Genomic DNA, 72,089 nt, shown 5'->3' on the forward strand with positions numbered 1-72,089 from the left:
AGCATTAAAAGATAAACAAATCTATGGGCACATCCACTCCTAATGACTTGTCAGTATTTTCTCTTCTAAATATTATAGTTACATACATGATATTTAAATTATAACTGAATAAATTTAAAATACAGAACAATATTTCAAGCAAAAATTCATCTAATAAAAAGCTCTGTTGCCTCTTCCATTTATGGATACTGCTTTTTATTTTTTTGTGTTTTGTTTGTGGATTTTTTTTTTTTTTCTGTCACAAAACTAGTTTTTCCACTCTAACAATCAGGAATCCAGAATCCAAGCTATCCTTGTTTTGGAATTTCACAGTGTGTGTTTGTGGGGGGGGGGTAACCAATGAACAAATGATGTCTTTATTTAGAGCTTTATGAAATACAGTAAATAAATCTGGATTGCATTCAAGACAAAATTTGGTTACTTTAAGAGCCTGAGAATTGATATTGTTGGTCTATAATAAGCATTTTAAGAGTGAATTTCTGCTGGTCTTTAGAATGGCTTGATCCATCCTGCCACTCCATCTGACTGGCAAGAAGAGCTGAAAATTGCACAAGATGAAATGTTTTGCACGAGGCCAAAGACTTTATAACCCTAAGGAAGATTAAAGAGCTGTGTTTCTGGAGGATCAACCTAGACAGACCCCGAAGTGTTTTCCTGGTTCTCTGACCTCAGAGCTGGGTAGCTCAGCCTCCTACTGAGCCAGTGGTTTCCACCCCTTACTGTGAGGCAGAATTAATTAGTGCCTCTGAAGCTTTTCCAAACTATTGGCCAAAGGACATAGATAACAGTGGCCCCTCAAGCATAATCATCCTGTCAACCTTCCCCACCCAGCGGTGCATTTTCAGAGCTGATGTTCAGCATGTAGAATCCTGCAGTAAATTTAGCACAGCAACATGAAGAGTGCTATTTCTCTCCAGGGTGAGAATATTTCATATTTTTTTCTTTTGTAGATTAGTAGCCCTAGATTTGTTCTTTCTGTCCTGCTACTGAGAATAGCCTTGTGTTTTGCCGTGTAACCTGAATGGAACTGTTTGCCTCGGCATTAGTAAAACCACAGAACAGTGTCTAAGCAAGGGCACCCAAATGAATGCCTGATGGGAGAGAGGATCATAGCCGCAAAGGGACTGAAGACTACAGCTTGCACACCATCCATCATGTTGCTGTCTGTGGCTCAGACTGGGCAGTTTGTCGCCTCTGCTGCTCCCGAGAGTGAGAGCCTATCAATCTAAGCATTTCAGCGATGTCTGCTGGGCCTTTCGCTCTCCACTCGCTTGCAGATCTGCAGCTTTTCTGCAGATGATCCCTGCCCTTCCATCTGCTTTAGCATCTGTGCTAGGAGCAGAGTACAGCTTCACAGCTGTGGTTTCCTTGGCCCAGACTCCAAGACCAGCTCTGCAGATGCTCTAAGTGCAATATAATTGGGGTAGTCTTTCAACCGCTGCTCACATGTTCCTTTCGAGTTATGCAGAGAAGAAAACAAAATCCATCCATCAGAAGTAATCCAGCAAAAAGAAGAATTTTCCCCCTCTTTATTCAGAGAGCCATCGCAAATTACCTAGCTAAATAATTAATCAAGATTTCTGCTAAAGATGAGTCAAGTCATTGATGGGTTTTGGTGAGAAAAGTGTGAAGAAACAGTATGACATTAAAAATGAACAGGAATCAAAGCTAATTGGTTTATAACGTGTTTGTCTGTTCATTTGTTTTTAAGGCTATAGAACAGAATAGCATAGACTGGGCAATTTTGGAAGAACAGAAATTTATTCTCATACACCCGGAGGCTGGGGAGACCAAGGTCATAGAGCCAGGATTTGGTGAAGGCCAGTGTGCTGAATGAAATCAAGAGCAAACACACACAGACATGATCACGATACTAATTCATTCTTGAGGACAGAACCCTCATGACCTTACTCTTCCCAGCATTGTTACAGGGGTCAAATGATGGCATTTTAAACAGCTTATTTAGCTCACAGCTAAAGGCGTTCAGGAAAATGGTGGTGGTGTGAGCTCAGCTTCAGGAAGGACTTTATGTAGGATGGCAACATGAAGGTCAAAATGCAAGCGAGAAGAAGCAGTCTCTTAGCAAGACAGGAAGTCACTCAGCACCTACACTCACTCTTTGACTAACAACTTTTTCAAGAGAACACACTCAGATGTTTTCTGTGGGGATTATTCAATGTCCCAATCTCCTCCCACTTAGGCTCTACCTTATAAAGGTCTCACCACCTTTTAACACGACTCCTACCTTCCAACACATGAACCCTTAACAAAGAAGTTACAACCAACATTAGCAATTGGTATGGCAGGTAGGAAATCAATAGCTCCAAATACATTAGATCCATGAAGCACCCAAGAGATCATCAGAGATCCATTAAAGGGACTAAAGGTCCATTCCACTGACTGCCATCCTCGGACTATCATTTGTATTGTTCTAGAAAATGCTCATTGGTCGTTTACTACAGTAGAATCTGATAAGCCTATTAACTCAGAACCCATATTATTTTTTCTTTTGTCAAGAAGGGTGATAATATATTGATCCATAATATTTACATGTTTCAACATTTCCTCTCCAAAACTCAGACAGTTCTTCGCCTATTTTAACTCTTCCTTAGGAAAGTTAAAGGCTGTGTTCCATAGCCTGTCTCCAAATTCCCAAGCACACAAGTATTCCCATTTTCTGTGGCACACTCTTCCACTGAATGATATTTGGAAATGACTTTTAAAAACTGGCTTTGTCTTCTCCTGAATAACAAAACTCAACATATCAAAAAAACTATGATTTATTAAGTTCAAAATAAAGTCTCACAGCCCAGCATACAAATGCTTTTACATTGCTGTCTGTGTGGCTACTGCTTTGCTACAATTATTGAACCAACCTCAGTTGGTATAATGTAAATAAATAAAGATGACTTATAATATTGAAATGCATACAATGATTACTAAGTATCTGTGAAACCGGTCAAATGTTAAACCTGATAAGGAATTACTGTTTTGTTTTCTTCTGAGAAAATGTGTTTGGAATTGACAAAATGCTGTATCAGTAGTAACAGATCCAGCTTACAGTGCTCTGGCAATCCTGGATTTTAAGCTCAGAAAAGAATCAAACTTGAAAATGCATTATTTTTTGTTGATTTCAACTCCCTGTATTGTATCTCTTAATGGACATTTATTATATGCACAACCAAAGGCAGCCTAAAAATTTATAAACCATTCATTTATTAAACCATTGTTTCATAAGAATGTTTTTAGGATATTTCATTAAAGATGAAATAGAAGAAATACGTGAAGAGTTTTTTGAAAGGCAGATTTCATTACTAAAACATTTATCTTTATAGGAGCAAATAAAATATTAGTGCCAGAAGAGGAAAGGGAAGTGCTGCAACCCCACCCCCACGCCCAGCAGCTTCCCAATTTTCTCACTTCTGCTGTGGAATTCTTCACATGTCCAAGGGAGAGCATGATTCTGATTATAAGTTGTGATGCTTTCTACACACTGTGAGTATTACTCCCTTTAGTTTGACTCAGGAATCACTCATGCCCAACAGGGCTTTCTTAGCCAGGAATTATCTAGTTGCCTGGAATGAGTACACAGTCCTGCTAAATTCAAAGAGACAGGGGCAGGGTTATTAGAGGGTTGTGGAGAAATTATAAAATAAAATGCCAATGAAGACCATGAAATAGTACCTGGGTTTTCATGCTCCTTTCCTCCTTTGCTTTTCTATGTCTATGATTTAGTCTCTTCTTTTTTTATGGGAATCATCTCTGCTGCTCCTGGTTTGACTTGGTACACTTTAAATATCCTTAAAAAATGATCTCAGTAAATGCAAATCAAATTCCTGGGAGATGGAACAAACCTGACTGGCTGCTTGAGCCAAAAGGTGAATTCCTGTGGTAAGGACATCTGCCACTGAGTGGAAATATTGGTCTTTCTAGGGTTATGGAGGCTGTTGGAGTGGGATGTCTTTCCGAGTATCTATCATTTCCAGTACAGGCCGGATCTTTCTTTAGCACAGCGGCTGGACACTGGGATTTCATCCACCTTCATCTGTGTACGTGGACTAAGATGTGAATCCTGTCTTGTTGCCCTTCCCTTCCATTCTCTTTTATTAGTCAACTTTCCATCACTGTGACTGCATAACTGATACTATCAACCTTAAAAACTAGGGAGGAATTTTATTTTATCTTAAGGCACTGTAAGTTTCAGGCCATAATTTCTTGGCACCATTGCTCTTGACCTGTAGCAACTCCACACATCATTCCAGGGAGCAAGTACATAATGAAGGAAAGATGGCAGCTAGGAAACTTAGACAGGAAGAAAAGAAGCCTAGAGGCCAAGACAACATCTTTGTATTTTTTTCCTCTGTTATTTTTATTTAAATTAGAAACAAGTTTCTTTTACATGAAAATCTCAGTTCCCTCTCCTTGTTTTTCTGCTGAGTAGTATAAATGTACCACATTTTCTAGATCCATTCCTCAGTAGAGGGGCATGTAGGTTGCTTCCAGTTTCTGGCTATTACAAATAATGCTGCTATGAACACGGTTAAGCAGATGTCCTTGTTGTATGAATGCACATCTTTTGGTATATGGCTAAAAGTAGAATTGCTGGATCTTGTGGTAGACTGATTCCCATTTTCCTGAGGAACTGCCATACTGATTTCCAAAGTGGCTGTAGGAGTTGGCACTCCCACCAGCAGTGGAGGAGTGTTCCCCTTTCTCCACATACTCTCCAGCATAAACTGTTACGGTTGTTCTTGATTTAGCCATTCTGACAGGTGTAAGATGGTATCTTCGAGTTATTTTGATTTGCATTTCCCTGATGGCTAAGGATGTTGAGCACTTTCTTATGTGTCTTTCAGCCATTTTGGATTCCTCTACTGAGAATTCTCTATTTGGTTCTGTACACCACTTTTTAATTGGATTAGTGGGTGTTTTGGAAACTAGCTTCTTGAATTCTTTGTAAATTTTGAAGATCAGCCTTTTGTCAGATGTGGGGTTGGTGAATATCTTTTCCCATTCTGTGGGCTGCTGTTTTGTTTTGTTGACTGTGTCCTTTGCCTTACAAAAGCTTCTCAGTTTCAGGAGGTCCCATTTATCTCAGTGTCTGTGCTACTGGTATTATATTCAGGAAGCAGTCTCCTGTACCAATTTGTCCCAGGGTACCACCTACATTCTCTTATAGGAGGTTCAGTGTGGCTCAATTTATGTTGATGTCTTTGATCCATGCGGACTTAAGTTTTGTGCATGGAGATAGTTATGGATCTATCTGCAGTCTTCTACATACCAGCATCCAATTATGCCATCACCAGTTGTTGAACATGATTTCTTTTTTCCATTGTGTAATTTTAGTTTCTTTGTAAAAAAAAAAAAAATCAGGTGTTCGTAGGTGTGTGGGTTAATATCAGGGTTTTCAATTTGATTCCATTGGTCTACCTGCCTATTTTTTGTGCCAATACCAAACTGTTTTCAGGACTATAGCTCTATAATAGACCTTAAGTAAGGGATAGTGATGCCTCAGGGTGTTCTTTTATTGTACAGGGTTGATTTGGCTATCCTGGGTCTTTTGTTTTTCCATAAAAAGTTGAGAATTGTTCTTTCAAAGTTTGTGAAGAATTGTGCTGGGATTTTGATGGGGATTGCATTGAATCTGTAGATTGCTTTTGGCAAGATTGCCATTTTTACTATATTGATCCTACCTATCCAAGAACATGGGAGATCCTTCCATTTTCTGGTTTCTTCTTTAATTTCTTTCTTTGGATTTTAAGTAGTAACTCTTGTCAAAAAGACTGAAAAGTTACCTAAAAATCAATCAAAGAAAGCATTTATTAAAGATGTTAGTACAACTATCACATTATATTCAATATACATTTTCTTAATACAAGAAACCGAGATGATAATTTTATATCAACATAATAAAACACCTAAATATTTGGCCAAGATGATGTTATTTATAAGCATCCAGGTCAGTGGTCTACTCTTAATAATTAGCAATCACAAATGGTCGAGACGAATAAAAGTAATAAGTCTGTTTTGTAGAGTATTTCCACTTCTGAGTTGTAAATTATCTTCCCCAAATCAATTTCAAGCTACCAATATTCATGATTTCTGAGCACAGAATAAGAAACTGACACCCTAAGTCTCTTCTCAGGACAGCACAGGGTAAAGCCATGATCCAGAAACAGCAAGCGTGTAATCCACTGTGGTATAGTGTCTGAACTCAGACTTGGCCATAAAGGGGGAGAGAAATAATTTTAATGCAATTAAAGTGGTAGTTTAAAAAATAAAAGCTCTGTGGTTCTCCCATCATGACCTACCCCTCTCCCTTGCCTGGTACAATCCCTTCTCCCTTTCTTCTGCAAGACTCTTGGTGTTCAGCGCAGAGCTTGTCTGTGGATCTCTGCTTCTGCTTCCATCAGTTATTGGATAGAGTACGTCTGATGGCAATTAGGGAAGTCACCAATCTGCTTACAATAGATGGCCAATTCAGGTACCCTCTCCACTATTGTTAGGAGTCCAAGTTGGGGTCATCCTTGTGGATTTCTGGCTGTTTCTTAGGCTCCAGGTTCCTCCCTAACCCCAAACTGCCCCCCATCAAGTCTTCCCTTCCATCCTGCCTCCAACCAGCCTCCTGCAACCATCCTGCCCAACACACTGCCTTGAACTCTTCAGAACTCACAGATTCTGGAGCCTGCCTGGGACTGACCTAGACCCTCCATAAGTGTGTGACAATCATGTAGCTTGGTCTCTTAGGAAGGCTTTCAACAGTTAGAGGAGGACCTCTCCCTGGAGTTTAGCTGACTTTTGGTAACCTATACCCCATAGTAGATTGCCTGGACCCTCCTCAAAGTATCAATTCTGCCTCAACTTGATGCTCCATGCTCTGTACAAGCCTTGAGCCCTGTCCCTTTATGAATGGAGATGGAGGAGGAGTGAATGGGGGAGGTGGGTATATGGGAAATGGAAGAGGATGGGTGGAGAGCAGAAAAGGGAAACTGGTTAGTATGTGAAATAAATGAAAAAAAGATTTAACTTTTTTAATTAAAAATAAATACAAGCTCAGATGACAGCGCTATCTAGAACCACATCCACAAAAAGATCCAATCATAACTAGACTGTTTGGCTCCAAATTTCACTAGTTATTTAGAAAAGAAATGAAAATTAATGCAAAAATCATCTTATATGTGATATTTTACATATATGCATTGTATATGTACATTTGTGTATATAACTATACATAAATATAAATATGTTTTAACTATGAGTGTACAGGGCAATGATTGTTACATTTTATAAGAATGGCTTGGGATAGAGATTTAAGAAGAGATCAATATACTTTGCATTAAGCACTAGATTGCATAGTAGACTACTTATTGCATGTAATAGACATGAGATTCTTTGACATGCCTTCCAACCAACCTGCAGTGGGTGACTTTCTATGTCACCTCAGCTTGGTAGCATATAATTTAATTCTGGATGTTGTGGGTTGCTTTGGGTGAGATTGGCATTTGAGACTACTAACCCAATGGGAATTATTCACCCTGGCCACGCTACCTCTAATACAGCTTTTTCTGGGTCAGAAACTTGCTCACTCAAAATAAGGCCCTCTCAGAATTTTACTTTTGATGACCAATTAATTATTCTTGGCATCATTTACTTCTAGCAACTAACTTTGTCATCAGGTGAGCTTCCTAATCAGCAATGTCATCAATGATTTTTTTCTCTATTTTTTTTCAAAATCTCATTACTTTGAAAGTGATAAGAAATTGTAGAAATTATTCATTAGACTTCTGCTTGAAAATCAAACACATCTGTTGGCAAAGGAGCAGCAGGAATTGACCAAGGTGAGCTTTTAGACAGACTAAGATCATGCACATGAGCCTTTCTTGGGACCGTACCGCATGGGAGCAACAGTGTGGATTTGTCCTGCTGATCTCTCTGCAGCCATTCCTAATTGCTAATCTTTGCTTCTGTTTCATCTTAAATCATTGTTCCTTTCTGCCATCTGCTCCCTCTGCTGTTTCCAAACATGGCAGCTAAGAATTTGTTCCCTTGGTTAGTAGCATAGAGATTAATATGACACAAGTCAATTGTCAGATGAAGAAATGGATATGATACTTGGTCAATACATCAAATCTGCCTGGGGACAGGCCTGATGATAGACAAAACAGGTGGAAGGAAGAGCATGGCTGACAGTCTCAGTATAGAAAGCAGTATGGAAATTAACCCATTCTTCCCCTAGAAATAAATTTCTTCCCCTAGAAAATATCTACCTACACCAGTTTCTAACATATTTTCGTGGCAATTATCTGACAGCTACTGTCCATTCATAATAAATGTCTTCATCATTTTTCAGTGCTATTAACAGGCTGTGCTATTATAAGCAGAAATAATTAAGAAAGTAGATCTGGACCAGAGTATAACCCACTTCACAGAGATTAGCCACCTAGTTTAGATGCTCACAAGCAAGGTAGAGTGGGAAATTGTATGTCAAGGATGGAAGAAAATGTATTTTTTTCTATTTCTAAACCAAATCTTCAAAGTGTGGCTGTCTTGTTTTAGGTTTTTTGTTAATTCTTTAAATTACATGACCATCAAGAGAAAAAGGATTGAGAACCAATATTCTAAAAAAATGAAAGACAGAAAAACTGTTGTGATGAAAACAAATTAAATTTGAATTAAAATCTTGGGTGGAGAATACAGTCCTCACCTCAGGAGTTGCAGATCCTACACACAGCAAGAGAGCTGGGGACTTTCTTATGCTCTACTATCTTCATCTTTGGCTGAATTCAACACTGTGAACCCATTTAATTATGGACCTCTCAATCCATAACAGAGATGTTGCTTTTCTTTAATTCATAGAATCAGAAGACTTTAAGTACTTCTTTAATGGTTTTTAATATATCTTTAAACTATTTTTATTGAAAAAACTCCCCATTCACTGTATTTTGATCATTTTCCCTCCCTCACTTCTGATTTTCTCTACCTCCCCACTCACCATACTTCCCTTCCTCCTCTCATATGTCTCTCATTGAAACAAATAAAAATAATTTAAGAAAAACACAGAAATCAAAATAAACGAGTAAAAGTTGGGTAAAACAAGACTTGAAATTTAAAGATGAAATTAAATGGGGAGGAGAAGCATTTATGGTCACCTAATACCTTTTCCTGGGCTCAGTAGTTTAGCCTCACAGCAAAGCCTCAAGCAGAGACATGGTTTAGACTGAAATGACCTTACATACTGCAATATTTTTCTCCCACTTTTTTCATAGAATGAAGGAGGTTGGCAACTTACAGCAGAGCTTCTTCCCATGTCTTTTTCTGGCTATTACTCATATTCCACTTCACACTGCTGTTATCATTGGCATCAGAGGCCTTAAAAATCACGGAAAACGTGTTTGCTTCTCTACCCATAAGTCCACTCTCTTCTTTTTTGCTTTCCTTTCTCTTTTTCTTCTTCATAAATTTTCCGACATTGAAGATCTTTTCATAAATCTTCGTCCTGGCAACATCATGATAAAACTAATGTTAATCTCAGAGATGTCAACATGCCTAACATCTTAGATCTAGAAAAATGCCTGGGAAGAGGTATCTAATTTAATACTACACTATCAGTTTGTTCCTCAAGGGGAAAAAACTCCTAGAAGGTCTTATACAAAACTTAATTGATTGACTTGCAGATATCCACCCCTCATGTGGTTAATGTCCTTCTATTTTGTATCTGAAGTTTTCTATCCTTTATTCTAAACTAAAGTAAAATTTCTTCAAGTAGAGTAAACAGAAGCTGCATTTGGCACCATGAACGTCACCTCTCTTCATATTGATTCTTCACATTAATTGATCTCAATAGAGACAACAGAACAAACTATACATTCTGCATGTGAGATACTTTAGACTTTAGTGTTAAACTCTCTATTAGATAGCTTTCCAGTGTTTCTTCAGTCTATCTTACCTATAAATATCTTTTGAGCTGAAGTGTAGCAATTGTTTTCCTACCATCTGTTAATCTTCCAAACACTCTGACTTATTTTCTAAAAGGATATTTTATTACAAAGATAATTCTTTCCAAAATTGAGTATCTGTTGTCTAAACCACAGTTGTACTAGTCATTACTGTTACCTTGGTCTAAGTTAAATGTAATGGTTTAGGGATTCGGACAATGCTAGTGCTCTAAAGAATACACATAATGGAACCCAAATGATGTTGCATTGATGGGAATCATCCTGGAACTAATAACAGCAGCTATTGAGCCAAAAATCTCAGAGGAATTAACAGCCAGGATATTACCATCACCATTAAAAGGCAGTTACAGTGATAATGTATACCCTTAACACATACAGTGGGCAGTAAAGGGTTATAGGAAAAGTGCTGAGGCAGCTGTTTGAACTAGGGCTACAAGCTTGAACTATTTTTTTCCTCTGGGTCTACTGCTTGGAAAATATTGAAAGTGGCAGATGACTGAACATCCAACATACAATTTTTCTTTTCTTTCATCCTGCCTGTTTCTTACTTGCAGCTGATCCCTACCTGGTGGCACCGAGGAAAATAAGAACTGACCTACCAAATGATACATTTTTTCTGAAAGCCCATTTATGCTCAAATTTATAATAGCAAAGAGTTTTAGAATAAAGGAATACAACCATAATGCTCAAAGAGAAGAATCAAGAAAGAGAATGAATGGCCACAGGACAAGGATGCACAAGGTGCACAGTGAAGAAAATGAGAGAGAAATATAATTCAAATTATTGAAATCTTTCTGAGTCCACAATATGTTGCAAGCATTGTGTTGTGTGGGCAATAATGCAAATAACACAGAGCACATGCACCCTTCCCTTTTAATATATGCATTAGTCTGAGATGATAAGCACATATGATATGTAGAATGCCTGTACCTTCACACACCCAGCCCATATACACACAATAGTAATCATATATAAAATGAAAATTAAATATTATTTATTGAACATGGCATTTGAGACACACTGTGCAAGGAGGATAATGGCAACAAAACTACTTGTTAGTAAGGTCAAAACTTATAACAATCAGAAAATTAAGTGATAAGAAAATTGTTTTCATTTTTAGCTAATTTGTTAGTTGCTTTAATTCATAACCTACAATAGTATAATCAATGGGTGGAGTCATAGTTAGTGGTGTTGAGAGGTGGTAAACTCTGTAGAAATGTCACTGAGGACATGTCCTAAAGAATATATCTTGTCTCTAGTTCTTCCCTCTTTTACTGCTTCCTGGCTACCAGTATGTGAGCAATTTTCCTGTCTCTCTCTTCTGCCATCATTTTGTGCCTTGCCAAGCAAACAGTGGCACCAGACAGCACATGCTGAAACCTGAGAACTAGAAGTCTAGAAAAAACATTTCCTTTTAAATAGCCTCTCATGATGTGAGATGTCCTTCTGTATGCTGCAAATATGTGTTGCTTTTATTGATTGGTGAATAAAGCTGTTTTGGCCTGACAGGGCAGAATATAGCTGGGCAGGAAACAGAGATTGAGAAAGAAAGAAAGAAAGAAAGAAAGAAAGAAAGAAAGAAAGAAAGAAAGAAAGAAAGAAAGAAGGCAGATTCAGGGAGATACCATGTAACTGCTAGGGAAACAAGATATAAGGTAACAAGCCTTAAGTTTCATGGTAAAATATAAAGTAATAGAAATGGGTTAATTAAATTTTGAGAGCTAGTTAGTAACATGCCTGAGACACTGGCCAAACAATTATAGTTAATGTTAAGCCTCAGAGTTGTTATTTGGGAACTGACAGGTGGGATGAAAAACCTCCAACTGCACTCTCAGGTATTTCTCACATTGCTAAAAGTATCTTGACTATTTCATAATCCAAACCCTTCAATAGTGTAGTTCTAGATGTAAGAATCATAGACAAGCTCTACTCAGAAGTGATATTATTCCTGCTATGGTAACTTCTACTAACACTGGGGCTCTCATGGCTAGCTCCATTAACCCCAAATGGAGGTAAATAAAATATTTTGAGATCCACATAGCAAGTGATCAAGTTTCCAAATGTTTTCTACTTTCTCTTTTCATTATGTATTAACGTATATACAACAGACTTAATAACAGTGGAAAGTTATGTATACACAGTAATATTTAAGAAATTTAACAATTTTTGCTACATATTTTGCATAAACTTTATCATTTCTCAAAAGTAAACTTAGGGTTAAGGTTTACTGGGATTTTGCAGGCCTCTGTGTCTTAGGTTTTATATCTTTGAGATGCAGACATCAAATCTACAAAACAAGGAGACCATGAGAAGACTGCATAGTCCAGTTTGAGCCTCACAATAGAATCTTGTACCTTCTCCCTCATGCCTATTTTAGTTTCTAGGTCAGTAACTGAACAGTTGCAGCTTTGCTCTTGTTCATCCCTCCATCTCTTTGCTGCAGGAGTAAGCAGCAGCAAAAACTAGACTGTGACACACTAAAAAAGACAACGACGTGGCTTTGTTCATGAAGCATTCTTTCAGCCAAAGGAGTGTGAGAGCATACTCACTCCTACTTCTCTGTTAGCTGAGACAGATGTAGAGAAAGGAAGCTGAATGTTGCTCCAATAATACTGACCCTCAGGTGGTAGGGCCCTTCCCTTCTGTGTTTTCTTCAGTACATACCAGTAGTGCTAGCTATTTTGGAGAAAAATGCATCTGAAATTCTGTATGGCTCATCCAATACATCTTTTTGTACAAACTTCATAGCAGAATATTTTAAATCTATGCTACTCTGAGGATATTTCAAAGTAATAATTAGAGTTCAAACATGGCAATGTTGAGTTCAGACAGAAAGAACAAAAACAACAAGGAACATATGTGCATTTAATTAAAATTGGGAGAGGCAGCACAGTGGGTGGATATGCCATCTTGTCATGCAGGAGAGTCGGGCATATCATGTTCTGTGTGATGTGACTATCCTGGAGCCAAATGCTGAGACCCATGGGGACTTCACTTCCTCATGATAAAGATTACTTAAAATGTCTTGAATGAAGTGAACAGATTAATATATTTTATTTTGCCCTTCTTTGCTTGCCCTCCCATTTCTCTTTTAAATGTCATTTAAAAGTATGGCATAGTAGAAAGTGGCCAATCTAAATTATAGTCATAAAAATCAAGCTGTTTTCTCCTTTGAGCTCCTCAGTTTTTTATATTATCTAGGATTGTCTTATTTCTGTGAAAATATACCATGACCATGACAACTCTTTTTTTTAATGTTTTATTCACTTTACATATCAACCACAGTTCTCCCTCCCCTGTTCCCTTTCCCCTGAACCTATCTCTAACACATCTCTTATACCCTACTCAGAAAGGTAAGGCTAAAGGGGGAGTCAACAAAGCCTGTCACATCAAGTTTAGGAAGGACCAAGTCTCTCCCTGATGCATAGAGACTGAGCAAGGCATCCCTCCATAGGGAATGGACTCCAAAACGCCAGCTCATGTACCAGGGATAGATCCTGGTCCCACTGCCAGTGGTCCCACAAACATACCAGGCTACACAACTGTTTTTCAGGTCAGCTGTTTCTGTGAGTTCCCCATCATGATCTTGACTTCCTTGCTCATATAATCCCTCCTCCCTTCCTTTGACTGGACTCCCGGAGCTCGGCTTGGTGCTTGGCTGTGGATCTCTTCATCTGCTTCCATCGGTTACTGGATGAAGGTTCTTTGATGACAGTCAGGGTAGTCACCAATCTAGTTACAGGGAAGTTCAGGTACCCTCTCCTAGGAGTCTAAGCTGGGGTCTTCCTTGTAGATTCCTGGGAATTTTACTAACACCAGGTTTCTCCCAACCCTATAATAGCTCCCTCTATCAAGATAGCTCTTTCATTGTTTTTCCACTTCCTCCTTCCCCCAGCTCGACCATCCCCTTCCATCATGTTCTCATCCTCTATCCCTTAACGTTTACCATCCCATACCCCCAGTTTATTCAGTAGATCTCATCTATTTTCCATTCCCAGGGCAATCCATGTGTCCCTCTTAGGGTTCTCCTTGTTATTTAGCTTCTCTGAAGCTGTGGATTGTGGTCTGGTTATCCTTTGCTTTGCATCTAGTATCTATTTATGAGTGAGTATATACCATGTTTGTCTTTCTGAGTCTGGGTTACCTTACTAGGGATGATTTTTTTCCTAGTTCCATCCATTTGTCTGCAGAAGTCATTGTTTTTTACAGCTGATTAATTTACAACTGTGTAAAGAGAAACATTTAATTGTGGCTTACTCACATTTTCAGAGGTTGGGAACTTGGTGGCATGCAGGCAGATATGGTGCTAGAGAAGTAGCTAAGGGTTCTACATCCAGATCCACAGACAGGAAGAGGAAAGAGGCGCTTGACCTAGTTTGGGCATCTGAAACCTCAAAAACCATCCCCCAGTGATATACATCCACTAGGGCCACACCTACTCCAAGAAGACCACACCTCCTAATTCTCCCTATGAGTCTATAGGGGCCATTTTAATTCAAACCACCACAGGAACACTGTACAGTGTAAGCTTCTGCCTTCCCAAATTGTTCAGTGTTTTGCTTCAGCTTGAAGACTTGGCTCTATATGTTCTTTACCAAGGAAGACCAGGGTAGCCAGTGTGTGAGGATCCTCAGAAACACAAGGCAAATGGTGCCTCTATGCCTTACTCAGGGTTCTACTGTGAGTGACATTACTCTATTCAAAGGCTGTGATAACCCTGAAATCCAACTCAACTTAGTTCAAACTCTAAACTCTTGCTTCGCACCAACACTTCCCATTCTACAGCATGCATGTGCCTCCAGGTCTCTTAAGATCTTGGTACTGTTGACTGACCAGAGATGGGGAAGCTCCCACCTTCCAATCAGGATAAAACAGATAAAGGCACATATTGATAACATACCCTCTCTATCACATTTGACTTCCTCGGGTGTCTCATACCTGAGTTAAATCATTCCTCACTGACCACCACTCTGCCAGTCTACTTTTGTATGTTGTTGTCTCATCAGAACTGTTAGGTGAGGTCACTCTTTGACCTTCCTTATCTCCTTCCCCTTCAATTCAATCCTGTCTTGCAATCCTTGTAGTCTATGATAACTGTATGCCATGAACCTTGCCCTCTCCTTATATTTATTGAAAAATGTTAGAAAACATAAAAACTGTTTTTAAATTTCAAAATCCATGTAAAAAGAAAAGCGACATATAACTCTAAAGAACTTTTAGATTCACATAATAAATGCCTTCAAAAGTTTTTTTTTTTATCCTTTTACATTTCTTCATCCAAGCTCCATATTTTCTAGTTATCACTCTAAAATATTTGGGGCTAAGGCCATTGTTCATCTTTGCACCTTGACATCTCTCCTTTTTCTAACATCCACACTTTCTCAGTGGCTAGAGTAACACTTTGCATCTAAGAAGCACTTAAAGTTTATCCAAATAAATTGAAGGGATTTTCTTTGGTCTTGGAATTATATAACAATGCCTTGAAGGGAAGAACTTGAAGCTATTGAAACACTGTAGGACTGAGAAGACACTGAAAGATCATAAAGAATAGTCAAAAATCAAAATCCAGTAAGATTTGCTGAGATATTAAATATAAGATATGACAGAAAAATGTGTAAATGTCATTAGAATGTCTCTGAGTCCTTCTGTTTTCTATTTTCCAGAGTAGATGGTGACATGTCCCTTGTGATCAGATGTTCTTTTTTTCCTGTCCAATGGGTGAAATTTCATCATGGCCTGAACAGTGAATTGCTGATTATCCTCAAAAACTCCCTTTTGTCTCCATCAGCACAGAAACCAACCATGTTTGAGACAGTGACTACTTCACCAAAAGATAAAGGGATCTATGTGACTCCAGATAAACAAGCAAGGGGTGGGGGGAAAGAAGGGAGAACAGAGAGAACTCTGTTTTTAGAGAACAGAGATTTGACATTGATTCTTGTTCCAAATTAACATGGGCTTACATACTGGGTTTTTTTTAAAAAGTTCATTGTAAACAGAGTACTGCTCTAACCTGTGCTGTGCTTATGTCATGTTTGGCACACTCTCGAGTACACACACACACACACACACACACACACACACACACACACACACACACACACACACACTTGTTGGTAGGGCTTGTTAAGGGGTATAGTCCACTTATTAGTGGTCTGGTCCTATCAGTAAAGAAAAGTGACTGCCCCTCTCCCAACAGCCATCAAATGTCAATAGATTACCCACTAGCAGTGAGATTTCATACCCACCTTCCCCTCTCTATGCTAGAATTTTGTCAGACTTGAACTTTCAAAGGTCTTACACATGCTGTGCAACTGCTGTGATTTCAAAATGCAAACTGCACTGTTGTGTTCAAGAAAAACGGTTTCCTTGATTTTATCAGCCATCTCTGGCATTGATAATCTTAATAACCCCTCTTCCATGAAGACTTCTGAGCGTTGGAAGAAAAGGCTTGATATGTACATCCTACTTAGAGCTGGCATTGATAATCTTAATAACCCCTCTTCCATGAAGACCTCTGAGCCTTGGAAGAAAAGGCTTGATATGTACATCCTACTTAGAGCTGAGCACTACATAGACTTATTCTCTGCATGTTAACCAGTTGAAAGAATTTACTGCAAGGAGAATCTTCCCTTATGAGGGCTGAGAGATATGTTGTATTGCAAAAAAAAAAAAAAAATTAGGAGTTATTTTACTACTATGTCCATTTAGTAGAATAATATTATTGACTTTCCCCCTAGGACCCATGACTTAATCTCTCTACATATTCATGGCCCTATTAACAATGCCAAGAATAGGTTCTATTAAATGTATTTGGCCTTAGATCCAATCAGAAAGTGGTTGATACTCCTACAACATGCACTCACTACTATACCAGTTAGCCTAACTTGTATAGAAAGTCATATAGGGGTCACTGGTATGTGAAATTGGTGATTACTTTTCTCCCCTGTAGCATATATAGCACCTTCCAGTACTACAAAAGCTATAAAGGAAGGATGAAGTTTCCAACAGAGTATCAGCTTGATTTCTCCATGTTGTGCAGCATTAACTATATGGTATCTATGGCAATAGAGAATACCGTCAGATCTGAATGATAGCCAAGATTATTAGCAATAGCTTGAAATTCTTAGAGGTCTATGGGACTCAATGTCCAACAATTCAAAAGGAGGTAATGCATTTTTGTACTGGAGTTTTTATTTGCTATCATAATGTGTCTTGTTGTGGTTTTGTCCCCTCATTGTGGGGTAACTCCATGAAAATTCTTTTAATATATTTATATATTTAAGGAAGATTTTGTAGTGCTAGGTTTTCAAATGCCTTTTTCAAAAATCTTAAATGCTAGCAATCCCTTCCTATATTCTCACCTCTACTCTATACTGCCCTTCTTTTTCCCACCCCAATTAAACCATTCATACTCTAACATTTTTCTTTAACTCTTTATAGCACTCTATTCTATCTTGTCTCCCCTGAAAGTTGCTTCATTCATGGGCCCTCTCTAAATCCCTAATTTCTCTGGGTATTCCAAATAAAACATGAAGAGTCAGAGGTATCAACCACTTATGAAAGAAAACATTCAATGTCTGTCTTTTTTGTATCTGGGTTACCTCACTCAGAATGATTGTTTCTATGTCAATCCATCTACCTGAAAATTTCATAAGTTAATTTTTCACATCTAAATAAAACTCTATTGTGAAAACTGTACCACATTTTCATTATCCATTAATCAGTTGAAGGTTATGTAGGCTGTTTTCACTTCCTGAGTATTACTAAGTGAATAGTGATGAACGTGGAAAAGTAAGTAACTCTGTAATAAGGTTAACGGTCATTTGAGTAGATGTCCGATAGTGATATAGCTTGACCATGTAGCAGATTTATTTACAACTTTTTGTAGAGCAGCCCCACTGACTTCAGTAGTGCTTTAGACATCCACCATTAATGAATACGTGTTTGTCTTTACACATAGCTATTCCATCACCTGTTGTTTGTTTGGCTGTTTTGTTTTGTTTTTAAATTGTGTTAGAATTTTAATGGAGACTGAATGTAGTGTATAGATTAGTTAGTGGAAGTCATTCACCAACTCATAATCATAAGAGATCTTTCTTTATTCTGCTTGTTTTCTTTCTGTGTTGTTTTTGCCATTACTATATGGGAAGAATAATATTTTTCTCTGTTAATTTTGTGCCTACTATGCTGTTGGATGTATTTATTAGCTGTGGGACTTCTCTAATAAAGTGCTGACCATCTTTTACAGATAGAATCATATTATCTGAAAATGGGCATAATTTGACTTCTTTTCTTTTTGTATGCCTTTTATCTCCTTCATTTTTCTTGTTGCTCTAGCTAACTCTTCAAGCACTGTATTGAATATGAATGGAGACAGTGGACACCTTGGACTTAATGCTGACTTTAGTGGAAATGCTTTGAATTTAGTGGGAATCATCTAGCATGATTCTTCTTGTAAGCTTGTTTTGCACTGGCTTTATTTCTTCATTTTATTGAAAATAGATTCTTTTCCTCACATAACATATCCTTGTTATTATTTCCCTTCCCTCTACTCCTTCCAGTTCCTCCCCACCTTCACTCCCTTCTGAATATAACCCCCTTCTGTTTCTCATTAGAAAACAAACAGGCTTATAAGGGATAATAATAAGTACATTATAATATAACATAGTAATATAAAATAAAAACTAACACATCAAAATAGGACAAAACCAACAAGCAAAAGAGCCCAAGAGAAGGCATAAGAAACAGAGATCCACTTGTTTGCACACTCACGAATCATATAAAAATACTAAGCTGGCAGTTATAATAAATAGACAAAAGACCTATAGGAGAGAGAGAGAGAGAGAGAGAGAGAGAGAGAGAGAGAGAGAGAGAGAGAGAGAGAGATTTATATAATATTTTTTTACAAAAAAGGAAAAGCCCTGACATTACCCTGTGAGTCAAGGAACCTCTAATGATGCCTTTGAGGTTGTTTCCCTTGACTATATACAGCAGGGCATGAAGCTTACCCTTAACAATAGTTTGCTTCCCCAATGAGACTCCCTTGGAGAATACTAAATTTTCATTTGCAAGAGATTATCAACTAGAGATTTCTTCTGGATTAGGGATTGAGGCATGTGTCTGCTATTTAAACTTTAAGACCCCATCTTCTGCAGACCTGAGCAGGCCCTGTGCATTGTTACCTCAGTCACTGTGAGTCCATATGTGCCTTGATCATGTTGATTTATATCAGTAGTTTTCAACCCATTGGTCATGACCCCTTTTGTGTCCAATGACCCTTTCACAGGGCTCATATATTAGATATCTTTTATATCAGATATGTACGTTATAATACTTAACAGTTGCAGTTATGACAAACAAAGAAAATAATTTTATGGTTGGGGTCATTACAACATGAGGAACTCTACTAAAGGTTTATAGCTTTAGGAAGGTTGAGAAACACTGACTTAGAGGGACTTGTATTCTTAGCATCAACCATGCCTTCTGACTCTTAAATTTTTTTTCCTGCCTCCTCTTCCATAAGGTTGTCTGAGCTCTGGCAGCATGGGGTGGGGAGTATGGAGATATCCAGTTTAGAGATGAGTATTCCAAGATCTCTCATTCTGTATAATTTCTAGCTGTAGATCTGTCTATTTGTTCCCTTCTGCTGCAGGAGGAAACTTCACTGATGATAGCTGAACAAGGCACTGAGCTGTGAATATTGCAGAATGTCATTAGGAATTATTTTACTGCTATTGCTTTTGGAGGGTTTGTTGTCTGTATGCATTTAGTTTTACCCTAGGTCCCTGGGTCATCTAGTCTCGGGTTCTTGGTCATCCTGGCAATGTCAGGTATAGGTTCCATTTCATGGAATAAGCCTTTATTCACATCAGATATTGTTTGGCTACTCCCACAGCTTTGTGCCACTATAGCACCAGTATATCTTATAGGCAGGATACAATTATATATGAAACGGTATATGGCTGGCCTGGGTTGGTGTGTGTTTCTTCTTTGTAGCATGCAGAGTACCTTCCTATACCAAAGATGTTAGCATCACATAGAGGTAAAGGCCCTATGCAGGCATCAGATCAACTTCTCCATGTTGAATGAGTTATGTAGGTGCTGTCTTCAGCAATGGAGCCTTGCTGTCAGTTTGTGGAGAAACAGTCTTGGAAACAGCCTGAGTTATTAAAAGCATTCCATGGGACCAATTTCATCAAGTACTCTATTATTTGTAACCCAAACCATGCATTGAAAGTTTCATTGGTCTCAAAAGATGGCCATTTTGGTCTCTGTCTCTCTTGTTATTTGGCAATTTCATTAGGGTGCCTTCATATATTTTAGAACACTTCTACTGTGTTAGATTTCCAAAGAATTCCTCAAATTGCCCTTAGTTTATTCTGTCTTTCCCAGTATCCCCTACACTACCCCCCTCTTCTTTCACCATCTCCTCTTTATTCTCCTTTTTCAGGAGACCATACCATCCAATAACTATTCTATTTTCCTTTCCTAAGGATATCATGCTGTCTTCTGATATCTTCTTTAATTTCTTTCATCAGTGTCTTAAAGTTTTTATCATACAAGTCTTCCCCTTGCTTAGTTAGAGTTACCTCAAGATATTTTTATTATTTGAGGCTATTGTGAAAGGTTTTGTTTTCCTGATTTGTTTTTCAGTCCATTTGTCCTTTGTATATAGAAGGGTTACTAAATTTTGTGAGTTAGATTTTTTTTATAGCCTCCCCATGTGAGGCAGGCAATGATTCCCATGCATTTGAACTCTGTGCAACTGTATAAGGCACTCCTTACTCATCATTTCCCAAAGATGCTTTAATTAAATTGCTAGCCCATCTGTTAGAACCGATTTATTACTTTTTCAATTTTTTAAAATTTTTTATTGAAATTAGAAACAAGATTGTTTTACATGTCAATACCCATTCTCTCTCCCTCCCCTTCTCCCCTGCTCCCCCCATTAACACCCTACCTATCTAATACCATTTCTGCTCTCAAATTGCAGAGGAGAGTGAGGCCTTCCATTTGGGGGGTCTTCAGAGTCTGTCATATCCTTTGGGATAGGGCCTAGGCCATCCCCCATGTGTATAGGCTGAGGGAGTATCCCTCTATGTGAAATGGGATCCCAAAGTCCATTTCTACGCTAGGGATAAGTACTGATCTACTACAAGAGGCCCCATATGTTTCCCAGGCCTCCTCACTGACACCCACATTTATGTGAATTAGTATTTTTATCCACCTACTTTTGTGGCAGGGTATAACATGTATAAGAGTTTCCTGTTAAAATTTTTAGGGTCATTTATGTATACTGCCACATCATTTGCAAATAAAGACACTTCTTCCTCTCCTATTTGTACCCTCTTGATATCCTTCAGTTGCCTTATTGCTCGAGCTAATACTTCATGTACTATATTGAATATGTATGAAAAGAGTAAACATTTTTGTCTTGTTCCTGATTTCAATGGAAATGCTTTGAGTTTCTCTCCATTTAAGTTGTCATTGTCATGAACTTGATGTAAACTGCCTTTCTTATGTTGAAGTAAATCCCACATATTCTTAATCTCTCCAAGACTTCTATTCTGAAGAAGTATTAGATTTTGTCAAAGACCTTTTATGCATCTAATGAGATCATTATATGTTTTCTAACGTTCTTAAATTTAGAAATTTATTCTGTTTAATCCACAAGCTTTATATAGCTTTAGTTAAAAAATAAAATAAAACAGTGAAACCAAGACACTATGTCCAAGTCCAGTCCCTCCCAGCCTGCCAATGCAAGAGCTCTTCAGTTATGTGTACCAATTGGAAGAGTAGGGAAAAAATATGGATGGGGCCCATCCAGTTTCATAAAACAAATTTATGTAACTGAAGGGTCCTTGCTGGGTCTAGCAAATTGCCTTTACAAAAGAGCAAGAAAAAAGGGGGAGATAGAAAAACAAAACAAATCAATCCAAAGAGGACAAAAATCCCAGAATCGGAAATCGACTTAGGAAGCTGTCACACTCTGACAGAATCTCCAGCACCCATGAGCAGTGCCTCCCCTGCTCTCTAGAGCCGGGATCCTGAGGTGTTGGCAGAGGCAACAGGAGTGAAAACACTCACTCAGACCTTCATGGTACTTCAACAGTGGTCTCACTTCTGGGCAAGCTTACAAACCTATACAAGGTTGAAAGCATAATTCACATGGATCCTAAAATTCAAGAGGAAGGAAGAAAAACAGGCGGGAAGGGGAGGCAAAGGCATTTAAAGGAACCACAAGAATGCCAACAATATTTAAAAGCCCTTAAAAAATCTTTTGGGGGGGGGGCTTAAAATATTCCACTCTAAATGTCAATGGAAGAATGTCACTAATACACTGTGGACACCTTTGTAATGTAAATCCATGCCCTCTTTAAAGAAAGAAAGAAAGAAAAACCCATGGTGAACTTCAACCTAGCAATTATTATAACAAATGTTATAGTCTAAAGCTCAAACACATTTTAGCAATTTTGAAATTGAATTGAGTACAAGCCAAATAAAATTTACAACGTAATAAACATGTCCACCTAGGACTGTGGGGACACTTGAGCCTTCCGCATGGATCGCAGGGTCTTTTCCCGCAGGTGCCTTTCTAAGTCATCAAGGTTGTCTTCAGCTTACTTTCAGTCTCCTTCCTGGGCTCTGGTGCTGCCACAGGCTCTTCCTGTGCTGTGGTTGTGGCAGCGGAAACTGCTTCAGGGGTTGCAGGAGCTGCGGGGGCTACAGCCACAGCCTTCTCCTTCTTGTGTTTTTTGTGCTTCTTGTGTTTCTTATCCTTTTTGGGTTTCTTGTCCTTCTTTTTCTTCTTCTTCTTTCCACCTCCTTCTTGATCAGAATTCCTTGCAGGGGACAGGCTTGGTGTTGGGCTTTTTGACTGGCACTGCAGGGGACCAGTTGGTGGAGGGCGACTGACACTGGACAGGAGATGGAGGTGCAGGGGGCTTTTTAGCTGCTGGCTCAGGAGATCCAGAGACAGATCGAGAAGAGGAAACCCTTCTGGCAGACTGAGGGCTTGGTGAGGCAGCCTTTTTTATCTTTTTAGGCTCAGGAGTCCTGGAGACTCTCCTAATAGGCCTAGTACTTGGAGATGGGGACTGTCTTCCTTGGGGTGATGCTGATGCTCCTCTTCGAACAGCGGGAGGACTTGATGTCTGAGGAGCTCCAGGACTGTGGTGAGCGCGAATGCTGTTTGTTTGGTTGTGGTGACCTGGCCTCCCGGGTAGAGCGGCCTGGGGAAGAGCCTTTCCTATGCTTTGAAGATGAGGGCAAGCCTTTGTTTGGGTGGTGGAGAGTGGGAGACTTGGCGCTGTGGTGGTGGAGATGGTGATGCCCTTCGCTTGGGCAGGGGTGGGCGCGAGGCGGTTCTCCTCTTCGGAGGCGGGGAAGGAGAGTATCTTCTCTGGATGGGAGGAGAGTATCTTCTTGGAGAAGCTGAACCGCTGCATGGAAGAGGAGATCTACGCCCCCCGAGGAGGAGGAGGGGGAGGAAGAGCTGGAGAAGGAGATCCTTGCCTTCTGGCTGGTGGTGGAGAGGGACTTTTCCTTCTATCACAAGGGGAAGTCTCTTTTTGGTGCTTTCGAGGTGATGGAGATGCACTCCGAGAAGGAGAATGTCTCCGCTGCCTGCCTGCCTCACCATTCTTCACATGGGATCTCTCCGGCCGCTCATCTTCTGAGGTGGAAGAGGAGCCAGAGTCAGATGAAGACTGCTGGTTCTGTCGTCTATACTGGCGTCTCTGTTGCACAGAATCGGCTGCAGCCATCTTGCTGCCTTTGTCTTCTTCAGACTCAGACAACTCCACTTTTCTAGGCTTGGGTGCTGGTGAAGGTGACTCTTTTCTCAGTACCTTGATGTTTTGTCACTTTACCCGAAGTTCTTCCTGGAGACACAGAAACACGACTTTTTCTTATGCGGTTTGATTGCTGGGGGTGGGGAAATGGCGAGTTTTCGGTGGTGGAGTTGTTGGAGATGATGGTCTGAGCCTTCACCTTGGAGGACTTGCAGAAGGAGATAACCTATGAGGGGGGCTGGAGGTCCTCTAGGGAGGCTTTTTTGGCGGTGACCGGGAACGAGATGACGAAGATGAAGAGCTACTTCCAGACAACGATGCAGAAGAACGCCTCCTTCGTCTGCCTGGAAATTTACTCCTCCTGTGTCTTGGTGGAGGAGGCATCTGTCTTGGTGGAGTTCTTCGAGGAGATGGTCTCCTTCTTGGGCTTGGCCACCTTCTAGGAGAGTCTGATCTTGATCTGGATCTATGTCGTCGTCTTGGTCTAGTATGAGAAGGTGATCGAGAATGGGTCCGAGATCATGATTTGGAACGTGATCTAGATCTTGGTCGCGCCTTTTCCTTTTCCTTTTTGGAATTTTTTTCTGGAGAAGGCTCTTTGGGCTCTGGTACAGGCTCAGGCTTGGGAGCTTTTAGGATGTCACTTGTAGATGTGGCCTCCTGTACTGAAGAATCTTTCGTTCTCACTGACGATTCTGGGAGCTCTGGAGATTTCTCCTTCTTTTCTGGGGCAGGTGAAGGGCTCTTGGTTCTGTGACGGGGAGATCGAGAGTGACTGCGCTTTCTCTCTCTCCTGAGAGGGGAAGATCGACTTCTAGGGGAAGGAGATCTGTATCTTCGTCTTCTTGGGCTTCGGGTCTGCTCCCTTTTTTCTAGACTGCTTTCTTTTTCTTCCTTATCCATCTTATCTTTATCATCTTGTTTTTTCAGAGATGCCATTTTTTCTTGTTCAATTTGTCGCTGTTTGATTTCCTCCTTCTTCAACTCTAGGAAAGCAGAGAGGATCCCGGCGATGTTCTCTTGTGCACTCAACAGCAGGGGCCACAGTTCTCCCATGAATTCTCAAGCGTTTTTCCCATTCAAAAATCCAGTCAGGTTGATTTTGCAACATTTTGGAATCTGGATTCTCCAAACACACACTGCATCATCAAGGGAGTTGGGTCAGAGCGACATTGAGACACTCACTCTGCTGTGACCTAATAAGGTGATGGTGCCATACTTCAGGCACAAGGAATAACTTCCATTTTGGTTCAGGCCTTCACTTCCAGCTGGTTGGATATAAACTCAATCACAACATCATCTTCAAATCCAAGGATTTCAGTTACTCTTTTTGTTATCCAAGGCTTTATAACCTCCAAATTTACTTTGATCATGTCCACCTTTTTTTCTAGGCATTCTGCAAATTTCAGCTGCTTGAGGAGTTTCTTCTGTTTGTTGCTGAACCGATTATCCTGCTCCGCACTTGTTCTGCGGAAGAATCCCCTCATTATATGTTTTTTATTCTTTAAATTTATATATATATGGTGAATTACATTTATCAATTTGCATAATTGAAACATCCATACATCTCTGGGATGAATTATACTTAACCATAGTGAATGTTCTTTTTCACATGTTCTTGGATTGAGTTTGCAAGCATTTTTAAAAATAAATTTTTATTTAAATTAAAAACAATATTATTTTACATAACAATCCCAGTTCTCTCTCCCACCTGTCCTCCCATGACCCCACCAACCCTCCATCCCACTCCTCACCCACTCCCCAAGGAGGGTGAATCCACCCATCAGGGATCATCAAAGTCTGAAACATCAAGTTTGCAAGCATTTTAATGAGAATTTTTATATCTATGTTCATGGAGAAAATGGATATGTAATTACATTTCTTTGTTGTCTTTATGTAGTTTGTGGATCGGGGTATATATGGCTTCATGAAATGAATTAGACAATGATTCTTCTGTTTCTATTTTGTTAAAGAATTTGAGGAGTGTTAGCATTAACTCTTCTTTGACAATCTAGTAAAATTCTATGCTAAAATCATCTGGTCCTGGGCCTTCTTGCTTGGGAGACTTTTAATGACTGCTTCTATTTTTCTAGGGGTTATAGATCTGTTTAAATTGCTTATCTGATATTGATTTAACTTGTAAATGGTATATATTGGGAAAATTATCCATTTCTGTTATATTTTCCACTTTGAATACAGATTGTTAAAGTACATCTTTATGATTCTTAGACTTTGTGTCTAGTTATGGTCTCCTTTCAATTCTGATATTCTTAATTTGGATATTCTCTCTCTGCCTTTTAGTTAATTTGGATAAGGGCCTATCAATCTCATTGATTGTCTCAAAGAACCATCTCTGATTCTTTGTAGTATTTTCATTGTTTCTACCTTGCTGATTTTAGCCCTGATTTTGATTATTTCTCCCTGTATATTCCTTTTGGGTATGATTTCTCCTTTTGTTCTAAAGGTTTCAGGTGTTAATGTTAAATTACAAGTTTGAGAACTCTACAAAATTTTATATAGGCACTTAGTGCTATGAGCTTGCCTCTTAGAACCCCCTCCATTGTGTTCCATAATTTGGATATGTTCTGTATTCATTTTCATTGAATTCTAGAAAATCTTTAATAACTTTTAGTTTCTGTCTTGGCCAGTTTTTCATTCAGTAATGAGTAGTTAAGTTTCTATTAATTTGTGAGGCTTTCTATTGTTTCTATTGTTGTTGTTATAGATTTATGGTGGTCAGATTGGATTCAGGGTATTATTTCAATTTTCTTATATCAGTTGAGAGTTGCTTTATATCTGAGTATGTGGACAGAGGGGTTCTGAGAGGAAGGTATATTCTTTTGTGTTTGGATAAAAGGTCCATTTGGTTCATAACTTCAGTTATCTGTTGATAGTAGGATCTTGAAGTCATCCACTGTTATTGTGTTAGGGTCATTACATAATTTAAACTATAATAGTGTTTCTTTTATGAACTTGGGTGTCTGTGTGTTTTACAAATATTAATGTTTGCAATGTCTTCTGGGTGTTTTTTTTTTCTTTTATGTGCAAATAGTGTCCTTCACTACCTCTTCTCATTAGTTTTAGTTCAACATCTATTTTGTATTAACCAAGTTGGTTCTTTGGTCCTTTTGTTTGAAATACATTTTTTCTATCCTCTTACCCTGAGGTGATGTCTGTCCTATGATAAGGAATGTTTCTTGAATGTAGCAGAAGACTGAATTCTGCTAATCTGTGTCTTTTTATTGACGAATTGAGACCATTGACATTGAAATATTTTAATGAATAATGTGAATTGATTCTTGTTATTTTGTTGTTGCTGCTGCTGGTGAGATATATATATATATATATATATATATATATATATATATATATATATATATGTTTCCCCTCTTTTGATTTGCTGATCTGGGATTATTTATCCCTTGTGGTTTTATTAGAAACAAGCTTCTTTTACATGTCAATCCCAGTTCCATATTTGTTTCATATACTGGAATGATTTATTTTCTCCAACTATTATGATTGAAAGTAGTCTGGCCTGTAATCTGTGATCTCTTAGGCAATGCAGAACATCTGCTAGACTTCTAGGGTCTTCTGCTTTCAGAGTCCCCATTGAGTAATCAGGTGTTATTCTAATAGATCTGCTTTTATATATTTCCTTTATTCTTATTATTCTTAGATTTGGGTTTTCCCCAGTATCTCAGATTTCCTGGATGCTTTGTGCCAGAAGTTTTCTTAGGTTTAACATTTTCTTTGACTGAAGTATCTGTTTCTTCTACTGTGTCTTTAGTGCTGAGATTCTTTCTCCCATCTTTATATTCTGTTGGTGAGGCTTGTCTCTGAGGTTCCTGTTCAAGATCCGAAATTTTCCATTTCCATATTTCACTCAGATTGGGTTTTCTTTATCTATTTCTACTCTCAGGTCTTGAAGAGTTTTTTTCATTTCCTTCCATTGTTTGTATGTCTTTTTGTAGATTTCTTATAAGATTTATTCATTTCCTCTTTAAAGACCTCTATCATGTTAATAAAGGTTATCTTATGGTCTTTGTTTTGTACTTCAACTAATTTGCAATATTCAGGTCTATTGTGGTAGGGTAGCTGGGCTCTTGTGGAAACATACTGTCCTGACAGATATTGTTATTTATTGTTTTTATGCAGTTTGTCTAGGTGTCTGGTTTTAAGAAGATTGTAATTCTAGGTGTTGATATCTGGTCTTTTGTTTGTTAGGTGAGTGTTTTGTTTCTTGGTTTTTGTTCCTCATTCTTGCTCTTAGGAGAGTGTGATGCCTGTGTTCCTGGTAGAAAATTCTTCTGGGATCCAGATTGCTTGGCCCACTGGGGTTACAGGTAAAATGTATTTCTAAGTATTGGAAGCTGACGCTTAGGAATGGGGATGGTTTGGGCTGGTGGGTGGGCTGAAGAGATCACCAGAAAGGAGAAAAGGAAAACATTCAGAGAATCTACTTGGTCCCCTGGCAATGAGGCACAGAGTAAGCAGATATCACAACAGGTAGTCTGCTATAGAGATGGGAATGAGATGGGAGAATTGCCTATGGAGGAAAGGAGGGACAGTAAACATCTGAAGCTTGTCTAGCTGCTTAACTGACCTGCTTGCTAATGTTGCAGGCTTGCCAAGAGAATAACTGCTGTAGTGGGATCTGGGATAACAGGAAGAGTGGGAGGGAAGATTGTAGGAGAAGATCTTCATAGTTTAATGGAAATGGGGCAAAGGGTGCTGTACTATATATTTAGAGATGAGACTGGCAGATTTAGAGGAGATGAAGATCTGCATTTAGCCTACCTGCTTTTTCCTAGAGGATGCCTGTTTGGGTTGAGTGCTGGGATAAAGTTGGGAGAAGGAAGTTAGAAAGTTTTGAGGGAAAAGTCTGTGTAATTCAATGGAGATGGGGGCAGTGGCTGAAGGGAGGCCAAAGCAGGTGATTACCTACAGATCTGGTGATGACAGTAGGAGATTGGATTTGTAAGAATAGAAGAAGAGGTGAAGCTTTGCAGTTAGCCTGCCTGCTTTCCTAGCTGGGATATCCTATGGGTTCCAAGGGACATACTATCTTTATTATGTTGATGTTGGCCCTTTGTATTCCTAGTCTCTCCAGAATGTTTAACATGAAACAATGTTATATTTTGTCAAAAGACTTTTCTGTGTTTAGTGAGATGATCATGTTGTTTCTGTCCTTGAATCTGTTTTTTGTAATGAATTACATGCATTGATTTATATATGTTGAAGTATACCCACATCTCTGAGGTGAAGCTGGCTTTATCATGGTAGGTAAACTTTTTGTATTTTCTTGAGTACAATTTGCAAGTAGTTTATTGGTAATTTTTGCATCTATATTCATTAGAGATTGGCTAAAAATGTCTTGTTTATTTGTTTTTTATTGGAACATTGTCTGGTTTGGGTAACACTGGCTTTATAAAAAGAATTCCAAATTTCAAATGAATCATAAAATAATTTTAGGAATATTGGTGTTAGTAATTCTTGGAGTGTCACATAGACTGTGTAATGTATCCATCTGGTCTTAGGCTTTCTTTTAGTAAGGTTTTTAAAATTGCTTCTCTCACTGGTTGCATGGATCAGTTTAAATTATTTAATTCATATTGATTTAATTTTGATATGTTATATGTATCTAAAAATTCATACACTTCTTTTAGATTTTCCAGTTTAGTGGAGTATAGATTTTTTCCCAATATTTACTTACTCTGAAATTTTCATACATTTAAACAAGTTATTTTGATCATATTCATCCACCACTACCTTCCTCCAACTCCCCTTAATGCCTTCTACCCAATCTCACTGCCACCTCATGTCCTCTTTTTGTTCTTATGGTCTTTGGGGGCTCTTTTTCTTTAATTATTATTGTTATACACACAAATAGACACATATAACAATCAACGAATTAATATAAAATACAATCTCCTGAGTCCATTTGATGTTGTTCATATGTATATATTTTTATGGCTGGCCACTTGGTTTTGGATAGTCAGTTACATACAGGCTTTATCAATGGGAAAGACTGATTCTGCCTCTCTCTCTGCTGATAGTAACTAACTATAGCTCTTCTTCTAGGGATGGAGCCATGTAAGAGTTCTCGAATCCATGTTGGTTTGACACGTGTCACAGCTCAAGTCTTGTTTGGGCTGATGTTTTATGGGTATAGCTTCCTTGTCATATACAAAAGACACAATGTCACATAAGAAATCCTAGTCCTCTTGTTCTTACAATATTTTTGTCCCATCTTCAGTGATGTGCCCTTAGCCCTAATTATAGGAGGTTTCTTACAGATGTATCAATTGGGGCTAGACACCTGTCATAGCTAGTTTTTGTGTCAATTTAATATATTCTAAAGTCATGTAAAATAAACGTAACTTCAATTAAGAAAATATATCCATAGGATGCACCAAAAAGCATGTCCGTGATACATTTTCTTGATTGATGCAGAAGGATGCATCCTATAGTTGAAAGTACCATGCCTGGTTAGGTGGTTCTGCTAGATAGTATAAGAGTAGACTGAACAAGCTATGAGCAAGCCAGTAAGCATCTTTTCTCCATGATTTCTGTTTCAGTTTCTGTCTCCAAATTCCTTCCTTGAATCTTTGCCTTACTTCCTTAAATAATGGTCTGTGATGTGGAGTTTGAACTGAGATAAACCCTTCCCTCACCAAGTTTTCTCTGGTTTTCGTGTTGTATCATAGTAATTGAAACTCAAACTAAAATAGGACCCCATGGTAAATTGGTCTTTGAATTTTAACAAGTTGAGGCTTTTTGTAATGGTCTCTGACTGCTGACAGGAGGGTGAGAGCTAAAATTATCTGTCAGTATCAAGATAAGAATTTAGACTTCTGCTAGAAATTATATGGTTTAAGAAAGTGGAAGTAATATGTTCTACTCTAGGACATTTACCATGGGTAGTTGGCTAAGTTTACATTAAAAGGAGCTAATTCACTCTTATTGTGTGGTCCTTAATTCCAAATATACTGCTGTTGGTTTCACCCAGGATATAAGTGCTACCAAGGGTGCACTTTGAGGATGTCTTGCCATGCTGGCCATTGTTGTAGTTCATCAACCTCATAGCTGGGTGAGACAATGTTTTCCCCAAGAGATTATTTTTTATTAGTTCAAATTCGAAACAAGGATGGTTCACATGTCAATCCCTTCTCCCTCTCCCTCCCCTCCCCCAGCCTCCCCCAGTCCCCCACCTCATTCCACATCTGCTCCCCAGGGAGGGTAAGGCCATCCATGGGAGTTCCCCAAAGTCTGTCATATCATCCTGGGCAGGGTCTAGGCCCTCCCCCATGTGTCCAGGCTGAGAGAGTATCCCTCCATGTGGGATGGGCTCCCAAAGTCCCTTCTTATGCCAGGGATAAATACTGATCCACTACCAGGGGCCCCATAGAGTGTCGAGGCCTCCTCATTGACATCCATGTTCAGGGGTTTGGATCAGTCCTGTGCTGGCCTCCCAGACATCAGAGTTGGCCTCCCTTCCAGAGTTCAGCTCAATGTTTAGCTGTAGGTGTCTGCCTCTGTTTCCATCAGCCACTGGATGAGGAATCTAGGATGGTATATCAGTTGCTTTTCTCTCTTGGTAACTTACATAGCACATTCTGATAATACAAAATCGAGTCTTCAGGGAAGATGTTTTAGGGTCAAAACAGATTTGATTTTCCTAACTTCTATGTCTGAAGTAGGTGGTATCTTTAGTGATGGGTTTTTACCTTCTAGTTTGCAAAGAAACCAAGGTTAATAGTAATAGCGTATGTTATTTTTGGAGTCCTTTAAATGCTTCTGAAAAACAACTCAAAATCTTTTTCATGTCTTGTGTTGTAATTTGTTAGATAGTCTATGGCTCTTAAGGGGAGCATTATCACTACAAGTGTCATTAACTTCATTTATTCTATATATGTATACATATATTTATATATTATATGCAATTTTAGGTAAGCATAAATTGATTTCTTAATAATTTTCAAAAACATTAAGCATTATTTGTTTCTTCTCTCTCTATCTCATTTAGTATTACCCTCTCTCACTCTACCTAGTTAAAGCCCACACATCTTAACTATTTCTTTCAGAGCACCTTTAAAATCTGTCATTATAAGTCACTTTTTCCAGTATCTATTGTAATGTTTCACTTTTGTATCTATGATTTTATCAATACTGGTCTTCCTTTTTGTTAGTTTGGTTAAAGGTTTGCCATTCTTGACAATCCCTTCAAAGAATTATCTGCATATTTCATTGATTCATTGTATTGTTTTGACGTTTCTTTTTCATTTCTTTCAACATGGCTACCATTACCTCTTCAATCCACTCTTTGGTTTTGCATGTTCTTGTTTGCTCAAAGACTATTCAAAGGTGTAACATTAAATTATTAATATGAGATATCTCCAGTTATTTTCTAAAATTTTTAATTTTTATTTATTTTTATGTTTTTCTTTTTATTAGAAACAAGCTTCTTTTACATGTCAAGCGAAGTTCCCTCTCCCTCCCATCTTCTCCTCCTCCCCTGTTCCCCCCAACCCCCAATCCCAACCCCTTTCTGAAACCCAGGGAGGGTAAGGCCTTCTATTGGGGATCTTCAAAGTCTGTCATATCATTTGGAGGAGGGCCTAGACCTAGACCTAGGCTGAGATAGTATCCCTCCATATGGAGAGGGCTTACAAATTAAATTTCTATACTATCCATCAATACCGATTCACTACCAAAGGCCTCATAGATTGCCCAGACCTCCAAACTAACATCCTCGATCGGGGGGTCTGGAACAGTCCTATGCTGGTTTCCCAGCTATCATTCTGGGGTCCATGAGCAATCCCTTGTTCAGGTCAGCTGTTTCTGTGGATTTCAGCCTGGTCTTGACTCCTTTGCTCATCACTCCTCCCTCTCTGCAACTGGATTCCAGACTTCAGCTCAGTCTTTAGCTGTGGGTGTCTACCTCTGTTTCCATCAGCTACTGGATGAAGGCTCTAGGATGACATATAAGGTAGTCATCAATGTAATTATCAGAGAAGGGCATTTAAGGTAGCCTCTCAACCTTTGCTTAGATTGTTAGTTCCGGGGGACCTTGTAGATCTCTGGACATTTCCCCAGTGCCAGAATTCTCTTTAAACCTATAATGGCTCTCTCTATTGTAGTATTTCTTTTAGGGCTCTTCTCAGTTCTTCCCTGATTAATCTTCCTGCTCTCTCATATTCTCCCTCCCCTCCAGTTCTCCCCCTCTCTTTCTTCTAGCTCCCTCTCCCCTCCCACCATACTCCCAATTAGCTAAGGAGATCTTGTCCCTTTCCTCTTCTCCAAGGGATCATGCATGTCTCTCTTAGGGTCCTCCTTGTTTCCTAGCTTCTCAGGCTGTAGGCTGGTAATCCTTTGCTCTGTCTAAAAACCATATATGAGTGAGTACATACCATGTTTGTCTTTTTGTGACTGTGTTACCTCACTCAGGATGGTTTCTTGTAGTTTCGTCCATTTGTCTGCAAATTACAAGATTTCATTGTTTTGGGTTTTTTTTTTCTGCTCATTAGTACTCCATTGTGTAAATGTACCACATTTTCTGTATCCACTCTTCAGATGAGGGGCATCTAGGTTGCTTCTAGTTTCTGCCTATTACAAATAATGCTGCTATGAACATGATTGAGCAGATGTCCTAGTTGTATGAATGTGCATCTTTTGGGTATATGGCTAAAAGTAGAATTGCTGGATCTTGTGGTAGACTGATTCCCATTTTCCTGAGGAACTGCCATACTGATTTCCAAAGTGGCTGTAGGAGTTGGCACTCCCACCAGCAGTGGAGGAGTGTTCCCCTTTCTCCACATACTCTCCAGCATAAACTGTTATAGTTGTTCTTGATTTAGCCATTCTGACAGGTGTAAGATGGTATCTTCGAGTTATTTTGATTTGCATTTCCCTGATGGCTAAGGATGTTGAGCACTTTCTTATGTGTCTTTCAGCCATTTTGGATTCTTCTATTGAGAATTCTCTATTTGGTTCTGTACACCACTTTTTAATTGGATTAGTGGGTGTTTTGGAAACTAGCTTCTTGAATTCTTTGTAAATTTTGAAGATCAGCCTTCTGTCAGATGTGGGGTTGGTGAATATCTTTTCCCATTCTGTGGGATGCTGTTTTGTTTTGTTGACTGTGTCCTTTGCCTTACAAAAGCTTCTCAGTTTCAGGAGGTCCCACTTATTAATTATCCATTTCAGTGTCTGCGCTACTGGTGTAATGTTGAGGAAGTGATCTTTTGTAGACAACAAAAGGAAATCAAGGGGATACAAATTGGAAAAGAATAAGTTAAATTTTCACTATTTGCAGACGATCTGATAGTTTACATAAGCGACCCGGAAAAACTCTACCAGGGAACTCTTACAGCTGATAAACACCTTTAACAAAGTGGTAGGATACAAAATTAACTCAAAAAAAAAATCAGTAGACCTACTATATACAGACAATAAATTGGCTGTGAAAGAAATCAGAGAAACATCGACCTTTACAATTGCCACAAACAACATAAAATACCTTAGGATAATGCTTACCAAACAAGTGAACATTGCAAGAACATTGAGTCTTTACAGAAAGAAATTAATGAAGATACCAGAAAATGGAAAGATCTCTCATGCTCTTGGATAAGTAGGATCAATATAGTAAAAATAACAATCTTGCCAAAAGCAATCTAAAGATTCAATGCAATACCCATAGAAATCCCAGCACAATTCTTCACAGACCTTGAAAGAACAATTCTCAACTTTATATGGAAAAACAAAAGACCCAGGATAGCCAAAACAACTCTGTACAATAATGGAATGCCCGGAGGCATCACAGTCCCTGACTTCAAGCTCTGTTATAGAACTATAGTCCTGAAAACAGCTTGGTATTGGCACAAAAATAGACAGGTAGACCAATGGAATCTAATTGAAAACCTGATATTAACCCACACACCTACAAACATCTGATTTTTGACAAAGAAGCTAAAATTATGCAATGGAAAAAAGAAAGCATCTTCAACAAATGGTGTTGGCATAACTGGATTCAAACATGTAGAAGACTGCCGATAGATCCATGCATATCATCATGCACAAAACTTAAGTAACTCGAAATGGATCAAAGACCTCAACATAAATCCAGCCACACTGAACCTCTTAGAAGAGAAAGTAGGTGGTACCCTCGAATGAATTGGTACAGGTATTATTTTTATTTTGTGAAAATAAGAGTATATATGTATTTTACCTGTGAATGTGTAAGTATACTGCATGTATGTCTGGTGACTCCAGAGGCCAGAAGAGGGCACTGGATCCATGAAACTGAAGTTACAGGTTATAAACCAACATGTAGTTGCTGAAACCTGAACTCAGATCCATCGTAAAAGCAGCAAGTGCTCCTAAACATTGAGCTATCTCTCCAACTCATCTTTCCAGTTACTGCTATAAACTTTCCTCTAAGGGCTGTCTTCATTTTGTCACATAAACTTTGATATGTTATGTTTCATTTTGTTCAGCTTTAGGAGCTTTTAAATTTGTATACTTCCTGCAATTTCTGTTATGATTGGTATCTAACTTTTCATCATGCATTATGGGATTTCAGTTTTCTTAAACCTGTTGAGACTTACTTTGTGTACTAATATGTGGCCAATTTTGAAGGTATTTTTAGAGATGATTAAATTAGTGTTTTGGTAGAATGTTCTATAGATATGTTTGATACATTTGACTTATAATGTCATTTATCTTCAGATGTTCTCTATTTAGCTTTTGTGGGGGGAATGTCTATTGGTGAGAATGGATTATTGAGTTTTGTTATTATCACTGTGGTGGGATGAATTCATGATTTTTATGCCTGATAAAATGTCTTTTGAGAAACTTGGTAACAATGTGCTTGATTAATAAATGCTTATAATATTAATATCTTCTCTATGGATTTTTAATAAGTACATCTTCTGATTGGTTTTGGTTTGAGATTTATCTTCTCAGATAGTAGAATAGTTGCGCTTGATTGTTTCTTCATTGGTTTGCTCATCCTTTAAGCTTAGGTGTCTGTTGTTTATGGTGAGATGTCTTTGTTAGAGGAGGCAAATAAAATTTATCCTGTTCTCTAATCCAATCTTTTTATTTATGAATTTAATGTTGAGTTATTATTAAATAATGTTTATAAATTTCTGTTACTTTGTTGCTGTGTGGTTGTTTTATTAAACCTACTTAAATTAGATCTTCTGAGATTATAAACTCCTTATACCCTCTTGTCTTAATCAGGGTTACTTCTGCTGTGGTGAAACAGCATGACCAAACTTGGGGAAGAAAAGCTTATTTGGTTTATGCTTCTACATCACAATTCATCATCAAAGTAAGTCAGGACAGGAACTCATACAGGGCAGGAACCTAGAGGCAGGAGCTGATATAAAATCCATGGAGGAATTCTGCTTACTGGCTTCTTCCCTCTGACTTGCTCAGCCTGCTTTCTTATAGAACCCAGGACCAACAGCCCAGCAGTGGTTCCATCCACAGTGAACTCAGCCATACCACATCAATCACTAATTAAGAAAATACTTGTCTACAGCCCAATCTTATGGAGGCCTTTTCTCGGTTGAGGATTCCGTTCTCAGATAATTCTAGCTTGTATTAAGTTGACATTAAACTATTTAATCTTCTACTCAGAGTGAGCCATTGCTTCTAGTATCCTCTGTAGAGTGATCTTTGTAGGCATAAATTCTTAAATCTGTGTTTATAATGGAAATTTTTCTTTCTCCTTAGATTATGACTGATAGCTTTGTTGGGTAGGGTATCTTGGATTACCATCTGTGTGTGATCTTTTAGAATTTGTTGAACATTAGTTCAGGCCCTTCTGGATTGCAAAGATTCCATTGTAAAATCAGGTGTTACTCTGTTAGGCTTGCATTTCTTTATATGTGACTTGGTCTTTCTCTCTTGTCACTTTCCTTTGTTCTGCACATTTAGTGTTTTGGTTATTATGGGATATGGTTTCTTTTCTAGTCCTGTCTATTTAGTATTCTGTATGGCTCTTATATCTTTACACATATTTTATTTCTTGATTTGAGAAGTTTTCATCTAGGATTTTGTTGCAAATATTTTGGGTACTTGTTACCTTGGTTTCTTCTCTTTCTTGTATACCCATTATTCAAAGTTTTTTTTTTTAATAGCATTCCAGGTTTACTTCAAGATCTAATCTCTCTTCTGTCAGATCTAATCTGTTGATGGTACTTTCTTCTTATCTTTATGCTTAATTTTCTGAATTTTTCATTTCAAGTTTTATTTCATTTTGGGTTTTCTTCATGGAGACTATCTCTTTAATAAATATATTTTAATATCTTGAATTGTTTTCATTATTTTCAACTGTTTGCTTTGTTTCTATGGTTCTCATTCAAGATTCATTCATATCCTCTTTGAGTTCCTTGAATATATTTGCAATTGCTATTTTTATGGTTTCATACATTAGTTAAGTTGTTTTCCTCAGAAAACATTACTATAGAAGTGCTAATTTCTAAAGAAGGCACACTTCTTGGTTATTCATGTTTGTGTTTTCTTGAGTGGTTCTAAGCTTCTTGGATTAGGTTGTTGGTAATGATTCTTTGTATGTCTATCTGGTCTTTGATGGAATTCAAAGTTGCTGGTGACAAGTAGTGTGGTTGGTGCATTGACACACATAAGTTATTATTATTTTTGTTGTTGTTACAAATAATTTGTACTCATGTAAATTTTAACTCTTCTTAATTAGTGGTGTAAGTTGTTAAGTCAAAATAAGCAAAGGTCTTAGTTTCTTAAGAAATTCTCTTTTTTTTAACTTTTATTGAAATTTGTATTTCCTACTTATTGGTAAAGTGAATGTTCCTTTCCATGAGAACAAGCCCAAGTGGACACATGCACATGCACATACACATACACATACACATACACATACACATACACATACACATACACATATACATACACATCATGCATCTGTACCTATTGCTCAGGCAGCATCAAGGAAGATTGTAAGAGCTAGAATACCAGGAAGTCTTTTGTGAAACAATCTCTCCTAGAAATGCATGCATAAACAAGAAAAGAACAATAACAATGTCAGTGGATATGCTAATATGGAGTGGGGAAATTACTTGGAATCCCATTCTTAAACAAAGAACAACAGGTAACTAATGAATCCCGAAAAGAGAATTAGTTACTGCCACTCCCAAAGATAAGCCCCCTTATTGGCTGTCTAGAGCTCAGTGAACAATCATCCCTGAAACCATATACATACAAACAAAAATGAACTAAGCAGACAGCATCTCTCTCTCTCTCTCTCTCTCTCTCTCTCTCTCTCTCTCTCTCTGTGTGTGTGTGTGTGTGTGTGTGTGTGTGTGTGTAGGAATAATAAAAGGAAAAGTGGCTATCAACTTGAGGGGGTGTGGAAGGTTTGAAAAGAGGAAACATGGAAAGGTCTAGTAGAGGGAAGACAAAGAGAAAGAAATTTAATTCTATCTCAATCAAAATTATATTTTTAAAGCAAAATAAAATATGTTATAAAACTTTTCAATATCCCTGATGAGTGATAACAACCATGTATTTGTTTGCTTTATCAGGAAATGAACTTGCAAGTCAATCAGCAATTTTACTGTGTTCTAGTCACAGGCTCAGATTCACAGGTAATTTGTTTTCCCTCCCCAATACCATGCATCAGATTCAAAGAACAATGGCCACTCACACGAAATCAAAGGAAGATCAACAGAAGCACAGATTGCAGATATTTCTTGCACTTGGGATTGTGAATTTATTTCAATAAATATCATTACTGAGAAGAAAGTGACTTCGGCTTCAAAGCCTGAAGCCCTTTGGGCAGCTGCATTATCTGAGTCTCTTAAGAACAGTGTCGCCTAACACTCTATCCTTTATGCTAGTGGAAAGTGACAGCATATCTTCTCACTCCCTAGGGCCTATTTCACATTCTGTTTTTGAAGATCTAACTCAGCAGCCTAAACCACGATTGATCCAGAAGTCAACAGTGTGGGTGACAACAATTGTCTTGCTGCTCAGTCGAGTTTCGGGTAACCAGGCAGATAATGAATTCAACATTACTGACTCTTCCTCAGATCTTTGTGTTTACTCTTCAGTGAACCAGAGGGATGCTTGCATGAAGGAAGCAAGCTTACTTTAATTGTTTTGATTTTACTGCCCATTATCAAGTGACCAGAATGGAAAAGATTAATTTAATTCGGTCAGTGCAATTCTATTTGGATGTAGTTTACAATCAGCTGATGTCAATAGATTCCACATGAAGGCATCTTCTTAAAAGCAATTGAAACACTATCTTTCTGCATAAAGTACTTGGCTTTGTGGACTGACAGTCTCTGTTCTTTATCTGAGCAATCATTTCTATGTATTTCACTGGGAACTCACTAGCACTTTTTTTTTCTTTTGTTTGTTTAAGCCATAGCTTTTCTGGAAGATAACAAACAGAAACAGCCTTCCAGCAATCTAAAATATCTAAGTTTCTACCTTATAGTTTGCTAATTAATTTATCTTCTTAAAAATAGTGTGAAAATGAGCTCCAGCTGCAGGTAGACAGACCTGAGAGTTCATGGATTTCTAACTCTCCTTTTATCTGTTCAATAGATATACTTATGCTCATCACTGGGGTGGGTGAGATGGTTCAACCGCCAAGCCTAACAATTTGAGTTTATTCCCTGGAACCCATATTGTAGGAGGAGAGAACTTACTCCTGCTAGCTGTCCTTTGACCTTCACACATGAGCCAAAACATATGTGCACACACACAAACATGCAAACACACACAATAAGTAAATGTAAAAGTATTATATATGCCACCAATGGCAACCATATGACTGAGTGAGATGATGCATATAGTGCTACTTAGCTGTGTTCCCAGTAATAATTAGTGATTCAAAGCATGTTATCTGCCTTTGTGCGTAACAGAAAGGACAAAAAATTGCAAAAGAGTTGGAGCAATGATTGGTGTTTAAATGGACATTACTTTAAAATTTTCATTTGCCCATATATTTAAGAATAAGAATAACAATTAATACAATTTGGGAAAGATTAAGGTAACTACCGTGACCTGTAAAATGTAGGTATTTATGACTGGGAATGTACTTCACTTGGTAAAGTGCTTGCCTTGCATGAAAAAGAAAACTTTAGTGTCAAACCCCAGCACCCTATAAACTGGGTATACAGGAACACACCTAAAATATCAACACTCCAGAGGTCAGCACTGGAAATGTCAAAGCCATTCTCACTATGCACAGCTTCTGGCCAGTCTTAGATAATGAGATGCTATCTCAAATGAGCTCAGAAAACCTAGAAAAGGGAGAGGAAAGATTGTAGGAGTCAGATGGAGGACACCAGGAGAACATGACCCACCAAATCACTTAAGCGGGGCTCAAATGGGCTCACAGAAACTGAAGCAGCAAGCACAGGGCCTGCACAGGTTTGCTCCAGGTCCTCCATGTATATGTTATTGCTGTTAGCTTGGTGTTTCTGTGGGACTCTACAGGGGAGCAGGCGTGTCTCTGACACTTTTGCCTGTTCTTGGGATTCTTTTCCTCTCAGTTGACTTGTCCAGCCTTGATATGAGGACTTTTCCCTTGTCTTATTGTATCCTGTTTTGTCTTGTGTGGGTGTTATCTCTTAGAGGCCTGCTCATTTCTGAAGGGAAAGGAACCGTAAATGGATCTTTGGGAGAGGGGAGGTGAATGTAGGGGAGTAGGAAGAGTGGAGGGAGGGGAAACTTGTCAGGATGTGTAGTGTGAGAAAAAAATCTATTTTAAAATTTAAAAAATGTGAACATAAAACTACAAGTGTAGACAGAGAGAAATGGGGTTACCACTTCAATGACAGAGATAAAGACAGATGTGGTGACTTATTCCTGTAAAGTCAGTAATTGGGAGGTTGATAGAGCAAGACCGGTTGAGGCCAGCCTGGGCTACTAAGTAAAATTTGGTCCAAACAAGCAAACAAATACATAAGTAAATATTAGAGCTAGAAAAAAGCAGGTGTGTAAGTGACTAAACTGTCACAAGCATGAAGCTGAAATCCAGTGCTCACGTTTGATCTTACCTGTGTGATTTTGAAGTACTGGAGTTTTCACCTTGAATTTAGTAATTACCCAAAATCTGCTTTGGGCACAGACAAGATGGCTCAAACATGAGAGAAGACAGATGGTCTACTTTGGAGTTCTGTTTCAATTTGATGGTTGTGTACTGTTGGACAGCATAAAATAGTTTTTGTTGTTCAGAAATTACTAAGTTAAAACCCAAAGTTTGGGTTTTCTAAATTTATTCTCAATTGGCAAAAGGAATGTTTTCATTTTGTTCAACAAGATTTAACATGCTCAAACAGTTGCAGACAACTCTTGGAAGGAATATTTTAATGAGTCAAATGTAAATATATGTAAATAAATTAAACCCACACAAATTAACTTTCATATAACCACTTGTAATTAAGAGAAAAAAAGTGCCTGACAGTAGAAATTTGGGTTTGCTTGGCTTTAGACAGACAAGAGAAACAAATCATATTCAAGATTGCTCTGAGTCCAGTCCATAGAAATGCAGAATCTTACTGATATTCATGGTTTTCCCCTGGTAATATATCTCTCAGGAATGAAGACAAGTCCATCTTGCAGTGGTAACCTGTCAGTGTCATGCTTTATTATCCCCAAATCAGTGCAGCCGTCAATGATGGCATAACTTCATTCAAGACTAGTACAACCATAAGTCAGACAGTTTTCACAGAATACTAACCACCACTCCTATAAGACTCTACTACATATTCTTAACATTTGTAGGTATCCCAGGCCTAGGAAAATTCATCTCAGTACACAGTGCGGCTAGTATCAATCTGCTTTGTTTCTATATTAACACAAATAATTATTTGTTTTTTAATTAATACTTTTTATGTTTACTTTTTAGGGAGTCACACATATATGTATGTCTGAGGACAACCTTCAGGAGTGAATTTTCTTCTTCCACTATGTAGATCCCAGGGATGTAACTCAGGTCTACAGGGTGGGAAGAAGCATATTTAACTACTGAGCCATCATACTGATTCCTTGATTGTGTATGTGTGTGTGTGTCGGGGGGGGTTGTTGTTTAGGTTTAGGGATTTTAATCCTATTTATTATTTATTTTGATGTGAAATGCTCACAGAGGCCAGAAGCCACAATTAGATCCCCTGGGGTTATATTTATTTGGTTGTGAGCAACCATGTGGGTCATGTGGGAAATGGAAGTCAAACACTGGAAATGCAGCCAGAGAACTGGAGCAAACTCTCCACCCTATCCTGTTTCTTTTTTATATAAGTCTTTAACATTCTACTATAAACTATCTCAACATTCATCTGACTTTCTCCAATCCCTTATTGGACGTCCCTAAGGACTCCTTGCTCATTTTTGACTGACTGAAAACTGCATTAAAGGATACTTGGATTATGCTGTGGCTCAGTGATATAGGACTTGTCTAGCAAATACAAAATTCGGAGTTCAATCCTAGCAGCTTGAAAAGCAAACACAAATTAAAGTCCATGATGAACAACTATTTATATAGACTTTACATTGTAGTGAATATTTTAAGTAACATCAAGATGTCATGAAGTATATAGCCTATAATCAAATACCACTCAGGAAAGTCTCAGCAGGAGATTGTTGCAAGTTCAAGCCTAGCCTGGGCTGCAAAATGAATCCCTGACTCTAAACTCCCTCCTACCCACCTATATTCATGTAGAACTTGTCTCCAAATAACAGTTCTTCACAGTAGTTAATGTCTTCACATAGCAAAGCAACAACTAAGAAACAAATCTAAGGCTCTTTTTTAACACCAAAAACTCTGGGTCCCATCAGCATCAATAACCTTGCAACATTTCCAAACAGGAATGGAGGGGTCAGCAGTTCAGAAGGTAGATGTTCTTACTGCCAATCTGATGTCCAAATTCCCTTTCCAGGACCCACTTGGTAGGAGGAGAGAATCCGCTCCTGTTAGCTGTTCTCCCACCTCCACCCTAGAGCTCCTTCCACACACATACCAAAATAAATAAAGTGTAATCATTAAAAAAAAATAACAGGAATGATGACACTGAGCAGTCAGTCAGTCCATTAATTTGCTGGTTGACAACTACGACTCTTCTTTATACTGTGTAGGTTAATGTAGCTCTGTTGAGTCCACGGTTGCCAATGTGGGACTTCACGACTCAAGTTAGCTCTCTTTCTTTGGAAAGCTCCTTCCATTGGCCTGGTCCTTTCAGATCTTTCCTCAGTTATTTTTTTTTAATATAAATCAGGATAAGACTAGAGCCCCTGTCATGCTGTACTTTCCTTCGAGTGTCTATGATTCCACCAAAAATGCTTATCTATGGGATAATAATTGATTGGGAGTCTGGCGGATATCACTGTGTTTCTCAGTAAAGTTCACTTTGTACTTAAATGATCTCTATTCCTCTTATGGTTTTCCATTTTTTTCATAAAAATCAACTGAACCATCATCCCACTTGAGGCATGATCTCTATCTACAGCATCCTAGATGTTTTGTGTCTGTAATGACTCCTTTTGTCATTTTCACTCTTTGTTATTCCATACAAGTTTACACTTTTCTACAAGTTCTTACCAAGTACTTGTTTCAGGAAACAGGGATTAATAATACAGACACTGTCCTATAGTGTTTTTTCCCTCCATTTTTTATTTGAATTAGAAACAATATTGTTTTACATGTCAATCCCAGTTCCCTCTCCCTCCTCTCCTCCCCTGCCCCCCTCAGCTAACACCCTACCTATCCCATACCCTTTCGGTTCCACAGGGAGGGTGAGGACTTCCATAGGGGTCATCAGAGAGACTGTCATATCCTTTGGAATAGGGCTGGCCTAAGTCCACCCCAGTGTTTCTAGGCTCAGGGAGTATCCTTCAATATGGGATGGGCTCCCTAAGTCCTTTCCTATGCTAGGGATAAGTATTGATCTATTACAATGGGCTCCATAGATTTCTGAGGTCTCCTCACTGACACCCACATTCATGGGGTCTGGATCAGTCCAATGCTAGTTTCCCAGCTATCAGTCTGGGGACCAAGAGCTCTCCCTTGTTCAGGTCAGCTGTTTCTATGGGGATAGTCTTAAAAGCCCCTTTTAATTATGTCAATCTAATTATTTTTAGAATCATTTTTACCATGGAAAAAAGACTGGCATATACAAACACCTATTGAATCAATTTTCATCTATATTATCTTTTGGAGTTCTCAAAATCTTGCTAATACTGTATGAGGTATACATAAAGATAATAAATTCTCACAAGCTATCATTTATTTTATAGTGTGTTTTCAATATGTGGTCTGTTTTTGCCAATTCTTTGTGCAAAACAAGTAATTATCAGAATTAAAGATGACATCTCTTATGTGTTATACTTCACCTAGATTGTTACAAGTTAGAATGCTGATACACGTATATCTGTATGCAATTCCAAGTCTGTGCACCACTACAGTGTGTATTCCTTTTGTATAACACACAATAGTTACTTCATAAGCAATTTAGTATGATAGATGAATAAAGTCTAGTGAAAGGAAACATTTTGCTATTTTGAGGCTACTTTTGACTTAAGACCTTTGGAAAATTGTGTGTTAAATTTTTATAAAAGGAAATTCTAGAAAACATACATTGCTGCACAATTCCTGAGATGTGCAGTTAAAGATCATTTTTCTGGTTTTTCAGTGATCTCAGAAATTGTTCTCAAATTATCCTGTGTTCTCACCTTCTGCCTTTAATAAATGGGTTGCCAACTACTACAAAACATTAGCTTTAAAGTGAATAAGATGCTGACTGGCTCATAGGTTGACTGAGCTGCAGAAGTAAAAAGGCAACATAGGGCCTCAGATAAATCTACAGACTTAAGGGGGAAAATCATCACTTCATTTATAAGGTCTGACCTAGATGAAACCCCCCTGAGCCAGGCTCTTACTTGAGAATGCACATCAGTGTCTTCAAATTCGATTACTGTGAAGTTCCAAGACAACCACAGCTCACAGCAAAGTATCAATCCACTGGAAACACAGTCATACTAGACTTCATAAGCTGAATGCAAACCCCCAAAATGCATCACAGAAAGACACTGAGAAAACAATTAGAAAGCAGAAGGACAGAGCTTCCATCTTTAAATATTTCATACCATCAGTGAATAATGGATGTATCATACTTGTAAATCTCCTTTGGAGATTTCTTTGGACAAGGTAAAAGGCAAACATAGAAAAAACTAACTAGGAGATTTCTTCTCATCTTGGTGTAAAACAACTTCAAGTGTGTTTTATCACAGGTAAATGAATTTACTGACTTGATGGCTTGTCAGAAATCACACAACCCAATGAAAGACTGGCTTGATCTCAAGCTAAATGCTCTTAACGCTGTTCAGAGCTTTAATTGTTCTACGTTGAAGGTCCTAGGATACACGATACACTGCTAAGAAAGGAGGATAAATTTCCTGCTGTTAGTGGGAATGTAGCTCAAATATGCATTTTTAGATGCCAAAGGATTTGTAAAACAATATACCTCAGACCCTTGATATTTCATTGATAAAGAAACTAAGGTCACAAAGATTAAAAATAATAAATAGGGAGTTATTTAAAGATACACAGCCATGATGTCTGACTAAAGCGGGTTGTTGTTCAAAAGGTCTTAGTTTGTTTCACCACAGTTTGTTTTCTGGGTTATGACAAGGGTGGGCTGGCTCTTAAAAGAACTGAGATGGCCGGAGCACTTGTGAGTGATATTGGACAGTACTGCTGGATCCAGAGTGATGCAAGCATGTCTAAGACCTGGAGCATGGTATCTCAGTAAGATTTAACCAAATGGGCATTGCTGAAGAAATGCATCAAGGGGCTCCCTTGGAAAAACTGTGGGAGTGAAAAGGGGGACAAGGGAGTGTGAAAAGAAAGTTAATATGATTGTGCTACATTGTAAAAAGGCAAGACAATGTCCTAATAAAATCTAATATTTTTTACTATAAATATGCACTAATTAAAAAGGAGAGGTCCAGAATAACTAGAAGAATGGCTATTGCTTTCAACTCTCTTTCCTTTTCTTTCCCCCATTTCCTTTGTGAAGAAGAAAGATAGATATCAGTCACAAAGAACCAAAAAAGAGATGTCAGAAGACCATTGGTAGAGACTTACCTTGCAGAAATTTTTCTACATTTTGGGCATGCTATAAATTACTTGAGAGAACAAACAAGCTAGATCTGCTCCCTTTCACTCTACTACACATGCACATGTACACACACACAGAGAGAGAGAGAGAGAGAGAGAGAGAGAGAGAGAGAGAGAGAGAGAGAGAAAAAATTGATCAATACTACTCTAAAGCAGTGATAACCACATGTTGCTTCTTTCTTCAGCCAAACCATACCGTACCTTTGCTTCACTCAAGCATATGAATAACTGAAACAGACCAGACTTCATGGCTCTGTACCATTCAATAATAAATATTTCAATATTCAAAATTGCTTTTCAGTAAATATATTTTATAGGAAGTATGATAACTAGTTTTATGTCAACTTGACACAAGCTACAGTCATGTGGAAGGAGAAAATCCCAATTAAGAATTGGGATTCAGTAAGATTGGGCTGTAGCCATGCAAGTAGAGCATCTTCTTAGTTAGTGATCCTCTGGGTTTTTATTACTCATGTAAGGCTGTGGTAGTATTCAAGTGCCCTAATTGTGAGTTAACCCTCAGAAATTCTATTCCAGCATCCTCAGATGATGATGCAATCTAGTCAGTTGGTGAAAATTTTTGTTCATTTCTTTTTTGCTTTTAAAAGATTAAATATGGCCGGGCGTTGGTGGCACACACCTTTAATCCCAGCACTCGGGGACCAGAGGCAGGCGGATCTCTGTGAGTTCGAGGCCAGCCTGGTCTCCAGAGCGAGTGCCAGGATAGGCTCCAAAGCTACACAGAGAAACCCTGTCTCGAAAAACCAAAAAAAAAAAAAAAAGATTAAAAATGTTAAAATTTGACATCACTTTAGAAATGGGGTTATCTCATTAATATTATGACTGAATTTCCTGATTTCTCCTTATACATACCAGGAAAAAAAAGGTGTTTGGGGGATAATAGCCCAGGCATTCTTCAGCAGAAAATGTCTTAATAGTATCCCCCTTTAACACTCAAAATCACCCTGTTGTCACAAAACAAAAAAACTACTGTATCACAAATAGGTTCTTTCCTGACCTATGAAATGGTTTTGATTGATTTATTAATACTTCTCATTATAAGCTATTGTGATAACTGTACATTGCTCTTTAAGGAGGAGAAGTACCATAAATTATGAGCCAGAGTAGACTAGTCAGTTATAGGCCAGCCTGGGCTACAGAGTAAAACTTTGTCACACAAAAATTAAATAAGCAATATAGCTTTGGTTATACATTCTACTTGCTGTTCAGTGATTCAGAGTAATATCAGGATTAGCTGAACTGATGGGCTCTTGTCATCTGCTTATTTGTAAGAAAGAAAAAATACAAAAACAAAAGTAACACAAAGATGAGATTGGCAGTAGAACACTATGGATAGAGTGTAACCAAAGAAAAATCTACTTGGAGATCTCTGGACATTTCCCTAGTGCCTGATTTCTCTTTAAACCTATAATGGCTCTCTATTATGGCATCTATTTTCTTGCTCTCCTCTATTCTTCCCCCTACTCAACCTTACTGCTCCCTCATGTACTCCTCTCCCCTCCTCTTCTCCCCTTCTCTTTCTCCTACCTCCCTCTCCCCTCCCCCCATGTGTTATGATAAATATTTCCACAAAAAGCTGCCTGAGCCCCACCGCCACATGTGAGCTTTATGCCAGCCGCCCTCCCGAGTTAGGCCCAAATGAATACACAGAGAGACTTGTATTAGTTACAAAGCTGCTTTGTCAATGACCAGGATTCTCATCTGTTAGCTCAGTCTCAATTATCATACATCTATATATTTTATGAGACTTATCTTATCGGATGCCTAATTGGTGTCCCTCCTTGTTGGTGAATCACATCCTGCCATTGGAGCAGGAACAGAAAAAGAGAGCGACACTTCCTTTTTCCTCTTCTTAAAAATGAGTCTCCTTGCTATGTCACTTCCTGCCTGGAACACCACTTCTCTACTACATTTCCCAGAATACTCTTTGACTCCTAGTCCAGCCTAACTTGCTGTCTCATTGGCCAAGCAAGTACTTTATTTAACAAGATAAACATGCACAGACGTATTTCCCCCATCATCTCCTCTTTTCTGTCTAAATATAAAGGGTAACTTATGTTTTATAATAACTGAAGAAAACTATAACCATAACTATTTGTCTTTAATTCCATCAAAGGCCATAGAAGGATACTATATATAAACTCTAGAATTGACAGAGACATCTCGCTACCTGGACAGTCACCCAAAGTTCCTCTGTGATGCTGAGGAATCCATCTTCAACCTATAAGCCATAGTGTGTCTAGCACACTTCTCCATTTTAACAGGAACCCTTTAGTCCTGTCTTGTTTTGTAAAGCAGTCACTTTCTTGTGGGTCCTGTATGTCCAGTTTATACAGCAACAAACAGTCCAGGCAAGAGCAGTTTCTTACCCAAATGGCTAATCTTGCCATGTTGAAAGCAAACTCCATAACGAGTTTCTTCGATGCCCATCCTCCTTTCTGACGTAATTGGTGTGCCAGGAGCAGTTGTGTCTCACTGCCAAGAAAAACCCTAAACCATTTAAATGCCATATTTCTTTAGGTCTTTGAAAGGTTTGAAGAATACCTATCTATCTTAAATACATCTCTATATATAGAAAACCTAGCTAACCTAATTATAAATTCTGACTATTATAGGTAAAAGATCTGTATAAACACAATACCTAACTAAACAAGAGGAGACATATACATATCACAAAATTGACCTTAAAGTTGTATCAATAAATGAAAATCTATACCAATGAAAAGTATTCATTCCTATATCCTATTCCCCTTTTCTTTCTTTAAGAGGAGATTGACTCTGCTCATTATATAACTAACCTCATTTAAATGAAAACAAACATTTATAAACAATATTTGGGAATATGGGCGTCGTTCTTTCTAAACTGCTTCCTACTGATTGGGGACAATGTTCATATACCATAGGGATCATGATGAAACATAGAAACCTGACCAAGTCCTTGTTTTTGTAGTCTGTGAGGCTGTATCGTCTCAGCTTTAGGGGGTCTTGATTGATCAAACCATATTAGTCTGGAAGGAATCCAAAGCTTTTGATTTTCTGTGGAAATACAAGCAAAATCTTTATTTCTAAGTAGCCTGTCCTTAAACTTAAATCCTGAAGTTAGAGCATTTTTAAAATGTATAAGTTGGATTAATTTAGCAGCATTTATAATCGAATGTATTTTAATAGCAGTAAGTCTTTCCTCAGCAATTAAACAATTTAAAGACAACAATAGGGCATATAGTATCCAGATTCTCTGTGTATTTTCCATCTTTATGTGGCTTTTTTATTACTTTATTTTTACTTTTATTTGTTTCTTTTCCCCCCGAGACAGGGTTTCTCTGTGGAAATCCATCTGCCTCTGCTTCCTTCAGCAAATCCTACCAGTGTGTGCCATCACAACTGGCTACTATTTATTTTTAAATGTAATGTAAGCCTTTAGAGGTTTTTCTTTATCTGGATCTGTCTTTATCATCTCGGGAGTGCCAAGTCCAACGCCCAAGAGCGCCGAAATGGTGCGAGCATATGGAAGCTGCTCCAATGCCTCTCCATGGCCCGACAGGGCAGGCTGTGGCGGCAGGTTTTTCTCTTTCTCTGGAAACCTTGGGGCATGGGGTTATCCCGATCACTGACACCACCCCATGCTCCCAATTTTCTCAGGAGATCTTGTCCCTTTCCCTTCTCCATGTATGTCTCTCTTAGGTTCCTCCTTATTTCCTAGTTTCTCTGGAGATGTGGATTGTAGGCTGGTACTCCTTTACTCTATGTCTAAAATCTATATATGAGTGAGAACATACCTTGCTTGTTTTTTAGTGACTAGGTTACCTGGCTCAGGATGGTTTCTTCTAGTTCCATCCATTTGCCTGTAAATTTCAAGATTGCATTGTTAAACACCCTTCCCGATAATGAGATTGATGACTACCTTATATGCCATCATAGAGCATTCACCCAGTAGCTGATGGAAGCAGAAGCGGACACCCACAGCTAAATACTGAACTGAACTCTAGAAGAATCCAGATGCAGAGAGGGAGGAGTGATGAGCAAAGGAATTAAGACAAGGCTGGTGAAACCCACAGAAACAACTGACCTGAACAAGAGGTAGCTCTTGGCCCCCAGCCTGAGCACTGGGAAACCAGCATAAAACTGATCCAGACCCATAAATGTGGGTGTCAGTGAGGAGGCCTCTGAAATATATGGAGCCTCATAGTAGATCTTATACTAGTAATTTTCCTTAGCTTAGGAATGGACTTTGGGATCTCATTTCACATAGAGGGACACTCCCTCAGCCTAGACAAACAGGGGAGGGCCTAGGCTCTATCCCAAAGGATGTGACAGACTCTGAAAACACCCCACAAATAATTAGAAAGAAATTGATTCTGATAAATAACCACTGATTCTGATGGAAGCTAAGCATTTAGACACCTAAGACAATCTATTCTATTTTAATTAAGCCATTTTATCTTTTAACTCATTTTAATTCCAGTTACTATCTTAGTCTTCACTCATATGTGATTATAATTCATATGTTTATGGAAAACATAGCACCATAATTAATGGATACAAACACAAAGAGAATGACAGTGAGGAATTACAGTCCAGCTGATAAATGATTTTACATTGCACATTTGACAAATCTAATATTCCTAATGTGTCATCATGCTAACTATACAGAGTAAATCTACAACTAATAGTATAATCTTACAGCGTATTTTATCCCTTAAGATAGGGAGATAGCTTGCCAGGGAAGACCAAGAAAGAAAGGGAGTAAAGTAAAAATAGAGTAAGTGGGAGTTCGATAAATGTGGCTTTCTCTCCACTGGGAGAGAAAAAGCAAGATGTAAGTGTGAGGCAGTAGTCATCTGCAAAGAGAAGGAATACTTAAAGCCACAGGAACTTAATCATTTCAGTAAATAAGACTAGAGTTCAGCAAAATACAGAGGCAGAAAAAGAACAGATTTAAAAAGAAACTACCTCTTCCCTATAGAGAAGGGGAGAAGAGGAGGGGGAGGAGGACATGAGGGAGCAGGAAGATTGAGTCAGGAAAAAATAGAGGAGAGCAAGAAAAGAGACAGCTTAATAGAGGGAGCCATTATACATTTAGAGAGAAATCTAGCAATCGGGAAATTTCCAGAGATCTACAAGGATGACCCCAACTAACAATCTAAGCAATAGTAGAGAGGCTACCTTAAATGCACTTCTCCTATAATGAGATTGATGACTACCTTATATGCCATCCGAGAGCTTTCATCCAGTAACTGATGAAAGCAGAAGCAGAGACCCACAGCTAAGCAGTGAGTGGAACTCCTGGAATCCAGTTGTAGAGAGGGAGGAGTGATGAGCAAAGAGGTCAAGACCATGCTGGGTAAACCCACAGAAACAACTGACCTGAGCAAGTGGGAGCTCATGGTCCCCAGACTGACAGCTAGGAAACCAGCATAAGACTGATCCAGTCCCCCTGAACGAGGGTGCCAGTTAGGAGGCCTGGAAAGTCTAGAGGCCTCTGGTAGTGGAACAGTATTTATCCCTAGTGTGCCAATGGACTTTGGGAGCCCATTCCCCATAGAGGGTCTAGCCCCTGCCCCAAATGATGTGACAGACTTTGATGATCCCCCTGGAAGGTCTCACTCTCCCTGGGAAGCAGAAGGGGGATGGGATATAGGGTTGGTGGGGAGCATGGGTCGATGGGAGGGAGAGGGAACTAGGATTGATATGTAAAATAAGATTGTTTCTAATTTAAATTTTAAAAAATCTGGGGAAAAAGAAACTACAAAAGAAGAAAATTTTAAGAATAAGAAAGTATCAAATATAAAAGCAGAATTCATTTTACCTACTACCAATAACTAACAGATTACATTCAGTTTTTGTAATATCATAAAGAAGAAAATATCTTCCTTGTATTAGGTCCTGGCCCTCTATCTTGATTGTGATCCCTCTCTGGTGCTTAAGATTAAGAGCTATGCCAGGACTAATAAGGCTATAGATTCTTTACTGCACATTATTTTCCTTTTAACATATGCATCAACCTATTGGTACTTAATGAGCCAAATATCTTTAAGACATTTACAAATTAGCATTAGTGAAAATTGCTATCTTTCACTGTGCCTTCTACAACACAACTAAATTACTGTTCTTTGGTATTACAAATCATTTATTCAGTGGCCAATTTTTTGTAGTAGATTCGTAGACATTTGTTTATTCGTGTGTGTGTGTGTGTGTGTGTGTGTGTGTGTGTGTGTGTGTGTGTGTGCAGCAGGTAACATAGTGTGTGTCCTATATGGGAGCATACTAGTCAGTGGGTTAAGAGATAAAGAATGTGGTTTCTATTTACTTCACTGAGATGCCAATAGTTCTCAAGGAGGACCATGATCAATCCGAGTCCAGCCTTGCTCTAGCATTTTTTTTTCTTCATCCAAGTTGAAATTGGAGGGAAAGGAGAATAAATCCTCATGTTTCACTGGCTGTGCAAGGTGAAGCTGAGGATTACATGCACTGCTGATGTCTCTTTCCTGATGAAGAACGAGTTGTAGCCGCTGAAGTTCTTGCAGAGAATAAGCAGAGACAGCCATTAGAAGCTGCTTCAAGATGGACTTCTGTTTCAAGAGTCAATGTTTTCTTGGTCAGATGCATTTCCCACAAATATGACAGGAGTGCTTTTCAAATTCAGTTTCCAATAAGTCTTATTTTTTAGAAGACAGTCTATCTACTAAGCAAGTGACATACATTGACTCCTGGGTGGGTATGGTCTCAAGGGGCCTGCACACCTAAGTGTCCCATTTTTACCTAACTATTTCATTGCCTCTCTTGCTTGTTATTTTCCCTTGATTCCTTTTTGAGATGTATTTAAATTTCAGTAATAGGCAAAACCTAGCAAGTAATGTGCTCCTACCCTTTCTCTAACTTTGAAATGTTGTAAAGAAAAACAGAAAACAATCTATAGCTCCTCTCAAAGTGGCACAACTTCTAAAGGGGTTTTCTTTTCTTTCTTTTTTGTTCCAGCCTGAACTCCAAGATAGCACAAAAGCTGCAAGCACAATAGGTGAAGATAGCAGTCCCAAGACAAGCCTGGCCTTGGTTTCTTTCATTCTGCACTCCCAGACAGTGATAACAATAACAATATCTTTTTCTTTGAAGGTCCTAAAAATTACAAAGAGTGTAAAACCTTCTCTTAGGTCACTGAATTGCAGTACAAAATGAAGTAAGAAAGAAAAGCATTTTTCTTCTGTTCATCTTCTGTCTTCCTAGCTCCACATACAAGAGCAGCCTCAGGTATTTGGCAAACTAGCTGAAACACTTTCTTCCAGAAATGCAGGTCAAGTACTGGAAAAGTCAAAATTCTGGTGGTACTCAGCCAAGGGGAACATCAAAAAGCAATTCCTTCAAATGATATATGAATTCCTGAGATGAGCCTAGAACTGCTCAAGTGGATCTGACCATATGCAACACATCAAATGTTCTAAGAACTTACTGCTGAGATAAAACTTTTCTGAGTTCCAAGACTAGACCTGAATTACACACATTAAAAGTATTTGGGAAAAAATCCATAAATACTTAACACATGGTTAAAGAAGCAACTAGTGGCCGGACATTGGTGGCACTCTGGAGGCAGAGGCAGAGGCAGATCTCTGTGAGTTCGAGGCCAGCCTGGTCTACAGAACAAGATCAAGACCCAGGCTCCAAAGCAATACAGAGAAACCCTTTCTCAAAAGAAGAAGAAGAAGAAGAAGAAGAAGAAGAAGAAGAAGAAGAAGAAGAAGAAGAAGAAGAAGAAGAAGCAACTTGTGAACTATTCCTAATTGGATCTGTTTCGTGTCAAAATAAAAACAAAAATGAAGTTTCCCTACCCATAGGATCTAAACAAGACTTGGATACCTCAAATTCAAAATATTTAGTACACAACAGAAATTATTAATTACTCAAAGAATTTTTTTTAAAAATCACTGTGAGAAGAAGAATGGCACATAGCATCCTTAGACAACATAGATATAAAAATTGTGGCAACTTTAAAGCAAAAACACACATTATGACCATGTTCTAATAAATGAAGATGACCACACTCCTATTGAAACACCATAAACATATGAAATTTAAGAGAACACAATAACCCTGGGGAACAGAAAGGGGATGGGATAGGGGGCCAGTGGGGGACAGGTGAGGAGGGGAGGATAAGGGAACTGGATTGACATGTAAAACAAGCTTGTTTCTAATTTAAATAAAAAGTTAAAGAAACAGAAGAAAAAAGAAAACCAAAAAAATGAAAGAGAGAGAACACAATAAAAATTTTAGGTCTGAAATCTAAGCTCAAACCTTGTTAGCTTATAATCCAGACACAACAGCATGAAAGACATTTTAAACTTTTCCAACTTTCACTAAAGGCTAACATATAGATTCTATAAATTCAACAAAAAATAAACAGGACAAATTAAAAAAAACACAACAAAACCATTAAAATAAAAATGATGGGAAGATAAAGAAATAGAAGAAAAAACAAAAAAAAAATACAAGAAATCAACAAATCTCTTGAAGAAAGCCAAGAAAATATGATCAAACAACTGAAGGAAACAACAGTTTCAACACCTGAAAATTGAAATGGAGACAATAAAGAAATCATAAACTGAGGGAATGCTGGAAATAGAGAAGTTGAGTAAGCCATCAGGAACTACAGATGCAAGCATAATCAACAGAATACAAGAGATGGAAGAGAGAATCTCAGGAATTGAAGATACACTACGAGAAATAGACTCATCCACCAAAGAAAATCTTAAGTCCAACAAATCCCTAAAACAAAATATCTAGGAAACATGGGACACAATGAAAAGACCAAACCTAACAATAATACATATAGAAGAAGGTGAAGAAACCCAACCAAAGGTGCAGAAAACAAATTCAACAAAATCATAGAAGAAAACTTTCCCAATCTAAAGAAAGACATGCCAATGAAAGTACAAGAAGCCTACAGAACACCAAATAGAGTGGACCACAAAAAAAGGTCTCCTTTTTTCCACAGATTAATCAAAACCCCAAACATACAGAATGAAGGAAGAATATTAAGAGCAGCAAAGAAAAAGGCCAATTATCATATAAAAGCAAACCTATCAGAATTACACCTGACTTTTCCATGGAAACTCTGAAAGCCAGAAGGTCTTGGATAGATATTCTACCTAAAATAAGAGAGCACGGATGCCAGCCCAGACTATTATACCCAGCAAAGCTTTCAATCAATATAGATGGAGAAAATAAGATATTCCATGACAAAACCAGATTCAAACAATACATATCCACCAATCCAGCCCGACAGATAGCTCTGGATGAAAAACTCCAAAGCAAGGAAGGAAACTAAAACCAGAAAAAACATAGACAATTGATAATCCTACTTTACCAACACCCAAAAGGAAAATGAGGTGGAAATCCACACACAATTCCACCACCATGGCCAAATCCAAAAAGACAAGAAGGAACAATCAATGGTCATTAATATCCCTCAATATTAATGGTCTTAAGTTGCCTATAAAAGACACAGGCTAACAGAATCCATCCTTCTGTTCCATACAAGAAACACACCTCAACTTCAAAGACAGATAGTATGTCAGAGTTAAGTATTAAGAAAAGGTTTTCCAGTCAAATAGACCCAAGAAACAAGCAGGGGTAGTAAACCCAATATCTAACAAATTAGACTTTAAACTAAAATCAATCAAGATTGATTAAGTAGGTCACTTCCTACTCATCACAGGAGAAATCCATCAAGATGAAGTATCAATTCTGAACATCTATGCCCCAAATATAAAGGCATCCACGTTTGTAAAAGAAACATTACTGAAACTCAAACCATACATAAAACCTCACACACTTATAGTGGGAGGCTTCAACAGCCTGCTCTCACCACTAGACAGGTACACCAGAAACAAAAGAACTAATAGAAGTTATGGTCCAATTAGATTTAACAGACATCTATAGAACATTCCATCCAAACACAAAAGAACATACCTTCTCAGCTCCACATGCAACCTTCTCTAAACTCAATCACATACTGGGCAACATACCAAACCTCAACAGGTACAAAAAAAATAAAGTACGCCCTGCATCTTATCAGACCACCATGCTTTAAAGTTAAAATTCAACAACAATACAAATTGCAGAAAACCTACAAACTCATGTGATGGGGAATGTACTGTGTATGTTTATCTTATTGATTGTTAAATAAATTACTGTTTGGCCAATGTGACAGCAAGTAGACGGGACTAGGAGTCAGAGGATTCTGGGAAATGTAGTAGAGAAGTGATGATCCAGGCAGGAAGTGACATAGCAAGGAGACTCATATTTAAGCGAAGGAGAAACAAGAAGTGCCTCTTTCCCCTCGGCTCCTGCTACAGTGTCACAATGTGATCCACCAGCAAGGAGGGACGTCAATAAGGCATCCGATAAGATAAGTCTTATAAAATATATAGGTTTATGATAGTTAATACTGAGCTAACAGATGAGAATCCTAGTCATTGACCAAACAGCTTTGAACCTAATACAAGTTTCTGTGTATTCATTTGGGCCTAACTCGGGCAGGCAGCTGGCATAAAGTATACACGTGGCGGTGGGGCTCAGTGGCTTTTGGCGGAAAGATTTATCATGACACTCATGGAAACTGAATAATGCCCAATTACACCATTCCTGGGTCAAGGATGAAACAAAAAAAGTAAATAAAGATTTCCTAGAATTCAATGAGAATATGGACACAACATACCCAAACTTATGGGACACTTTGAAAGCAGCGCTAAGTGGAAATTTCATAGCACCAAGTGCCCAAATGAAAAAACTGGAGAATAATAGCATAGAAAATTAACAACACAATTGAAAACCCTAGAACACAAAGGAGCCAATGCACCCTGGGGGAGTAGATGCAGGGAAATAATCAAATTGAGGTCTGAAATCAATAAAATGGAAACTAGGAAAACAATATAACAAATCAATATAATGAAGAGTTGTTTCTTTGAGAAAATCAAAAAGATAGACAAACCTTTATCCAAACTTCCCAAACAGCATAGAGTGAACATGCAAATTAATAAAATCAGAAATGAAAAGGGGGACATAATAACAGATACTGAGGAAATCCAGAGAATCATAAGATCATATTTTGAAAACCTATAATCTTCAAAAATCAAAAATCTAAAGGAAATGGACAATATTCTGGATAGATTTCACTTACCAAAATTAAATCAAGAACAGATAAGCAATTTAAATAGACCTGTAAAGCCTAATGAAATAGAAGCAGTCTTCAAAAGTCTCCTGACCAAACAAAGCCCAAGGCCAGATGGCTTTACTGCAGAATCTACCAGAAATTCAAGAAACAGATAACACCAATTCTCCTCAAAGTATTCCACAGAATAGAAGCAAAAGGGTCATTGCTATACTCTTTTTATGAGGCTTCAATAACCTTGGTACCCAAGCCACACAAAGACACAACTAAGAAAGAGAACTGCAGACCAATATGCCTCATGAACATTGATTCAAAAATACTCAATAAAATACTGGCTAATCAAATCCCAGAACACATCAGAGAAATCATCCACCATGATCAAGTAGGCTTTATCCCAGGGATGTAGGGATGGTTCAACATATGAAAATCCATTAATGTAATCCACCATATAAACAGACTGAGAAAGAAAAACCACATGATCATCTCACTAGATGTTGAAAAAGATCTCAACAAAATACAGCACCCCTTCACAATAAATGTCTTGGAGAGATCAGGGATAACAGGAACATGCCTAAAATAATAAAAGCAATATACAGCAAGCCAACAGCCAACATCAAACTAAATGGAGAGAAACTCAACATGATTCCTCTAAAATCAGGAACAAGACAAGGCTGCCCACTGTCTCCATATCTCTTCAATATTGTACTTGAAGTTCTACCTAGAGCAATAAGATAATAAAAGGAGATCAAGGGGATACAAATTGGAAAGGAAGAAGTCACACTTTCACTCTTTGCAGATGATATTATAGTCTACATAAGTGACCAGAAAAACTCTATCAGGGAACTACTACAGCTGGTAAACACCTTCAGCAAAGAGGCAGGATACAAGATTGACTCAAAAAAAAAAATAAGTAGCCCTGCTTTATATGGATGATGAATGTTCAGAGAAAGAAATCAGAGAAACATCACCCTTTACAATTGCCACAAATAACATAAAATATATTGGGGTAATGCTAACCAAAAAATGAAAGACCTGTATCATAAGAATTTTGATTCTTTAAAGAAAGAAATTAAAGTAGATACCAGAATTGGATCTCCTATGCTCTTGGATATGTAGGATCAACATAGTAAAAATGGCAATCTTGCCTAAAGGAATTTACAGATTCAATGCAATCCCCATCAAAATCCCAGCACAATTCTTCTTAGACCTTGAAAGAACATTTCTCAACTTTATGTGGAAAAACAAAAGACCCAGAATAGCCAAAACAAACCTGTACAATGAAGGAACTTCTGGAGGCATCACCATCCCTGACTCCAACCTCTATTATAGAACTATAGTCCTGAAAACAGCTTGGTATTGGCACAAAATTAGACAGATAGAACAATGGAATTTAATTGAAAACCCTGATATTAACACACACACACACACACACACACACACACACACACACACACACACACACAAACACCTGTTTTTTTTTTTTTAAGAAGCTAAAGTTATACAATGGAATAAAGAAAGCAACTTCAACAAATGGTGCTGGCATAACTGGATGCTGGGATGTAGAAGACTGCAGATAGATCCATGCCTATTGCCATGCACAAAACTTAATTAAGTCTGAATAGATCAAAGACCTCAACATAAATCCAGCCACACTGAACCTCTTAGAAGAGAAAGTGGGAAATACCTTTGAATGAAATGCTACAGGAGACCACTCGCTGAACATTACACCAGTAGCACAGACACTGAGATCCACAACTAATAAATGGGACCTCCTGAAACTGAGAAGCTTCTGTAAGGCAAAGGACATAGTCAACAAGACAAAACAGCAGCCTACAGATTGGTAAAAGATATTCACCAACTCCACATCTGACAGAGGACTGATCCCCAAAATTTGAAAGAAATCAAAAGGCTAGTCTCTAAAACACCAAAAAATCCAATTCAAAAGTAGGGTACAGAACTAAATAGACAATTCTGAATAGAGAAATCTAAAAAGGCTGAAAGACACATAAGAATGTGTTCAACATCCTTAGCCATCAGGGAAATGCAAAATAAAACAACTGTGAGTTACCATCTTACTCCTGTCAGAATGCCTAAAATCAAAAACACCAATGACAGTTTATGCTGGAGAGGATGTGGAGAAAGGGGAACACTTCTCCACTGATAGTGGGAGTACCAACTTGTACAAACACTTTGGAAATCAGTATGGAGATTCCTCAGTAAAATGGGACTCAGTCTACCATAAGATACAGCAATTCCACTCTTAGGTGTATACCCAAAAGAAGCACATTTATACAATGAGGACATCTGTTCAAAGGTGTTCATTACAGCATTATTTGTAATAGGCAGAACCTGAAGCAACTTAGATGCCCATCAACTGATAAATGGATAGAAGAAATTCGGTAAATTTACATAATGGAGCACTACTCAGTGGAAAAGAACAATGTAATCTTGAAATTTGCAGGCAAATGGATGGAACTAGACGAAACCAATCTGAGGGAGGTAACCCAGTCACAAAAAGACAAACATGGTATGTACTCACTCATATATGGATTTTAGACATGGAGCAAAGGGCTACCAGCCTACAATCCACACTGCCAGAGAAGCTGGGAAACAAGGAGGACTCTAGGAGAGACATACAAGGTTCCCTGGAAAGGGGGAAAGGGACAAGATCTCCTGAGCAAATTGGGAGCATGGGAACAGTAGAGGGAGCTATAAGAATGAGAAGGGGAGAAGATGATGGATTAGGAAGACATGGGGAACAGAAAGGTTGAGTGAGGGAGAATTGAGGAGAGCAAGATAAGAGATACCATAATAGAGGGAGCCATTATAGGTTTAAAGAGAAATCAGGCACTAGGGAAATGTCTGGAGATGTACAAAGACAACAATCTAAGCAACAGAGGAGAGGCTACCTTAAATGCTCTCCCCTGATAGTGAGATTTATGACTAACTTATAGCCTTCCTATAGCCTTCATGCAGCAGCTGGTGGAAGTAGAAGCAGCCACCCACAGCTAAATACTGAACTGAACTGGAATTCAGTTGCAGAGAAGGAGGAGTGATAAGCAATGTGGTCCAGACCAGGCTGGTGAAACCCACAAAAACAGCTGACCTGAACATGGGGAGCTCTTGGTTCCCAGACTGATTTCTGGGAAACCATCATGGAATTGATTCAGACCCCGTGACAGTGGGTGTCAGTGAGGAGATCTCGGAAATCTATGGGGCCCCTTGTCAGTACTTATCCCTAGCATAGGAATGGACTTTGGTAGCCCATCCCACATAGAGGAATACTCCCTGAGCCTAGACACGGGCGTGGACCTAGGCCCTATCCCAAAGGATGTGACAGACTCTGAAGACCCCCCCTATAGAAGGCCTCATCCTCCCTGAGGAGCAGAAATGGTATGGTAGGTAGGGTGTTAGTTGTTGGGGGGGTAGGGGAGGATGGGAGGGAGAGTTACCTGGGATTGGCATGTAAAACAATCTTGTTTCTAATTGAAATAAAAAAATGGAGGAAAAGAAAAGATGCGCTTGTGTGGACATGCACACAGGCACATAGGCACATGTGTACACACACACAAACAATAAATATTTGTTTAAAATATATATTCTAGACAACAGTAGTCTAATGAAAATTATTTTCTATACCATACAAAATTAAACAGACTAAATATCAGAAATCATAACATCTCAATATATTTTAAATAAAAATACATTCTTGTGCATAATGAAATTACACTAGAAGTCATGAACTCAAAACTAACTTGAAATTAGTAAAATTCTTAGGACATCATAAGTAAAATAAAATTTTCTAACATAAAATGAAAGAAATGCTTATAAACATTTTAGAAGTACAACTTAAATTCCAACTTAAAAATTTCTCACAGAAAATAATATAGCAACAAATGTTTATATAAGAAAAGAACAAATATGTAGGGTAAGTTATATATGTGTTGTAAACTCCGGTGGAATGGAAGACATGATAAACAGACAGACCCTGATCAAATTAAAGACTGAACTGACTAATGAATGAAATCAGAAGTTGATCCTTTGAAAATAGCATTAGCAAAGCTTAAGCCAAACTGATAAAAGGGGGAGTGTTCCACAAATTCCTACCAGGAAAGAAACAAATTATTACCACTACAAAGCCCTCAGACATAAAAACATGAAAAGGCAGTAGTAAGAACAAGCTTTATAACATGCGCTGGCCAATTCATAGTAAATGAATCAAACCTTTGAAAGCTATGTTACTGAGAACTAGTAACTTAAAAGAAATAAGCAATGAGAACAGTCCTATGGAGATGCAATTCTAGTTAAACATATGCAGAGGGGGGATATTCTAAAGCCAGATATGGTTTTTAGGGGGTCACATTGAATTATTAAAGCAAATATACAATAATTATATATAATTGCTTCAAAACAAATAAAAAATAGATTTCACAAGATTTTATGAGGCATAAATGAGAAAAAAGACAATACCAGTCTCTCTCTCTCTCTCTCTCTCTCTCTCTCTCTCTCTCTCTCTCTCACACACACACACACACACACACACACACACACACAGACACACAGAGAGAGACACACAAAAACACATATACACACAAGGTAGAGGGTTCCAAAGACACAGAGAAACAAAGAGACAATATACACCAACATCACGAGTGAATGTAGAGAAAAAGTTCCTCCATAAAATGCCGGGATCTTAATCCCAGCAATACATGCAAAGAAACGGTTAACACTACAAATAGTAACACAACTGAATGTTTTCCCCAAAGCACAAGGAAAAAGGCAGAGATGTCCATCAACATTGTTTCTCTTTTATAGCACACTAAAAAATCCAAGCAAATGCAGTGGAGGAAATAATAATTAAAATAAAGACACTAAAAATATACTCGGAGAGCAGAAAGGAAAAGTACACCCATACATATTCTCCAGTGTTCTAATCATCCACAGTGAAATTTAAAAAGAGCAATCAGGATAGCAACAGCACAGGAAACATGATGAGCATTAAAAAGTAGATGCTATTATTACATTTTCAAAATGTGGAAGCAAAACAATTTAAATTAAAAGAAAATTTAAAGGAGAAAAACACTGGTGTATAATTCTAAGGAAAGAGGCATAAGACATAAATGTTGAAAGCTTCATGATGACATGAATCCAAGAAGATTGAAATGGTTAAGGAAGCATGTCATTTTCATGGACTGCAAAAGTCATTAAGGATGACAGAGTTTATAAACGCCCCAAAGACAAGCCAAGTTGTTTGCTAATAAATGAGCAAAAGTAACTGATGGACCTAAAGAAAGTCTTTTAATGATGATGTTGGTGTAAACATCATCAACGAAGAAAAAAAATTGGAAAGCGAGTAACTGCATTGAAGCCTCACAAACTAACACAAATATCAACTCAAAATAGATCTTAAAGATAGTTGTCAACTATGACACTCTAGAACACGGAACAGAAAAGAAAACAAACTGTGTTTGTGATTTCAGGTCATTCAGGCAAAGGGGGTTGTGAAAATTGATATAAAATGATACAAAGAGAAAGTGATAAAACCTCCTCACCCCAGTGAGAGAACTGAAAGGGCATGCTCTAAAATATGTGCTAAGCAATCAAAACTAAGCAGCAAAAAATAAACCACCAACACTGAGAAACAGAAGACAAAGGCTTGCATTACCACCTCATGAAAGAAGTTACATGACTGACAATAAACAAGGTTAGTCGGTCAAGGTGAGTGGATAAAGTGAGGGTCATCTATACAATGAGGATGCTATTGTGAAATAAAAACTAACAAAACAATGGCAAGTTCAACAATGTTGACACTTCTCAAAAGCAGCAAGAGTCAAAGAAGCCATTCTCCAGAACATATATCTTCTAAAATTTAAAGTATATAACCTTGTGGACAGGTGAAACTGCAGGAATGGAGGAAGATCCATAGCTTTCAGAAAGGAGGGTGTGATAACAAAGACTCTGATGGGCTATTCTGGATCTTGTTTTGGATGATGGTTTCATCAATCTCTACGTGCTCTAAAACTCTTAAAACTAGAGATCAACAAAGAAGAGTTCCCCATGTGTAAAGACAATAGCAGCAACAATAAATCTAAAATTATATAAAGTAAAATCATGTCATTTTAGAAAATCCACCACACCAAGTAATTCACTTACAGGACACAATAAAGAATTTAGACTTTGATCAAAGAGAAAAAAAAAAGACACCCCCTAAAGGGGGAAATACCAGGCCAGCATGATTTGACTGCTACTTTAGAAGGACCACATTTTTGTTGCTGTGTGATGAGGTTGAATAACAGAAGTTGCAATCAGTAAGACAAATAGAAAGATCATGTCAAAGGCTCATATGGTAACTCCAAAATTGTCTTAATATCAGGTGGAATGAGTAACAATCAAATGTTAGAAATTAGGTACCTGTGAAAAAGCAGAAATGGAAAAATTTAAAACAAAATGTAAGGAATCAGGTTAAGACACAGGCTTGTTAAAATGCACATCCTTGCAGACAGAGCATCCCTCTAAAAGGACCAGCTCTCTGACCCAGCTGCACACCTCTCTCAAATCTGTTACCTTTCAGATCCAATTTCTACTAAGGTCTGTAGCAGCATTTTCTGCATGGTGCTAATCCCTGAATGCTGTCCTTTTTACCCATTCCTGTTCTTCCTTTAGTCCCCACAAACCCTTTCAAACTGATATATTTACTTCTGCAGTGTCCCTGTTTAAATCTGTCCAATTAAACTCCAACAGATACATAATTATAAGCCAGTGCTTTTGGTTATTTTAACATAACTTAATAAAAATTGATAGCATTTATGTATTTGATAACTCAAAAATATTAACAGTTGTTTATTACCACTTCTCTGTTCAACTCACTCTAAAGGTTTAATATTTTACAGAGATGAACTTAGTGGCACACTGCTTCTCTCGTGTGTCGGATGTCTTGAGTTCAATTCCCTGCACCAGAATAAACAAGAAGAGGAGGAGGAGGAGCTAGGTAGAAAGTGGCAGATGGGGCATTTAAACCTGGTTAGTGTCAATCAGAATGTGTGTTCTGAGTCAAGGTACATGAGTTTCAATAAGGGAATCAACTGTCATATCATAACACAGAGAGAGAGATTGAGAGAGAGAGACACACACACACACACACACACACACACACACACACACACACACACACACACATATATATATATATATATATATATATATATATAGAGAGAGAGAGAGAGAGGGGGGGGGGTTATAATGTAACTAATTTCCTTTTATTCACATTCCTCCTAATTCCTGTCAGTTGCAGATCACGGCCCCAACTGGTCTAAGAGCATAACTCCTGCACCTAAGGCTCAGAGAATGTGTAACACATTCTCTGGAAATGTTACTATGATCCAAGCTCTAGTGAGACTTTTTGTTCTTAACAGAATAAGAATGTTCTTTTCTGAGATTTTTAAAATAGAAAGTAAGCTATTTGGAATTACATTTGTTTTTACTTACAACTTTCTCTCCATTGTGAATCTCTCTGGCACTTGCTGCCCTGTTTCTCTATTAAGCATAGTAGAGCAATTTCACTGGGTAATGGGAAAATATTTTTAAACAACAGTAAAACAAACCACAAGCAGGAACAAAAGGTATTCCTTAGCTTAACATTTGATATTTTTGTTTTACATGTCCATAGATTTTGTTTTTGAAAAATAAAATCAACCCATACAATGGTTAACTTTACATCTCTTTATGTAAATGTTCCTTTGCAGGACATTTAAAATTCCATAGTCAGACATCCTCAGTAAACCCACACAATATAGTAGATCCTCTCCTTTCTATGTAAATTCATACCATACCTGTGTCAAATTTAATTTAATTTCTGCATGCCCCACAGCACCAGAACCTCTGGATGACACCAGAAAATCTCACTGAAGCTTGTTGATTAGATACATACATACATACATACATACATACATACATACATGGATGGATGGATGGATGGATCTGTTGACACATATCTGTTACATAGTACTGGTCCAATAAAATAGTGTGGTCTACTCTGTATGCATCCTTTCTTATGTACATGTGTGCGTAGATGTTTGTGTATCCCTCTCAATATATATATATATATATATACATATATATATATATATATTTCTTCCTTCAAAGCCAGATAACCAGCCACCTGTTCAGTGATGGATATATTAACATTATTAATATCAATAAACCTAGAGTAGTTAACATTGAGTTTTCTTTACTCAAAATATGATATCATTGGCAGAAACCGGTTTTAAATACTGATGCTATTAAAATGAAATTTTATACACTCCACAGTTTATATATAAATATAATTAGAACAACTTCAAATGAAATGAGACTGAATTCTTTTTCTAATACCCAAACAATTAGAGAAGTTTTGAAAAAAATCCACAGAATGTGCAGACAATATTATATCCTATATAATTCATTCCATAAGAAAACAGCATTGTGAACAAACCTGGAGTCTTGAATTAGTAATTAACTGCTTGTATATATTGATTTTTATATGCTTCATCACCCCAAACAGTATAAGCTACAAAGTGTACATTAATGATCAGCAGAATATACCTATCTTTAAATTATTTAGAGGAGATTATTAGTCTGTCTCTGACCCTCAACAAGGACTAGTATTCTCTCATCAGAAAGCATTGGTAACATAAAGAATTCTTTCCATGATAGTTTAGTGAGAAGAAGAAGGGGAGGAAAAGGAGGGTGAAGGATGCTAAGAAATAAATACTCAAAGTCAAGAAAGAATTTTAAAAACTAAAAAATTCAAAGCAAAAAATTACCAATTCCTGAAAATATTCATTAATTAATGTCCAGATATTACTTGATTTTACATGACAGCATCAAGAGGAGCTTGAGAGCATACTGAGCTATGATAACATTTTGTCATTATTTGTCTTGCCCACCACTAACCACTTCATCCTTGTTGAAAACCCTAGGAAGAAAAAAAAAAGAGAGAAAACAGAACATATATCTTGGGAGTTCGTAAAGGATTTAGATTTGAATTCCCACACCTCCCATCACCAACAACCCTTGATTGGCATTTTCTCAGATTTCTTACTCATTTTATATAGTTCTGTCATGTATGAAAAAGGTTAGCAATAATAGGGTATAATTTACCCTGCTACTGTGTAGCTTAAATTGCTTAAAAATAAATCATTCATAAAAATACTTGTGTCCGTCATTGTTATTGACATTTATTATTTATTAATAGAATTTATTGCAACAAATATAGATAGTTACCTGTCCAATTTATCCATTCTACTCATAGGAGCAGCTTCAATATTATGGTAGGAGACAAAACTTGCAATCAAAAAGTATCGTAACTGCATGCTGCAAATAGATTCTGATACTAAATCTCCATCCTAGACAATGAGATGAAATTGGAAGTTGGTACTTGTTGCAATTACTAAATCTTCTACTTTAAGGTTAAAACTATCATATTTAAAACTGAGTAGTCATTAAAAATCACCTACCAAAATCAACAGAAATTCTGGAGTGGGATAAATTCTCTGGTGACTAGATCTTTGTATTGATGGTATTTGGCATTTCAGATTGTGATATCTAAAATGAGATTCTTCTCACAAGACTTGGAAATCATGTCTATGGAACAAATGTAAAATGACATTTGGTGGTCTTAACCCATATAAACATGTGATTATATAATTCATTAACATTTAATCTTTACTGGTTACTCTGGATACACAAGCCAGCCTTGCTTTCTAAGAGAAACATTGGCTCATGGTCAACATCTACCAATAAATGGCAATTACATGATGTATGATAGATGTGTTATCAATTTTCTCCAGGTATCTGCTACAGTAATTTCTAAAATCTTCTTTTGTTAGAATAATCTTGTTTTTCAAGACTGAATAGATTCAATTTTTTGTAAGATAAAACATGAAGAAATATACTAGAAACTTACAAGTGAGGAAAAGAAGAAATGGGGAAAATGTTTAATAACTTAAGTTTATAATAAAATTATCTTCTCTACTACTACAGTATTTTTTCTATTCTAGCAACTAAACTAAAGTCACATGCCATGTAATGAAAGGATTACATTCTGAAAAATGTCTGTTACACAAATTCACATATTTGTGAATTTGTGTGTACTTCATAGACTATTGTATACAAGCCTAGATGACAGGAATATTTTTCTGAGGATTCAACTCTTATTACTGTACAACATACTGATTGGATATGTATGTAAGCATCCTAAACATACTTCAATACACAAAGGGCACAATAAAACTACAACCAATGCTATTAAATGCATAAGTGACTTGTCATTCACCTAAATGTTGTTACAGAACATAAAGCTGTTTAAATAAGTATTCAAAATACTATAGTTCTAAAGTTTTAGAGCAAGGAAAGAGTTATGTACTCCCTTGTTTAACTAACAATGTCATTACTCTTATGGTAATGACTAAATAAAAAGTAGCAACATCAAAAGATATTGGGGGGGGTGCAGAGATGGCTCAGAGGTTAAGAGCACTGTCTGTTCTTCCAGAGGACCTGAGTTCAATTCCCAGCAACCACATGGTAGCTCACAACCATCTGTAATGAGATCTGGTGCCATCTTCTGGCATCCACGCAGAACAGTGCAAACATGATAAATAAATAAATCGTAAAAAAAGATATGAGTGAAGGTAACAAAGTCCTAAGGTCAGAGACAACTCTGGTAAGTTAATGATTAAATTACAAAAGATGTCAAGTGACACAGGTGGGGAGATATGGAGTATAAATCAGTGAAATTCTTGAACTTAATGATATGGAAAAGAAAATTGTGAAACTAAGAGACCAAGAAGTCAATGAGCCAATAGCTAAATTTTATAAAGAAAATAAAATGAGGATTTCAGATTTGATCATAATTAACACTTCAATGTATTATAGGTTACCATATATAATTTAGTCTATGCTAAGTAACAAATATCCACAATAGCTATCACTGGGTTAGAATTGGAACATTTCTTTTATTCCATTTATAGTTAACACTCATGCTCACCTTCTGATGACTGAATAACCATTGGGAACACCATGTGTCCCCTTACATGAGTCTGAAGCTGTGCAGGGTATTATTAAATAGTGCCCCAAACTGAAAACCATCACACCCATTCATATTGTGAAGAAAAAAAAAACATAATCCATCATAGTCCATCATAGGACCAAAAGACAGGAGCTAAAAATTCTTAATGAGCAGTACTAGTGGTGATATCATTGCTCTTTGACTTCTTTTTATTCATTAGTATCAATGCAAAAGCCTCTGGAGGAAACACAGACACTAAATCTATAAGTAACTCAAATGTAAATGATAATACTAATACATGTTTCTGATAAAAATAAGAACAGTTCATGTTCCATTTATGTGATTTTTGCTAAATTTTCTCAAATAAATATTTTTATTGGGATTCTTTCTAAGAATTTTTAAGACATGTAAATGACTTCAAGGTCTACTATAGAACTATAGTAATGAAAACAGCTTGGTACTGGCATTCAAACAGACAGGTAGACCAATGGAATTGAAGTGAAAATCCTGATGTCAATTCACACACCTACAAACACCTGATTTTTGACAAAGACACTAAAATTATACAATGGAAAAGCATCTTCAACAAATGATGCTGGCATAACTGGATGTTGACATGTAGAAGATTGCATATAGATCCTTGTCTATGACCAAGCACAAAACTTAAGTCTAGGTGGATCAAAGACCTCAACATAAAACCAGCCACACTGAACCTCTTAGAAGAGAAAATGGGAAGTACCCTTGAACGAATTGTTACAGGAGACTGCTTCCTGAACATTACACCTGTAGCACAGACACTGAGCTTGACAATTAATAAATGGGACCTCCTGAAACTGAGAAGGTTCTGTAAGGCAAAGGACACTGTCAGCAAGACAAAATGGCAGCCCACAGACTGGGAAAAGACATTCACCAACCCCATATCCAACAGAGGGCTGATCTCCAAAATTTACAAAGATTATTTGTAACTCTGATTATTATACCTGCCAGAATGGCTAAAATCAAAAACACCAATGACAGTTTATGCTGGAGAGATGTGAAGAAAGGGGAACACTCCTACATTGTTTGTGGAAGTGCCAATTCAGACAGCCACTTTGGAAATCAGTGTGGCAGTTTCTCAGGAAAATGAGAAACAGTCTACCTGAAGATTCAGCAATTCCACTCTTGGGCATATACCCAAAGGATACAAATTCATACAACAAAGACATCTGTTCAACTATGTTCATAGCAGCACTGCTTGTAATAGCCAGAATCTGGAAGCAACCTAGATGCCCTTCAACCAAAGAATAGATGGAGAAAATGTGGTACATTTACACAATGGAGTATCACTCAGCAGAAAAAAAATGAAATTTTGAAATTAACCTACAAATGGGTAGAACTGAAAGAAACCATCCTGAGTGAGGTAACCCAGTCACAAAAAGACAAGCATGGTATGTACTCACTCATATATTGATATTAGATATAAAGCAAAGAACTACCAGCCTACAATCCACACCTCTAGAGAAGCTAGGAAACAAGGAAGACCATAAAAGAGACATACATAGTCCACTGGAGAAGGGGAAAGAGACAAGAGCTCCTGAGTAAATTGGGAGCATGAGGGGTGGGGAGAAGGATCTAGGACAATTGGGAAGGGGAGAAGAGGAGTGCTGAGGAGGACATGAGGAAGCAGGAAATTCGAGTTGGGGGAAGAATAGAGAGCAAGAAAAGAGATACCTTAATAGAGAGAGCCATTATAGGTTTAAAGAGAAATCTGGCACTAGGGAGATGTCCAGAGATCCATAAGGATAACCCCAACTAAGTATCTAAGCAATAGTGGGGAGGCGACCTTAACTGCCCTTGATTACTGCGTTATATGCCATCCTAGAGTCTTCATCCAGTAGCTAATGAAAGCAGAAGCAGAGATCCACAGCTAATTACTAAGCCAAATTCCTAAAATCCAGTTGTAGAGATGGGGAGTGATGAGCAAAGGGGTCAAGACCATGCTGGGGAAATCCACAGAAACAGCTGACCTGATCAAATGAGAGCACACAAACTCCAGTCTTAAAGCTGGAGAACCAGCATTGGACCAAGCCAAGCCTGTTGAATGTGGGTGCCAGTTAAGAGGCCTGAGCTGTCTGTAGGACCTCTGACAGTGGAACTAGTGTTTATCCCTAATGCACAAATGGAATTTGGGAGCCCATTCCCCATGGAGAGATCCTCTCTCAGCCCAGATACATGGAGGAGGGCCTGTACCCTCCGGCAAATGATGTGACAGACTTTGATGATCTCCCATGAAATGCCTCACCCTCCCTGTTGAATAGAAGGGGAGTTGGGATAGGGGGGTCTGTGGGGGACATGGGTGAGTAGGAGGGAGAGGGAAATGGGACTGATAAGTAAAATAAGATTGTTTCTAAATTAAACAAATCATTTTTTAAAAAAATTAAAGTAAAATACACACACACACACACACACACACACACACACACACACACACACAAGACTTCTTAAGACAGTACCCAGTGCAATGGCTCAACAGGTAAAGATATTTGCTCCCAAATGTAACAATCTGAGTTTGATTCCTGAGACCTATGTGTCAGGAGGAGAATACTGATTCCTTCAAGTTGTCCTCTGATGACCACATGAACACTGTCAAACATAAGTAACTGCTAAAACAACCCAATAATTGGTCATTTATGTTTAAAAGGAAGCCACCAAGGGGTGTTAGAAAAATAACATGTAATGCATCCAGGTTTTATGCCATATGTTGTTTGGATGTTTGTAGCTTCCCTTGTAAAAAGTCATCTCATAGACCAAGAGACGTGCCAACACACCAGCCATTGTTTAACATACAGAAAACAGAAACTATAAAAAGGCAGTCTTCTTTGAAAAACGCTTGTATGATGAGTTGTTTATGTTACCACACTAGCGTCTTCCAATCCATCATCTTATCTTTAGTAGCAACTAGAAAATGAAGCATTTATTCTTGATAAAAATATACTGGCCAAATGTTACAGGTGCTGTACTGTGGGGAAATTCGAATACTGATACACACAGTACCTTCTAGGCATCTCCTTGCCACTGATGTCAATTCCTTGAGTCTTTTTCTAACAGTGCAGTCTGAAGGATCCTTCTCAAGTGCTTATTTCTAATGGCTCTGAAAAGCAGTCCAAAATAATTATGCATAGACATGTCTATTTATCTTGTCTAGTGATAAAATATAAATTGTTTGCTACTACTGCAAATATAATTTCTCATATTTATTTAAAAGTATTATTCTGCTTTTGTACCTCCTTTCTGCTGATATACTAAAGTATTTTTTAAGTACTTACGTCTTATGACATAAAGTTTCTGTATCTCAGTCTAAGTCAGTTTCTTCTGTGGAATATGAAGGAAGATCTGAACACATCCCCTTATGTGCTGTTTGCTTGAAGGACAAAGGTGAGGTTCATGGGGAAAAATGCACTCTATCCTAGAAATGTTGCTCCTCCTCTTCATGGGCCACTTGGATACTAATTTCTGCCCAGCAGCTACAGCATCTACATCCCCTGACGTATGCCATCTTGCTGGTGGTACAGTCAGTGCTGAACAATTACTTGCTGAGGACAGTGTTCAATGATTGGTTACTGAGGGATCCTGCACCTCCTGGGCTACAGGGGTCTTTGCATTACTTCTGATAGTGCTGCTCAACTCATTTAGTTCTATTTCTACTTGAAAATCTGAATACAGTATTTTGAGACCTCTTAAAGTTCATTTTTAATTTGTAAATTATATTTTAATTTACAATTTTAATTTATTTATGATTTTAATTTACAATCGAAATGTGGAAATCCCTTCTTTTTCATTAAGCTTAGTTTACAAAGCTAAGGAGTCACTGGGATCTTTAAAAGAAAAGAGGGAAGGGGCTTTAAATTTCAAACACCAACTTATTTGTTGGGAGACATCACGTTCATGATGCACTGCATGC

General features: G+C 37.9%; 2 long non-coding RNA genes and 1 pseudogene across 2 annotated transcripts; all 3 read right to left on the bottom strand.

The window, feature by feature from the left end:
- Positions 1-2,762: 2,762 nt before the first annotated feature.
- On the bottom strand, positions 2,763-4,411 carry LOC118238306. The gene is made up of 2 exons (XR_004768200.1): positions 3,685-4,411; positions 2,763-3,597 (listed from the first exon to the last, which is right to left on the bottom strand). It is a non-coding gene; the product is annotated as an uncharacterized LOC118238306 (long non-coding RNA).
- A 1,223-nt stretch (positions 4,412-5,634) lies between these two features.
- Positions 5,635-47,427, bottom strand: LOC113833997. Its single transcript, XR_003482234.2, has 3 exons — positions 40,810-47,427; positions 9,290-9,496; positions 5,635-5,795 (listed from the first exon to the last, which is right to left on the bottom strand). It is a non-coding gene; the product is annotated as an uncharacterized LOC113833997 (long non-coding RNA).
- Positions 22,245-25,467, bottom strand: LOC100762728 (annotated as a pseudogene).
- Positions 47,428-72,089: the final 24,662 nt, after the last annotated feature.

Source organism: Cricetulus griseus, chromosome 2, assembly GCF_003668045.3.
Source record: "Cricetulus griseus strain 17A/GY chromosome 2, alternate assembly CriGri-PICRH-1.0, whole genome shotgun sequence".
NCBI classification, from domain to species: Eukaryota; Metazoa; Chordata; class Mammalia; order Rodentia; family Cricetidae; genus Cricetulus; species Cricetulus griseus.